General features: G+C 44.5%; 1 protein-coding gene across 3 annotated transcripts; it reads right to left on the bottom strand.

Annotated features, from left to right (window-relative positions):
- Positions 1 to 13,075: 13,075 nt before the first annotated feature.
- On the bottom strand, positions 13,076 to 37,756 carry GLRX2 (glutaredoxin 2). Of its 3 annotated transcripts, none has more exons than XM_077452670.1 (6): positions 37,611 to 37,756; positions 37,276 to 37,350; positions 30,566 to 30,637; positions 25,986 to 26,049; positions 25,705 to 25,881; positions 13,076 to 16,055 (listed from the first exon to the last, which is right to left on the bottom strand). In XM_077452670.1, the coding sequence occupies exons 2-6, from the start codon at positions 37,311 to 37,313 to the stop codon at positions 15,933 to 15,935; spliced, it is 474 nt and encodes a 157-aa protein (XP_077308796.1). In that variant the 5' UTR covers positions 37,314 to 37,350; positions 37,611 to 37,756; the 3' UTR covers positions 13,076 to 15,932. The 3 variants fall into 3 exon arrangements, with proteins under 3 accessions (XP_077308796.1, XP_077308799.1, XP_077308797.1); XM_077452673.1 differs by lacking the exon at positions 37,611 to 37,756 and adding an exon at positions 37,549 to 37,570; XM_077452671.1 differs by lacking the exon at positions 37,611 to 37,756 and adding an exon at positions 37,444 to 37,531.
- Between the last annotated feature and the right edge of the window lie 34,333 nt (positions 37,757 to 72,089).

Raw genomic sequence — 72,089 nt, 5'->3', positions numbered from 1 at the left:
AGTTTCTGCAGTGCCGAAATTACCACCCCCTGCACCCTCTACAGTGCCTTTCCCATCATCCACTGCACTCTCTCCAGTGCCGATCCCATCATCCACTGGCCCCTCTCCGATCCCATTATCTCCATGGATGATGGGATCGGTACTGGAGAAGGTGCAGTGGATGATGGGATCGGCACAGGAGAGGGTCAAGGGGATGATGGGAGGTTTAATGCTGACGTCCCATTGAACTGTAAACATTTTTTGCGTGGAGATCTGTGTCTCAATCTTGGCCCTGTTAGTTGGCATGATGGTGGGTAAACAAGGACGATGAGATTGTGCTTAGAAACATGGATTGTATTCTTTTTCCAACATAAGGGATCAGTATGTGCCGCAGACTGCTGTCACTGGAGCTCCACTCTACACAGAAATCACGTGACCTCCACTTCCTGTAGTGGAGCTCCAGCTGCAGAGATTCACAATAAAGTTCAGTATAAAAAAAAAAAGATAAAAAAAAGAAGACGTGGAGTGGAGGTCACGTGCTTCCTGTCATCAGTGGAGCGCCACTCTGCAGCCAGACTCCTCTCGAAAGAATTGCCAGATTGTGCAAGGTCCCCCCACTAGATGGGCTGTTCAAGAAACTGCCTGATGCATTTGTTGCAGGTTAGGGTTATGGCTGGCTGGCTGTTCATGTAAATAGTGAGATGGCTGGAAGGATGTTGGTTTGCGGTTGCAAAGTCCAAACATTTGCTAGAAACCAGCAGTGATAACTATAATAAACTATTAACCACATCCCTCTGGAGCAACTTTGTTATTTTCACACATGCATCTGCATTTAGCAAATTACAAAAAATATTGTATATCAAAAATGATATACAAAAAACAAAAATACAAACAACAAAAATGTCCTCAGAATCCAGCACTGGGGGAATTGTATGTGCAAACCACCTTGTAATGGTGTCAGAAACCATGAAATCAGACCGAGACAGAAGTACAGTTAAATCTCACTTGTTTAACCACTTAAGCCCCGGACCATTTTGCAGCTAAAGGACCAGGCCCCTTTTTGCAATTCAGCACTGCATCGCTTTAACTGACAATTGTGCAGTCGTGCAATGTGGCTCCCAAACAAAATTCAGATCCTTTTTTTTACCACAAATAGAGCTTTCTTTTGGTGGTATTTGATCACCTCTGTGGTTTTCATTTTTTGCGCTATAAACAAAAATAGAGCGACAATTTTGAAAAAAATGCAATATTTTTTACTTTTTGCTATAATAAATATCCCCCAAAAATATATAAAAAACATTTTTTTCCTCAGTTTTGGCCGATACGTATTCTTCTACATATTTTTGGTAAAAAAAAAAAAAAAATCACAATAAGCGTTTATTGATTGATTTGTGCAAAAATTATAGCGGATAGAAAATAGGGGATAGTTTTATGGCATTTTTATTAATACTTTTTTTTTTACTAGTAATGGCGGCGATCAGTGACTTTTATTGTGACTGTGTCATTATGACGGACATGTCGGACAATTTTGACACATTTTTGGGACCATTGGCATTAATACAGTGATCAGTGCGATTAGAAATGCATTGATTACTGTAAAAATGTCACTGGCAGTGAAGGGGTTAACACTAGGGGCAGTGAAGGGGTTAAGTGTGACCTAATGTGTGATTCTTACTGTAGGGAGGTGGGGCTTAGCGCGTGACATCACTGATCGTCGTTCTCTATGACAGGCAACTAGGAAGCACGGGGAGAGGTTTGTTTACACTTACTTCTCCCCGTTCTTCAGCTCTGTGAACCGATTGCGGGACACCGGCCATCGGGTCCTGCGGCCACGGTCACGGAGCTCAGGACTGGGTCGCGAGTGCACTGCCGATGTATATCAGTGTGAGGCGGTCCTTAAGGGGTTAATAATAAAAGTAAATAGAACAAATGTAGCCAAAACATAGCCAAAGATCGGTAACCGGAATGGATAGTTAGCCAAGCCAGAAGGTCAGGGATCAGTGTCGTGGAACAGCAAGCAGGATCTGGAGCCAGAAGGGATGTCAGCCAAGCAATTCTTCAAACAGGACCGCAGGCGATAGTCTCTGTGATGTTGATCAAGGCAAAGGCAGAAACCCTCTGGGCTGTACGGCTTAAGTAGGTAGGACTGACGAGCAGGATATCATCAACAGGTGAGTAACTGTGGAGAGATAGGAGCTGGCAATTAGCCGACAGCTGAGTGGCCAGCTCAGAGAAGGAAGGGCTGAGCGCAGCCCTGACAGATAGGAGTCCCTTAGGACGGGGGGGGGGGGGGGCTGTGGAACCCAGCTTACCTTAGAGAGGTCGGGAAACTCCTTGTTTAGCGTCCCTGGCCCCTCTTATGTGTAAGTTACTCTGTGAGTATTACGGGCACAGGGTGATTGAGAAAATGATGGACAGCTATTTAATGGATACTGAGAATGTGGTTTGGATTACTTCAAATGGGACAGTAATATTTATCAACAATATTCCTTAAGAAATATATGAAGAGAAATTAATTACACCATTTCAGACTGAGAGACACATAGCAGATGATAATATAATCAGCAAACCACCTGGAGCCGATGGTCCCCTGCTATTGCTCTTAAACCCCTCTCCTGCCCAGACCAATTTTCAGTTTTCAGGGCTGTCACTCTTTAAATGACAATTGCGCGGTCATACAACACTGCACCTATTTATCATTTTGTTCACACAAATAGAGCTTTCATTTTGTGATATTTGATCACCTCTCTTAGAGGTGCCCTTGTTTAAAAAAATGAAAAAAGCCTGAAAATTTTGAAAAAGAATACAATTTTATATTTCATTATAACATTTTGCAAACAGGTAATTTTTCTCCTTCATTGATGTACATTGATGAGGCTGCACTAATGGGCACTGACAGGCTGCATTGATGGGCACTGATAAGGCGGCACCGATGGGCACTGATTGGCAGCACTGAAGGACATTGATACGTGGCAGTGATGGTCACTGATGCGGGGCAGTGATGGACAGTGATGCGCACTGGTAGGTGACACTGATGAGGGATTGATTGGCACCACTGATGGGCAATGATAGGTGGCACTCATGGGCATTGATAGGTGGCACTGATATGCACTATGGGTACTGGCAGGCGGCACTGGTGGGCACAGATGAAGTGTGTCTCTTCCTCTTTGAAACTGATGTGCCTTACACAGAAGCCGGTGATCAGCTTTTTTTCTCCTCACGCTGTCAGCATGAGGAGAAAAAAAAAAAGTTTACCGATCTTCTGTTTACATCAAATGATCAGCTGTCATTGGCTGACAGCTGATCTCGTGGTAAGGGGCCTTACTCCGATCTGTGATCACCCGAGTCTCATTGACTCAGTGATCACAGCGCGTGCCTTGCAGGTGGCGCACAGGGGCGTGCAAATGGGAGAACGTCTATTGACAGCCTCCCGGCAAAGTAGGTCCACGCTGTAGCTGTCATTCGGCTATACCGTGGACAGGAGGCAGTTAAGGTATTACGTGTTTTATGCTAAGCATGTCTGTCCCATGATTAATTGTTAATTGGGTAACCTATTGTCTGATTAATCACAACATTGTCTGGGTGAGCATTGAGTCACCTAGAGTAATAACGCTATACAAAAAACAGCACTTGCTAACTAAAAATATATATAAAGTGACATGTGCTAATGTGCTTAGAAATCTCATGCAATCTAATCAACAGGAACAATGACCAGGTAACTTACAGTATGTTACTGAATATAGTCTACATCAACATTTGAGTCCATGATACTTTTTTTTATTTACACTAATATCCAATTTTTCAGGACAAGCTTTTGGGGGTGTGCCCCCTTCTTCAAGGTCTAAGCAGTACACCTCCTCAATCATGAATATAGTCTTGAATTTGAGAATATAAAAGGAATATTACAAAGGTATTTGCCTATATTATATGGGGATCCTGTGTATTTTGGAATTTTTACAAATAGTGTTAAATTCATTGTCCATTGTGCACTTGTAAAAGTTGGTAAAGAATTTTTGACTGCATCACTGAATAGGTCTTTCCTCAAAAAATATTTGAATAATTGTAACACGCGTTATAATGTATATCTAATAACATGTGAGGAATGTAATATTCACTATTTATATCACACTACCAGGTGATTAAGAGACAAGTTAAATAACCATTTGGGTTTGGGTAATGTAATGAGTGAACTAATGTGTCATATATTGACATATACAATTTGCATGTAACCTCTTTTAGAAGATTGTAAGCACAGAAAGTGGTGAAGACACATTTTATAAGGCATGCAGGAGGGATGTTTTTTTTTTGTTTGGATTTTTAACAGTCAGGCACCAGGATTTCCACTGATATGAACTTTAAATGGAACGTCAGTCACTACTATGGATGAAATTGTTCTCCCTGCATTGCTGAGATCTGAGTAGGAATTTTTATGTTATAATTAAATGGTGCTTTTTAGATCTTTAAGTGAGGTTTCATAGATCCTTCTGAATCTTTAGGGCCGGTTCACACAGGGGGCGACACGAGGCGACACGACTTGCCGTGCCGCGACCTGACAAGTCGCCCCCGTTCTGTACAATGGAACCGTTCTAAGAGGAGCGACTCGAGTCGCTCCGACTCAGAAAAAAGGTTCCTGTACTACTTTTGGGCGACCTCGGGGCGACTTGCATTGACTTCTATACAGAAGTCATTTGCAAGTCGCCGCTGAGGTCGCGGCAGGTCGCGGCGAGGCACGTCGTGTCGCCTCGCATCGCCCCCTGTGTGAACCGAGCCTTAAAGAGCATGTCTGCATTTATGGTGCTTGCTTGTATTTATTTGTAAACATTTCGACAAGTAAGAAATTATTTTGTTTAATATTGTAGCAGGCTGTATTTTAGCAGTTCTGCCACTAGATGGCGTGCTGCGAAACTGAGCAAATTGCATTGGTTGAAAAGGAAGTAAACCCTTCCTTCCTTTTTTTTCCCCCTGCAAAGTAAAGCATATTACATTATGTGACACTTACCTGCAAATGAAGCCCATGCTGTTCCTGCTGCAGGCCGCATCCATCTTCACCCCTATTCCTTCTGGGGCCACTGACTTCGGCTCTGTGACTGGCTGGAGTCGTGTGAAGCCGCCGCAAGCAAGTTTAAATTAAGTTTTTTCCTTTAGAAATTTAATTTTTAAATTTAATTTTGCTGTGGCACTGTTCTACACATTGCACATATGCGCCACTTTACAGGCAGACTGAGGGGACCCCTGAAGCACAATATTTAAAGGAATCTTTCATTTTTATTGTTTTACTTTAGGCCCCTTTCACACATGCGGATGATATGTCCGTATTTCATCCATCCGTTTGCGGATGAAATACGGACATCCATTCATCCCTATGGGATAGCGGGTGTCTGCGGATGAGCATCCGCAGACACCCGCTATTGTCCGCCTCCGCAAATGTCCGATTCTGCAGACGGAGGAAAATCCTATTTTTCTGTCCGTCTGCAGAGCGGATCGGATGAACACGGACACACGGTCCGTGCTCGTCCGATCCCCATAGAGGAGAGCGGAGAGCTGACAGGGCGGTCCCCGCACAGTGTGCGGAGACCGCCCTGTCCGCAGCCGGCTCAGCGGGGACAACGGAGCGATCCCCGCTGAGCGAGCGGATCATCACGGGGCGGATCTTTACTGATCCGCCCCGTGTGAAAGGGGCCTTAAGCATTAAAAAAAAATCACTGCTCCTGGAAAAAATGGTTGTTTTAAAAACATTTTTTTTAATTGATACATGTCCTCTATGGCAGTACCTGGGTCCCAATACACTTTTCATGGCAATAACTTGCATATAAGCCTTTAAAATTAGCACTTTTGATCTTCCATGTTCGTGTCCCATAGACTTTAATAGGGTTTGTTCGTTAGAACTTTTTGCCTTGTCGCATGTTCTGGTGCAAACCGAACCGGGGGTGTTTAGCCCATCCAGAGTAAAGCAAATATCTCCTAAACGGCGCATGTTTAGGAGTTATTTACAGTTCCTATAGGTAAGGCTTATTATAGGATTACTTATAGATACAACTTACCAATGCAGGTTTATAACCTCTTTAAAGCGGTGTTCCGCTTAAAAAAAAAAAGTCAGCAGCTACAAATACTGCAGGTGCTGACTTTTAATAATCGGACACTTACTTCCCCTCCACTCAGCATTGCAGGTATTTCAACGGTTGGAGCCCAGCTCAGGTTTCACAGCCGGGCACCCACTGCGCATGCGAGAGCCGCGCCGCTCGCCCTGACAGGCCGCTGAATCAGTCTGCAATTGTGACTGAGAAGAAGACCACCCTGCAGTAGAGCGATCTGAAAGCGAGGTTTGAAGCACTCGTGGGGCGCAGCATGGAAGGGATGACTTTAATGACGGTGCGGGGGATGGTTTGTGTGAAAAGCTTAACCCGGATGACTGCATACTTAAATGTGCCTGTTTTAATCATTAACCATGTAAGTTGCTAAATGTTGTACCTTGATTAACCACTTGCAGGAAGGGCACTTAAACCCCCTTCCTGCCCAGACCATTTTTCAGCTTTCAGCGCTCTCACACTTTGAATGACAATTGTCATGCAACACTGTACCCAAATTAAATTTTTAGCATTTTTTTCTCACAGATAGCTTTCTTTTGGTGGTATTTAATTGCTGCTGGGTTTTAAAAAAAAAAAAAAACTGTTTCATAGTTTGATATAAAATTTGGAAAACAAGTCATTTTTCTCCTTCACTAATGTGCACTGATGAGCACTGATATGGCGACACTAATAAACACTGATAAGGTGGCACTGATGGTTGGCACCAAAGGGCACTCATAGGCAGCACTGATATGTGGCATTGATTATGAGACACTGATGGGCATTCATTGGCAGCACTAGTTGGCACTGGCAGCTGACACTAGTGGGCACAGAAATTGCAGCCGTGGCTTTCTGTGTGAGGAGCTGAAAGAGTGAAGAAAAGAAAATACAGATTACCGAGCTTCTGTTTACATCACGTGATCAGCCATCATTGGCTTACAGCTGATCACATGGTAAGGGGTCGGGATCGACCCCCTATTTGGATCTCTGATCAGCTGAGTCTCATAGTGATCACAGAGCGCACCGTGCATGACCCGCGGGGCTTGTCTTTCAAAACACTCTCAATCCAAGGTTTTACTGTATACATTCCAGTGTAAATGATGTGATATTTATTATGCTGTAATAATGTTTTTTTTTTTTAAATGCATTACCCAATGGAACTGAATGTGTTTACATAATGGAGGGATTAATAATCATATGGGATTAATTAATGTTTCTATATAATAGTGTATGGATAATGGCTTTGTCATTCTTTGAGAAAGATCTATGCCCTGTGCAAAACATGTCAGAATAGAATTTGTTGCTATTTTAAGAACAGAAGACATGTGGCATCTTGGTGTGCGGTGTTCCTGCTGCTAATACAAGTGATTGTTTTGGTGGAGAGGAGCCAAGCCAGCACCTGAGCTGTGATTATGGCGTGTGGAGCCTGATCTCGCTTGGATCAGCATGTGAAATAATTGACAGAGTGCGTGGGTGGTTCAAGGAGTTGCTGGAAAGTTGGTGCCAAAGAGAAAAAAAGCCTTCTGCAGGTGAGACCTTTCTTGAAAGTCAATGTCTATTTGTATGACCAGGGTGACCAGTTCCTCAAGAGTAATGGGGATTTTGTGTACATGCAGCTCATCTTTAAAGTTATATTAAACCTAAAAGCCAAACAATTGTTATATTGCAGCTTTCCCATTCTTAAGCTTCCCCCCCACCCAGATCCCCCTTTTACTTACCTAAGCCTGTGTCTTGGGTCCTCATTGGGTAGATTGATAGCAGTAGGAACCATTGGCTCCCGTTGCTGTTAATTAAACACAATGACGTGGAAATGGGGGGGGTGGGGGCAAGGCCGAGTCCTGCTGTCTGTGTCAATGGACACAGCAGCAGGAACAGGAGCATGCCTGCACGAGTGCCCCCAGAAAAAGCGCTTTTCCGTGGGGAGGACCAGGGCCACTCTGTGCAAAACCCTTGCAAGAGCGGGTAAGAATAACATGTTTGTTATTTAAAAAAAGAAACAGAAAAAAAAAAGAACCTTTACAACCCCTTTAAGGTTTACATAGTTACATATAGTTACATAGTAGGTGAGGTTGAAAAAAGACACAAGTCCAACCTATGTGTGTGATTATATGTCAGTATTACATTGTATATCCCTGTATGTTGTGGTCGTTCAGGCGCTTATCTAATAGTTTCTTGAAACTATCAATGCCCCCCGCTGAGACCACCGCCTGTGGAAGGGAAATTATTCGCTGTCTCTTGTCAACTCGTATTTTTAGCTCCCTCCAAAAATTTTCTATAGAATTAGGGTATGAAGACTGACTAGGCCATTCCATGACCTTAGTGTGCTTCTTCTTGAGCCACTCCTTTGTTGCCTTGGGGGTATGTTTTAGGTCATTGTCTCCACCAAGTCGTAAGTCATGTTTTGCTTGGGGATCAAATACTTATTTTACTCACTGAACTGGAACTCAATTTATAACATTTGTATCATGCATTTTTTCTGGATTTGTGGTTGATATTCCGTCTCTATCATTTAAAATCCACCTATGGTAAAAATAATAGACCCTTCATTTCTTTGTAAATGGGCAAACTTATAAAATCTCCAGGGGATCAAATAATTATTTTCCACACTGTACTTCACATTTGAACCAGCTACAGCGGTCAGAAGTTGTTTGTTTGTTTTTTTAAAGCTTTTACTGCTTGATTATGTAACTAATTGAATGTCCTTAGTCTGGACACAGGCACACTTTAAGAATGTTTATTTAACACTATTTCAAAACAAAAAGTTTTGCTATGCTTTAATGTTGTTTACCATTTATATACTATATCACATTCACTTTTTTTCTGTACAGAGTAAAATATTAAAAAGAACATTCAAGTTCCAGAAATATGCATAGAGCATCTTGATTCTGCAGTAAACATGAATATGAATAACCCCAACAAGCCATATTTTATGTAAGCCATCACTGTTTCAAATGGTTGTTGACTTTCAAAGCACCTGGACAGAGATATTAGAACTAGTACAATGTCTGCGTGTTTTTTTTTTAAAGAGGGCCTATCAGAACAGAAATATGGCAGACTTGGTTTTAAAGCTGCAAGCTCCAGAAACATTATCCTTGCTTATCTACTTATAAGTCGGTGACTAGAAACCAGTATATAGGAGTCCTGACTCCTGATGTACACTTGTTCCAAAGTAAGGATAATGCCGCGTACACATGACCGGACTTTTTGATGGACTTGGTCCAGCGGACAATCCGACGGACTTTGCAGCTGATGTCCGCCGGACTTTCAAACGAACGGACTTGGCCACACACGCTCACTCCGAAAGTCCGAAGGATTGGAACATGATGACGTAGAAAAAGGAAGTTCATAGCCAGTAGCCAATAGCTGCCCTAGAGTCTGTTTTAGTCCGTCGGACTAGCACACAGACAACCGGATTTTTCGACCGGACTCGAGTCCATCGTAAAGATTTGAAGCAAGTTTTATTTCTAGGTCCGCCAGACTTTTGGGAAGAAAAAGTCCGCTGGAGCCCACACACGATCGAATTGTCCAACGGATTTCAGTCCGCCGGATCAAGTCCATTGAAAAGTTCAGCCGTGTGTACGTGGCATAAGAGCACCACGCCTGGAACTAGCTTTTAAAAACCAAATCTGCAATCGCAGCTTTCATATTCTTATCTTTAAAGGCAGTAAAAAAACAAGATCTGTTTAATATATGTGGACCCCTTCACCATACTACGTTGCAGCATGAAAAGGAAACTCAAATGGAAAAGTTATTAAATATATTCTGTCCTTAGCTCTGCTTCTGTACTACACGGAGTGATGTAGCCATCCTTGTGTTGAGATCCCACGGAATGCTATGCACCACAGGTCTGGTCTAAGATGATGCTCTAACACAATGCAGGAATGTCTGAGATTTTGAATACTTGGCATTCTCCAGGATCCTTACAGAAAGATGACATTGATCTCACCTAGGAGCCATGTGGTGAGGTAAGTACACCAATAAATTTTTTTCTATAGTTTATATTTTACTTTCATTCTGCTATTTAGTATGAGGGGGGTGGCCCAGATATATTAAAGAAACCTTGCTTTTTTATTGCAAATCTCCCATTAAGGTGTCTACTTGGTCAGCTAAACCAGCAGTAGCGATTGAAATACACACCAAGGCTAACAAGGCCATGTATCTTAGTTATGAGCCAACAATGAGAGGCAGACGAAGAATAACCCATGTACTTAACTATGGTTGGAGGCTGAGATTTGCATAATAGAGCACACGTTTTAGGGTTCTTGAGGCACTCCACAAGGTAGATAATCATGCATTTAGGCACTTCTTTAAGTCATGTTAAAAAAAATAAAAAAATAAACTGTGAATGTATAACTTAGTGTAGCGCCGACTCCTGAAGAGCATGCGCTATGTGTTTTTTTTTTTCTATTTAAAGTTCCTAAAACCACAGTTGGGTTTTAGGGTCAATTATACCAAATTATGGTTTCAGTACCAGTCTAGCTGGATTGCACTGTATTCTGCTTGGCCACAGGTGGCGCTGTCACCACTGGCAAGTGTGAGAACACAGTTTAGCTAGGTATATTGAGTGCCATTCTTTCTCAGAACCAGCCCAGTGGGAGTGTCGTCTTGCTGTGCATTCTGGGAGAGGGTACTTAACCACTTGGGATCCGCGCTATTGCCAAATGACGGCATTAGCACGGACCTACTTTTCCGGGACTACTTCTATTGACGTCGTCCCGTGCACGAGCGGCGCGCTCTGTGATCGGTGAGTCCATGAGACTCGCCTGATCAACGATCCGTACAAGGGGTCGATCCCGACCCCTTATCACGTGATCAGCTGTCAGCCAATGACAGCTGATCATGTGATAGAACGGAGCCGGTAATCGGCTATTATTACCGGCGGCCGTGATCGGGACATTAGTCCCGATCACGGCCAGCAATACAAGCGACCACCTGCCCCCTGCCAGTGCCCACCTGCCCCCTGCAGTGCCATCCTGAATAAAAGTAAGTGCCACCCAGCAGTGCCCATAGTGCCCACAGTGCCACCCAGCAGTGCCACCCACAGTGTCCACAATCTGCCTCAAAGGTGCTGCACCCCAGTGCCGCCCATCAGTGCCCAGCAGTGCCGCCCATCAGTGCCCAGCAGTGCCGCCCATCAGTGCTCAGCAGTGCCACCTATCAGTGCCCATCAGTCCCATCTATCAGTGGTACCTATCAGTGCCCATCTGTGTCACCCATCCGTGCCACTTATCCGTGCCACCCATCCGTGCCATCTTATCTGTGCCCATCTTTGCCCATCAGTGCCGCCTTATCTGTGCCCATCAGTGCCGCCTTATCTGTGCCTATTAGTGCTGCCTTAACTATGCCTATCAGTGCCCACCAATGCAGCCCATCAGTGCCCACCAATGCAGCCTATCAGTGCCGCCTAATCAGCGCACTTCAATGAAGGAGAAAAATTACCCGTTTGCAAAATTTTATAACAAACTATTAAAACATGATTTTTTTTTTTTTTTACATCTTTTTTTGTTTGTTTAGCAAAAAATAAAACTCCGAGCTGTAACTAAATACCACCAAAAGAAAGCTCTATTTGTGGGAAAAAAATGATAAAAATTTCATTTGGGTACAGTGTTGTATGACCGCGCAATTGTCATTCAAAGTGCATCAGTGCTGAAAGCTGAAAATTGGTCTGGGACTGAGGGGGGTTTAAGTGCCCAGTAAGCAAGTGGTTAAAGTGGTTATAAACCCTTACAAACCACTTTGACCTACAGGTAAGCCTAGATTAAGGCTTACCTGTAGGTCCAAGAAATATCTCCTAAACCTATACGGTTTAGGAGATATTTTCCCGAAGACAGGCACCGCTGTCTACGGTGCATGCGCCATAGACAGCCGCGCGCAGGCGCACTGAGCGTGGCATTCTCAATGAAGAAGTTGCCGTGCGTGTCGGCTCCCATGCGCATGCGCTGGAGTGACATCATCGCGGCTTCGCCGAATGACAGCGGCGGAGCTGTGAGACCCCACCGAGAGGATGGATGCGCCGGACTACAGGGGACAGCGTTGACATCGCTGGCTCCTGTGTCAGGTAAGTGACACATAATGGACTACTATGCGATGCATAGTAGTCCATTATGCTTTGCCTTTGCAGGGAATGAAAGAGGAAGTAAACCCATTAGGGTTTACTTCCTCTTTAAGGTACTGACATCACGTGCTTCTGGGTTCCAGTCCAGAAGATCTTTCTATCTGTTTGGTCCTGGTCCTCCTGAGCAGCCCCCATGGGCCTCATGGCCTGGGGGTGTGGATCTATCCAATTCTGAGTCTCTGTGCTGGCTAGCCCGAGGCAAAGTAACTGGAAGGAGGATTCAAAGGTGGTCCGGTGCCGTCTCATCTGTGGAAAGGGGCAGCACCTCGCTGAAGGCTGGCTTCTCAGAAAGAGTCCGGAGGCTCAGTTGAAAGACACCAAGCGAATCTACACTCATACTGTATCGCCGGACCGACTGCAAGATACTGGTACCGTATGATGGCTCTTTAAATTTGTCTACATCCTTCAGTTACAATCAAGTCTGTGGCAGAGACTTTATTCACAAGTTTTCTACATCAAGTCTGTGGCAGAGACTTTGTTCAAGTGTTCTATATGCAAGTCTGTGGCAGAGGCTTCGCTTTATTCAAACCTCTATCCGCTGCTGGGCCTAGTGAGAGATGGTCTATCCGGTAGCTGTGAGAATCCAGTTGTGAGTGGCAATTCTCTGGATTTCTATAGCGAGAGACTTCCTATCTTTTGCAGTTCCAAGCGTACCTGAATTTCCTACCTAACCCTCTACCCTTCATTGAGAGACTGTTCTGTCTACTTGTTGTCCAATAAATATACTAAAAGTGGATCCAGTGTCAGTTTCTGCAGTTCTTTGGGCCATCTACCTCAGGAAACCCCCTAGACGCACACAAGGTCAAGAAGGTAACGGTAAGCCCAACAAAATCAGCCGCTCCTTCGGGGATCAGTGCTACATTAGTATAAATAAAACAGAAATAAATACTTTACATAATTTTGCAATAGCCTGATGATCTGTAAATAATAATATTTATTAAAGTAATTAATAAAGTAGTATATGCTGGCTGTGTCAGCCAAAACAACAAAGTATATTAATAATAATTAGATATTATGTTGTTTATAAAAAAAAAAGACACAGGTCCATCCAGTTCAACCTATTAGTGTGTGTGCATGATTTTTTTTTTTTTCATGTAACAATTTCCATAGCCCTGTATATTCTGCTTCCTGAGGAAGACATCTAAAAGTTTTTTTAAGTTCTCGACACTCTAAGCTAGTACCACTTCCTGGGGGAGGGAAATCCACATTTTCACTGCTCTAACAGTAAATAACTCTTTCAGCAATCTAAGGTAAACCTCCTTTCTTCTAACCTCAAATCATGGCTACATGTACCTTTGAGTAAATCGTTTACCACAGTTACTGGAGTCACCTTGTACATTGTAATCATCTCCGGTAATAAAGTGATATTAAACCCAAAAGAAAACATGTATTATATTGCAGCTTACCAAATCTTAGATGTGGTGGCTGTATTAGTTTTTGTTTCTAGGCCTTTTTGTTCACCTTGTAAAGCAGCCAGTAGGGTTTTTTTTTATTTTATTTTTTAAAGAACAAGCTCTCCTGAAAATATATTAGTTAGAGGGATAAGGCAACCCATTTATGACAGGCAGGGGTGCTTAAAAAGATCACCTTTTATTTATTCATATAAAAACCTTTATCCCAAAAGATAAAAGATAAACTGTTGCTGTAAATGCAGTGTGAGGTGGAGTTTGGCCCTTCAATTTGTTAGTATATCTTAATCTGCCAGTACATTGTACATCCCCTCTCTCTAAACTGACAATGTTGCTGTCCAAAGGTGCCCCTGTGCTCCTTCATCCAGAGCTTGGGCACTCTAAGGCTACTTTCACACTTAAGCGTGTTACAGGTGCTACAACACTAAAAATAGCGCCTGTACAGAACCTCTCGTGTCTCTCCAGTGTGAAAGCCCTCACTTTCACACTGAAGCGGTGCGCTTGCAGGACAGTAAAAAAAAGTCCTGCAAGCCGCATCTTTGCACCACTGTAGAAGTGGTGTATACACCACTCCTAAAGTGCCCAGGCCCATTGAAAACAATGTGCCAATGGCGCTTTTCGGGTGGTTTTAACCCTTTTTCGGCCGCTAGCGGGGGTTAAAACCCCCGCATGCAGCAGAATAGCGACGCTAAAACTACCCTAAAGCTGGGCGCTTAAAATAGCGCAGCTTTACTGCTGACGCCCACCCCAGTCTGAAAGTAGCCTAATACAGGAAGTGTGTTACTGGCCAGATCACCAGGTGAAAACAGGAAGAAAGAAAGAAAAATAATAGAATGCAGGCACCACAATGCCAAGCTCCAATATATTACATTTTTGGTTTGGGGTTTAATACTGGTTTAACCGCTTCAGCCCCGGAAGATTTGGCTGCTCAATGACCAGGCCATTTTTTTCAGTTCAGCACTGTGTCATTTTAACTGGCAATTGCGTGGTCGCGTGACACTGTACCCAAACAAAATTGATGTCCTTTTTTCCCCACAAATAGAGCTTTCTTTCTTGCCTCTGCTGCCACTTAAAGCAATGACCATCACATTGCCTCCACCTCCCTCCCTCCCTGATAGATTGGAGAAATAAAATGAAGATTCTAGTAGTCACCAGAGAGATCATCGAGGAGAGTCCAGAGGGGCTATTTACTGTTTGTGGAGGTACCCTTTTCCCATAATAACTCTTACAAGAGTGAATTTCCCTTCCTAGGGGTATATTTCCTCTCCCTCGGTTTGTAAGTAGGAGTCGTTTGTAAGTCGGATATTTGCAACTGTATTCTTTTGGCACCTTTGTATAAAAACAGGATAGGTTTCCAACTTGCACATGAGGACCCTAATATCTGGAAAGCCATGTACAATCTTTTCTAAAACACTGTCTTTTTTGGCCCTGCAGCATGCAAGGGAATTCTAAACATTTTAGTTACAGATCCTCAAAAAAATTGCGTACTGAGAGTGAAACCCTGCCATCATATTAACATACAGTATATTTAGACATTAGATTTATGGAAAAAGGTTAACTTTTTTTATTTAATTTTTTTTTATACCCTTTTAAAGGTTATGGCCCAAGCAAAAAAGGAAATTTTTACTCACTCAGTTGCATACCAAAAATTACCCATGACTGATAGCTTGGCCATGAAAAATGGGATCTCTAGAGTGCAAGGGAAGGAGTAGTAGGTATTCTGCAATCATGCACACCCACAGTGCTACTTAATTGTACAATTAATCATGGAGATATGTAATAGTGTAGATGTAACCTTATGCCGTGTACACACGATCGGAATTTCGGCCCGCAAAAGACAGATCAGAGCTTTTCATTGGAAAATGTGACCGTGTGTATACTCCATCGGAATTTAGCTGGCCGAATTCCCGCCAGCAAAAATTTGATTCCGATCGTGTGTATGCAATTCCAACATGCAAAAACTCACACATGCTCAGATTCAACTATGAGATGGAAGCGATTGGCTACTGGGTATTGAACTTCCTTTTTCTAGTCCCGTTGGAATTTGGTGTGACCGTGTGTAGGCAAGACAGTTTGAGCGAAATTCCGTCGGAAATTCAGACGGAAAAATCATCAGAGCTTTTCCTGTCGAGAATTACAATCGTGTGTACGCGGCATTTGAGTTCTCATTGCACCATACCATAGAAAACAATCAAGTCTAACAACTAATTTTAAACATTTTTAGTAAGCACACATGAGTGACTAAAGGTCAACCTAGTACTTAGGCTGTAAACAAGCCCTGGTAAAGAAATTTAAAGCAAAAACAAAAAACAGTTATAACCATGCATACTAGTATAATAATAATAATGATGTACATCTTTGTGGTCAACTCTGCATAGCTGTGAGGTTACATTGTTGGACAAGTTGAAGTAGCTTTCCCTCTTGATTTAGTTTCCTGGTTTCAGTCCCACCTCCTATACAGGTTCCATTGACAAAAACCCTTGGTACCTGCAGACAGAAAGAGAGCCTGTAATTTACATATGTTTTTAACAACTAAGACCAAGCCTAAGCATGTTTTGGATCCAATACTGCATTCAAATAAAACAAAACGTCTCTATAGGGCTAAAAAGCATAGAAGGAAGAGAGGCTAACATTTTTAAAATGCAGAGTGAGCATAGCCTTTCAGGTTGAGTTATGAAAACTGGAGCAAATGAAAAAATAAGCTTGGCAGGACTGGACCTAGCAACAATTGAAGGGGATTGAGCAATGGCAGCATCAATATTTCTCTGATTTCTCCCATTTCATTAGAACCATTACCCCATTAATCCCTTTGGGTTAATAAAGTATTCTGTATGTATTAACAGAAAGATTAATGCCGCATACACACGATCAAACAATCAGGTGAAAAGTCCGGCAAACTCAAGTCCGCCGGACATTCCCCCCGTGTGTAGCCTCCGGCATACTTTTTTGACCCGAAAGTACGGCGGACTTAGAAAGTAGTTTTGCACTCCAATCTTCCCGCCGGACTCGCATTTCGGCGGACAATCTGGCCGTGTGTGTGCCTTTTGAAATGAATGGACTTTTCCCACTCGGAGAAAAGTCCGCTCATTTCCAGCAGGTCTCCAGGTAGACGGGGCCCGCGAAGGAGACATCGCTGGCCCCGCCACCTGGTGTGGACTTAAAGGGGAACCCCAACGCCGAAAAATCGGCGTGGGGGTCCCCCCAGGTCCACATCAGACCCTTGTCCAAACACGCTACCCGGCCGGCCAGGAAAGGGGGGGGGGGGACAAGCGAGCGGCCCCCCCTCCTGAGCCGTACCAGGCCGCGTGCCCTCAACATGGGGGTGCCTTGGGGAAGGGGGGGCCGCATCAACACTGGTTGATGTCACATGGTGACCCCGCCCCTTACGATGTCACAGTCCTGGAGGATGCTGGGACTGTCGCCATGTGACATCAACCGATGACCCCGCCCCTTGTCCCTATATAAGTCGCCGCGCAGCGCGTCCTTGGCATTGCGGCCGGAGAAAGCTTCGAGTCAACATCTCCAGGAGAAGGAGAAGAAGAAGAAGAAGAACGGAAGGCGGCGGCGGCGGTGACAGAAGACCGGGCCACCGCCTGTAAAAGAGCTATAAGAAGGCGCGTTGGCCCGGCAGAAGAACCGAAGAGGGGGACAAGACCCCCGAAGTCAGAAGAAGGGCGGCGGCGAGGAAGAAATCTGGGTTTCTCCACTAGCAAAAGAGCTAGAAGAAGATAGAGGAGGAGTCCGGCGAGAAGACCCCCCGAAGACGGAAGACCCCCGGAGCTGTGCAATAAACTATTTTATCTTGTGTGTTGTTTTTTTTTTTTTTGTACTTTTTTCACAGGTGAATGGGTAGGGGTACATTGTACCCCATACATAGGGTGGGGGGCAGGTATCCGGGGGCCCCCTTATTAAAGGGGGTTTCCGGATTCTGATAAGCCCCTCGCCCGCAGACCCCGACAACCAATGGCCAGGGTTGTCGGGAAGAGGCCCTTGTCCTCATCAACATGGGGACAAGGTGCATTGGGGTGGGGGGGGGCACGCAGCCCCCCCTTCCCCAAGGCACCCCCATGTTGAGGGCACGCGGCCTGGTACGGCTCGGGGGGGGGGGGGGCGCTCGCTCGTCCCCCCCTTTCCTGGCCGGCCGGGTAGCGTGCTCAGACAAGGGTCTGATGTGGACCTGGGGGGGACCCCCACGCCGATTTTTTTTTTCCGGCGTTGGGGTTCCCCTTTAAGTCCATACCAGGTGGTGGGGCCTGCGACGTCTCCTTCGCGGGCCCCGCCTACCTGGAGACGCGCTCGAAATGAGCGGACTTTCCTCCGCGTGTGTGGGCGAGTCCGTTCATTTCAAAAGTAGAGCGGATAGTACAGCGGACTTAGTACGCCATATTAGTCCGCTGAAAAAGTGTCGTGTTTGGGCAAGTAGCCCGTTTGGAAAGTCCGACGGACAGTCTGGCGGGAAATCCGCCAGACTAAGTCCGTCGGATAGTCGGCTACGTGTGTACGCGGCATAACAGAGAGTATTCAAAGCAACTACACTTAACCACTTTCCGACCGGCACATGTACATATACGTTGGCAGGTTGGCTCTCCTACGCAAAATGATGTACAGGTACGTCGGGCCCTTTAAGAGCCTTAGCAGGTGCTTGTGCGCCCGATGCATGGTGGGGTACCTGGCCACATCCACCCGTGATTGCAGGCATGAGACAGAACAGAGATCTGTGCGTGTAAACACACAAACCCCCGGTTCTGTCAGGAGAGGAGAGACAGATTAGTTAGGAACAGCGATATGTCTCCTCCTGTAGTCACTCCCATCCCCCCACAGTTAGAACACACAGAGGGAACATATTTAACCCCTTGATCACCCCCTAGTGTTAACCCCTTCCCTGCCAGTGACATTTATACAGTAACCAGTGGCTATTTTTAGCTCACGTCGCACGACCGCGCAATTGTCAGTTAAAGCGATGCAGTGCTGTATCACAAAAAATGGCCTGTCAGGAAGGGGGCAAATCTTTCTGGGGCTGAAGTGATTAAGCAACAATGCCCAAGTCCCCTTGCACTTGTACTGCTCTATCGGAATCATTTCTGTTTTTATATGTCGCTGTGGAACTACTGGCAAAAAATGAGGATCCTACGTTGAACCAGCTCACTGGGAGGTCATTCTATTTGCTGTGGAGCTTTATCTATCTAGAGCAGGAATATGCAATTAGCGGACCTCCAGCTGTTGCAAAACTACAAGTCCCATCATGCTCGGCCTTTGGGTGTCATGCTTATGGCTGTCAGAATCTTGCTATGCCTCATGGGTCTTGAAGTTCTGCAACAGCTGGAGGTCCACTAATTGCATATCACTGATCTAGAGGGACCATAAGGAACTACCTGGGACCACTCTGGAGCATTCCCCTTAGGAGAGGTGCACTGTGTGCAAAAGTGCGTTTGACCCCCTGCCGGGTCTTGCCATGAGGTGAGCGAGCATTGCACGCTGTGGTGGGAGCACAGTTGTTGGTAGAGCAATGAAGCACGTGGAAACGGCCTTTGTTTCTTGTATTTTATTTACTTGCTTTTTAGAATTATTATCACACATATTTGGACGTTTTTCATGGATTATTATTTTTCCTATGTTGATTTTTATATTTATTATTTGAGCTTACTATATATGCAGTGCTGTCACATTCCCTTTATTATGTTAATTTTCTTGTGGGAGCACTTAGGTGACAGCAGCAGCATTCATTCACTTTTACAGTATTTTCTTTTTAGTGTTAATTTATTGATTAGCAGCACGCAACTACCTTTCTATTTAATTTCATGTCCAGGTAGTGCTTTGGGCAATTAAAGAGGAGCTTCAGAAATTGTGTTTTGTGAAAAAAAAAAACTTTAGCTGCTGACTTATTAAACAGACACTCTCCTGTCCGAGGATCCAGCAATGTGCTCACCCGAGCTGTTCCTTCCTTGGGATTCTGTCCCCAGCATCTCAACTGTGGTCACCTGGCTGTGATAGCTCACAGTTTGTGGGTAAGTGATTAAGGAGACAAAACGATTGACTGCACTCCAAAAAAATGAGGAAAGAAATGAGGAAAAACAACTTTATTGGTATAAAAACATCCAACATTAAAAACGATATTGGTCACAGCATCATGACAGCACAGAGGGGAGTGTGGTTGATACGTTTCACAAATTTCTTTGCTTTGTCATAACCCATAAACACCAGCAGCCATATGTCTTAAATAGTAGTAAGACAGGTGAATGGCATAAAAGGTGCTTAAAGTGGAGTTCCACCCCAAAAAAAATAAAATAAATATTAATGCGCTTAAAATCACCTCTAAATGCCTTTTGCTAAGGGTCCCTCAAAGTCAGCCTCCTTCGGTGCTTGGGCTCCTGACGTCACTTCCCTCAGCGCAGGAAGGGAGATCGCCTCTCCCCCCTCCATCTTGTCAATCATCTAGGACACGTGACGGGTCCCAGATGATTGTGCGGCCACTCACAGCGCAGCTCGTGCATGCGCAGTGGGTGCCCGGCTGTGAAGGCTTCAATCCCCCGCATCGCTGGACCCTGGGATAAGTAAGTGTCCGATTATTAAAAGTCAGCAGATGCAGTATTTGTAGCTGTTGACCTTTAATTTATTTTTTAAGCGGAACACTGCTTTAATTAGCTCTACCCCAAACAAACATTACAGAAAAAATCCACAAATAAAACCAAAAATGAAAGAAAGTATATATACATATAATCAAAAAATGTACAAATAAAAATAAAAAGTGAAAGTAAAAATAAAAAAGCGTGAACAACTCATGTTTATCTAAAAAAAATAAAAAAATAAAAAAACATATTTGCTCTCAATTGCATTTGAGGTATATATGTATGTATATTTTCCTATAACGGAGGTGGTACAGATTATCTTTAAACTAAATATAAAAAAAACACACACATCTACCTACCTAGAAAAATACCTCAAGGAACTTACAGAAAAAGCGAAAGTCGCATGAAAAGATGCATAATATATATTAGCAACAAAAATAGGTGGGGGGGAAGAGAAAAGGAGACAGGAAATGGTATTTGTTTACAAGATACAAATAACACATAATAATATCCATATTAAGTGTCCAAACGAACAATAGCCCAAACTATTCATTTACACTATCAGATCAAAACAGACTAGGGGCCAAATAGTTGCCCAGTAACTTTGCCTTTCTGGCTACAAAATCAATGCCTTGATCTAATATTCGGGCACATATTCAAACTCCAGGTTGTTTAGAAGCACTGTTGAAGGTATTTTATGGCCACTCCCTCTATTGGTCTTTTTTTCCTTTTATGTAATAACTCATGTCTATTTTTATTAAGCTCAATAGAATAAGCCCTATCTAGGGACCACCTGGGGTATCCCCTTGCCAAAAACCTTTGATACATCAAAGAGGGTTCTCTTTCAAAATCCAACTGGGTACTGCAGATTCTGCGCAGTCTAAGAAATTGTCCCACTGGGATACCTTTTTATGGTGTGGTGTGGATGGCTGGATCTAGCCAACAAGAGACTATTTCCTGCTAGTGGTTTCCTATACAGTTGAGTGGAGTCCATCCCTAGTCCACTAACAACGATCAAATTAAACCCCGACTTTCCTCCGGGAATGTCTCCACACTTCTTAGCTCCAGAATGGACACATGAACAAACCTGTGCCTGTCACTTCTTTGATGAAGGTAAACTCCAAACTGTCTCAGCTATTGCAGCAAAACTTGAGAAACCTCCCATACCTCAGTGGTCATACCTACAAATCTCCTATTTCCTCAACTCTTTAAACAAAGACCACAAATGCTCCCGCAATCTAACACCCTTTGAGAGGCTATGTACCCAACAATCCCTTCAGCGACATCTAATAGCCCTCACACATAACCTTCTTTTCGAAAATTTTGTGCCCTGGCACGTATGTTGCCTGTAAACGCCGGGAAGAGGACATAAATACCTCGAGCAATGGGAGAGAATTTTTCTAAACATCCACAAAGGTACATTAAATGTTAGCTCACAAGAAAATAGCTACAAAATTCAGACTAGGTGGTACCGAACACCAGCCCTATTAAACAAACTGTACCCCTCCACTCCAGATACATGCTGGAGATGTCAAACCAGCAAAGGAATTCTACTACACATTTGGTGGTCCTGCCCCTTACTAATACCCTTCTGAAAAGAAGTCTGCAAAATTACCACCCAAGTGACCACATATGACATTGATCCTACCCCTGCTCAATGCCTATTACATCATTCCCTTAGACCACACAAAGCCTATCACAAATCCCTGACTGTGTTCATGCTCAACGCTGAAAAACAATGCATTCCTGCCAAGGGGCTCCACTCAGGCCCCCACAATCAAAGAATGGATCCACAGAATAAACAAATCAGCCGAAATGGAAGAATTGATACATATCCCACGCGACACACCAGAAAAATTCAGCACAAAATGGGCCTGCTGGATCCAGTTCAAGTCCACCCCGACTTACGCTAACAGCCTCAGATGATAAACCTAGCCCAAGAACAATTACTATTAGTAAACAACCATTCACTCGAAAGAAGAGCAGCAAAAGCAGGCGGTTACCCTGAATGCGACTTAAGCCCCCCAACTCAGCCCCGGGAGGCATGACCACCCTCCCTCTTCCCCCCACCACCCTCTACACTACACCCTCCCCCCTCTTGATGGTTTTTTTTCCCCTCTTCTCGTCCCCTCCTTCCACTCCTTCTTCCCCCATCTTCCCCCCGCACCTACCCCCCCTCTCAAACACGCGAGCCCCCTCCTCCATCCACATACTGACCCCTCCAGAAAACTTCACCTCTCTGTCCCAAGCCAACCACAATCGCACACCCCAAAATATGGCCATGGACAGAAACCTATCCGCACAGAGACATCCAGATGACTCCTCAACAGTCATGTAACGCATACCACCCATCCTGATAAACTTATCAAGGACAAGGGGGCCATCCAACCTCCCCAGATCACACTGAAATGCAAGCTCATAGAACCACTTAGTAAAGGATGGGCGCACAGCACAGCCTCTTATACTAATCCTCTTGAGAGGTCTTCTATGTCTTAACCTCTTGACTTAGAAATTATCCATGGCAATGTATACTCTGAGTTTGTACTATTGTGGCTTGAACTGCTTGTACATGCTAATGTGTTTCCTTAATATGTTTCAGTATGTAAGAGATATTGTTTTCCCTTGATGTTTTCCTGTTAAAACCCAATAAAATCTTTAAACAAAAAAAAAAAAAAAAAAAGTGGAGTGGAGACCTTGTGAATATCACCACTCAAAAGTACATCCAAAAATGGAACAGCTCTGGAATCACGGATACCTGTGAATCCCAGATTAAGGGTTATGGTGTGTGGTGCTATGTGATATACCAACACGAACACAGGTTTTGAACAGTTCTAAAATTGTGTAAGTCTGCATCTCAAACATTATAATGGAAACATAAAAATATGATATGAAAGAGGAAACTAATAGTTTCTCTAAAGTGAATGAAACACCAGTGAGTATTTTTTTTTTATTTGTACATAACAAAATATGGCAATGATGTTCCCAATTTATGAAACAACCAGCCTCTGAAAGAGCTAAGAACGTTGAAAAAAAGTTCCCATTTGATATGCTAGAGGTAAAATTATTGTGTTTGACCCTGATTGGCCACTTTGGTACTGTTCACACTGCTGTGCACCATATGTATTCCATCATCCAGTGGTATCACTTCTCCGTCCTGCCAACTGGACTGTGAAATGGCATCAGCGGCAGAATGGTCATCACTGCTCCTCCTCAACATGTTCCTTTTCAAAATTTTTGCATGTAGCACACCTGATTGGCTCCAAATACTACTACTGGCCCTCCATCTCACAGTGAGATTACAAAGGGCTGATAGCAAGTCAGTTTATTGCTGACTTTTTTGTTGGGGGGTGGGGGTTCGATACAGCACCAAACACACTAGGTATGTGTAAGCCCACGTACACACGGTCGGATATTTCCACAACCAAATCCGTCGGATTTTGCCCGTCGGATTTTGTCCGTCAGATCTTGTCCGAAACTGTTGCATACACACGGTTGGGCCAAGTTGGCGAAAAATTCGATCTTTCAGAACGTGATGACGTAATTTCGTTACGATGGGACTACGTTCAGGCTAGTAGCCAATAGCTTTGATGTAGGAATTTGATCTGAGCATGCGTGGCACTTGGTCCGATGAAAATGCTCTACACATGATCGGATTAGGTCCGTCCGGCCCAGTTTGTCGAGAAATATTTCCAACATGTTGGAAAATTGGGTCGGACGGAGATTCGGACGGAATCAGTCCGATGCATACCACACACAGTCGGATTATCTGACGACACGGTCCGATAAGACTAATTCCGACAGATTCTCCGACCGTGTGTACAAGGGCTAAGGGTGTGTATTCCATTATGTGCAGGTGGCTGCTTCTGCTAAAAATCATCCCTGCAATGTCTCCTTCACAGCCGCAGGATACTGCCCTGAGCATCCGTCATCTGGCACTGTGAAGGGTAACAGGAGCTGCCACTGCAGAGGTGAGTTGCACTGCTCGTCCATCTGTTTCTGCCCCTTCTGCCATTCTTATTACACTCCCACAATACATTGCATTCTGTGAATGGACAGGAGCGATACTGTCATTCAGCTGCTCCTCCTCCATTTATAAGATGTGATACACTGTGGGACAACAATAGAAGAGGGCAATAAATGATGGCGAGGGAAAAGGGGGCAGGTGAGTGGTGTGACATCTCTCAGTAGCAGAATCAAGGAAAGAAGGATCCGCTGCTCCAGGTGTATGTAATACCTCAATTGGGACCTGATAGGAGTGCTCGCATCCGTAGGATAATTGAAGAAAAGAAGAACAGTTGCACATCTGTGTTTGCAGCCTCTAACCATTTCCTGCATCATGTCTGCAGCCTCTAACCATCTCATGTATCATCTACAGTCTACAGTCTCTGAGAGGGAGTCTGGAGTGGGAGCGCCCCCTGGGATGGGGATCATGGGAGAAGTCAGACATGTGTGGACTATGGAGAGGAGACTATAGAATAAAATCAGAGCCACCAAGCTAAAGCTATCTGACTGAGCCCTGCACGGTGCATCTTAGAGGAGGTCAGCGACAGCATCGCCAAGCCAGTCTGAGGGGGGGGGTTGCTGATGTAAGGGGGAGTGAATACAATAATGTAAGGGGCACTGATATAAAGGTCCCCCCCTAGATTTGTGACCTCCCATTACCTTAGTGTCTTTACTCTATGAAAGGTGGTCTCTGGTCACCAGAGCCCCCCTCTATATCAGAGTTCCCCCTTAGATCATGATCTGCAGCGTTCCCCTTCACATAAGAGCTACATTTCACTGTAAGGGGGAATCCTGCAGACTCTGATGTAAGGGGGAACGCTGTGCCGGCTGGGTTATAGTAACCAGACCTTCGCGTCGATGGAGAAATATGTGGTTTTACTTTTGTTTAACTTAAACACATTGCTAATAGCACTAGCTATATGTTTATAGTTTAAATATGGATATGTTTGGCACTGAAAATGGTAATTTTAGGTACTTTTTTGCAGTGTCAGTAAAAATTTGGGTCTGTCAGCAAATTTCATGTTTTTTTTTGTCAGCAAAAAAAAATTGGTGCCGTTTGTAAATTTCGGCATCCTGCCAGTAAATTTCACTTTGGGGGACTGGGAACACTGACAGTGATTTCTAATAAAGGCATTTTGGAACCTAGATGTGCACCCGTTCTTAAATTCTTAAATTTTTCAGTAGCAGCTCCTGCTGATAATCTTCACAGAGCCGGAAGACAATCACTCAGGGCAATATCTGGAAGCTGTGAATGAGACACTGCTGGGATGACTTTTTTTTCCCCCCAAAAAAGCACCTGCAGGTAGTGGGATACACACTATTACACATACGCAATATGTTTGGTGCTGTATGCCCAAAAAAATACTAAACTTCAGCTTTAATTATTTATATGTAAATACGTACAGTAGATGCATTGATTTTTCTTTAATAACCCTGTAGTCATGATCTTTTTACGCAGTAATAATTACTTTGCCGCAACCTTTATGTTTCCACTGTATAAAACACAACACTTTGTTTGTAGCCTACAGTTTATCATGCTGAGGAGTTGGTATGAATGCAGTACTTACTGTTCTGGCTCCAGTCATCTCATGAAGTGCTGATTGTAGATGACTTCCATTCTCTATTTGATCTAATTCAATTGCCTTATAATTAACATTTATATTATCAAATGCCTCTTTTGCCATTGTGCAATATGGACAGGACGTCTTAGAGAAAATTACAACGCAGTTATCAGAGATGGTCTCCTGAAATTAAAAAAGAACAGTCTTTTCATATCATTCTAGTTGGTGTGTGTGTACTGTATACACACACGCACACAAATAAATAGAGGGACCTCTACAATCCTTACCTCTATTAACTTCACAGCATTGCCATTTTGCTGATTTGTGGAATTTGAGATATAGTTTCCCATTCTGAAAAATAATTGTTTACCATTGTTAACTTTTTAGATTGAAAATGTAATATTTTTGCTACATATTTGCCACTTTTCAATTTGAATTCATTCTTTGAACTGTAAATCTCTGATTTTCCATGCTACTCAATTCCTACAGCTTATTATTGTAAAGTGACTGGACAATTTTAAGGAAATATCTGTATTTTCACCAGGATTTAACAAAAACATTTGCTGAATGCATTCACCGGTCTATTTAACATAGGAGAGCACTTGCTAAAAAATTAAATCTATCATGATTCAACAGGGATGATTTACTAAAAGCACATAGACTATGCAGTTGCACTCATTTTCCTTAGTAAATGTAATGTGTAACCCTTCACTTTGTAAAGAATACCAAATCAGAGAACTTAAAAAAAGCATTTTCGCTTGCACATGTTGGGATGATGGAAACCAGCAGAGCTTTACCACATAGTTACATAGTAGCTGAAGTTGAAAAAAGTCCATCAAGTCCAACCTATGTGTGTGATAATATGTCAGTATTACATTGTATATTTAATCATTTTTTTAAACTATCGATGCTTCCTGCTGAGACCACCGCTTGTGGAAGGGAATTCCACACCCTTGCCGCTCTTACAGTAAAGAACCCTCTAAATACTTGAAGGTTAAACCTTTTTTCTTTTAATTTTAATGAGTGGCCATGAGTCTTGTTAAACTCCCTTCTGTGAAAAAGTTTTATCCCTATTGTGGGGTCACCAACATGGTATTTGTGAACAAGGCAGTTGCAATTCAACTGCTCAAATTCCGTGCTATGTGAACAAAAACAAATAAGAAATATACACAAAGAGCAGCTCCCTAGAAAAGTGAAACAAACACCTGTAGAGTGATAACAATGATTAAGGGCGCTCTTTAAAAAATATATTAATCTAAACCACTAATTTGCAAAAAAAATAAAATTCTAAACCACTGAATCAGAATGGCTGAAAAAAAGTGCTTAAAATAATGTGAACCTCATCAAAGTGAAAAAAATGCACATATATAATAACAATGATTATACTGGAGAAATAGTGGACATCAGTGAACCACCATACATAATAATAATAATTAAAGCGGAGGTCCACCCTAAAGTGGACCTCCGCTCATCGGAACCCTCCCCCCCTCCGGTGCCACAATCGGCACCTTTCAGGGGGGAGGGGGGTGCAGTTACCTGGATAATCCAGGTAACTGCACCCACTTCCGGGATAGCTCTCTGCGGAAAGGGGCGTAACTTACGCCCCTTTCCGCAAGTGCCCGCCCCTTCCCGCAAGTGCCCCGCTGCCTGCTGGGAAACACACAGATCCCAGAGGCAGCGGGGAGCGTCCTTATTGCGCAGCGCGATTCGCGCATGCGCAGTAGGGAACCGGGAAATGAAGCCAAAAGGCTCCATTTCCTGATTCCCATACCCAAGATGGCGGCGGCAGGACCCGAGAAACGATCTACAGATCGGCTTCGGGTGCCGACATCGCGGGCGCGCTGGACAGGTAAGTGTCACTATTTTAAAAGTCAGCAGCTGCAGTATTTGCAGCTGCTGGCTTTTAAAAAAAAAAAAAAAACGCGGAGTCCCGGTGGACTCCCGCTTTAACGATGTAAAGTCCCAATAACGTGTCTCTACAAAGAATGAATTCTGTCGCATTCTGCCGATCCGGAAAGTGGAAAAAACAAATAGTAATCGTGATATAGCAACGATTAGCAACAAGTCGGAAGAAAATTTGCGACTCCCTCCACCATGAACGTAGAACTACACCAGTAGTGAGGATACAAGTCCAAACTGCTTACCAGATTCGTTTGACCACTTTAATTAAAAAGTAAGTCAAACAACGCTTGTACAGGATAATGCCTGCTCATATGGATACCAATGCAGATGATGGTAGATGGTGTGTCTCTCTTCATAGACTCAAGCGGCAAATGTGAAAAAATGCAAAAAAAGCCATAGCATAATACTGACTTTAATAAAAAAATAAGTAAAAAAACAGACAGCCAAAAGGCTCCTTACATGGTTAGGTGCCTGGTTTGGCACTGGGACTGCTCGCTCTGACCAAAAGAATCGCTCTCCAACTCAAGGAAAAATTCTTCCGCATTCGATATTGGCGTGCGTTCCAGGCCTGCAGACCGACGAACCAGAGGGCCGGAAATGGCGTTGAATAGCGTGACCAAGTGCCGCTCCGACGTACGTTTCGTTGTTAACGTCTTCAGGAAGCGCACTGGGTCACAAAAAAAGTGTCGTGCGCAGCCCCAGTGCCACCAAGGCAACACAACGAACAAATACAATTATTGACATTCATGTTCACAATGTATAATTTGTAGGACAAAGCGTCACCAATACATTTTACATTCGAAGGTATGCACAAAAACGAATAATCATAAACAAATGCTGGAATCATGTGAAAGATTAGTAACTCTTTTGTCATTTGTTTATGATTATTCGTTTTTGTGCATACCTTCGAATGTAAAATGTATTGGTGACGCTTTGTCCTACAAATTATACATTGTGAACATGAATGTCAATAATTGTATTTGTTCGTTGTGTTGCCTGGGTGGCACTGGGGCTGCGCGTGACCCTTTTTTTGCATTCATCACGAATCGTTAGTGATTCGATTCAATTGACAAACTATATCCGCTATAATTTGATAACGATTTGCTATGGTTGACAATTGTTTCCGTCATTCGGTACAAATGTTAATTAGTAGCGATCGTTGTGTTGCCTTGTTGGCTGTGCACGACCAGCTTTTTCCATTCGCTACAATTCGTTAATGTTTTCGATATAATTTGACAACTATATCCGTTACAATTCGATAAGGATTTGATAAGGTTCCGAGCATTCACGATTCGACATAAATGTCAATTATTAGTGTTGGTTGCTTTGCCTTGGGTGTACTGAGGCTGCGCACGAACTGTTTTCCTATTCGTTATAATTCCATAAGTGATCCGATATAAGCGACGATTATGAGTGACCCAGTGCGCTTCCTGAAGACGTTACCAACGAAACGTACATCGGAGCGGCACTTGGTCACGCTATTCAACGCCATTTCCAGCCCTCTGGTTCGTCGGTCTGAAGGCCTGGAACGCACACCAATATCGAATGCGGAAGAATTTTTCCTTGAGTTGGAGAGCGATTATTTTGGTCAGAGCGAGCAGTCCCAGTGCCAGGCCAGGCACCTAACCATATAAGGAGCCTTTTGGCTGTCTGTTTTTTTACTTATTTTTTATTAAAGTCAGTATTATGCTATGGATTTTTTTGTATTTTTTTCACATTTGCCGCTTGAGTCTATGAAGAGAGACACACCATCTACCATCATCTGCATTGGTATCCATATGAGCAGGCATACAAGCGTTGTTTGACTTACTTTTTAATTAAAGTGGTCAAACGGATCTGGTAAGCAGTTTGGACTTGTATCCTCACTACTGGTGTAGTTCTACGTTCATGGTGGAGGGAGTTGCAAATTTTCTTCCGACTTGTTGCTAATCGTTGCTATATCACGATTACTATTTGTTTTCCACATTCCAGATCTGCAGAATTCGACAGAATTCATTCTTTGTAGAGACACGTTATTGGGACTTTACATTGTTAATTATTATTATTATTATATATGGTGGTTCACTGATGTCCACTATTTCTCCAGTATAATCATTGTTATTATATATGTGCATTTTTTTCACTTTGGTGATGTTCACATTATTTTAAGCACTTTTTTTCAGCCATTCTGATTCAGTGGTTTAGAAAAAATTTTTTTTGCAAACATGGTATTTGTGAATTGAAATCATATCCCCTCTCAAGCGTCTCTTCTCCAGAGAGAATACATTTAGTGCTCGCAACCTTTCCTCATAACTAATATCCTCCAGACAGTTTATTAGCTTTGTTGCTCTTCTTTGTACTCGCTCCATTTCCAGTACATCCTCCCTGAGGACTGGTGCCCAGAACTGGACAGCATACTATAGGTGCAGCCGGACCAGAATCTTGTAGAGCGAATTATAATTTTAGCCCCCGTTTAATGCATGCCAATATTCTGTTTGCTTTGTTAGCAGCAGCTTGGCATTGCATGCCATTCCTGTCATCTACTAGGACCCCCAGGTACTTTTTCCATCCTAGATTCCCCCAGAGGTTCTCCCCCCACTGTATAGATTGCATTCATATTTTTGCCACCCAAATGCATTACATTCTTCTACATTAAACCTCATATGCCATGTAGTTTCCCACCCCATTCATTTGTTCAGATCTTCTTGCAAGGTTTCCATATCCTGTGGAGAAGTTATTGCCCTGCTTAGCAAATACAGAGATTGAACTATTTACCCCATCCTCCAGGTTGTTTATGAGGAAATTAACTAGGATTGGTCCTAGCACAGAACCCTGGGGGACCTCACTACCCACCCCTGACCATTCCGAGTGCTCCCCATTTATCCCCAATAAAAAAAAAAGCCTAAAACAGAAAACTAATGTAGCCACAACATCTAAGAACTGGTACATAGATGCAAACTGTCCATAAGGGCAATGTTTATATCACCTTAAAAAAGAAGCTGTTCTCTTTTGCGGATAATGAAATGAAGCCTCCCTTGATTTCAGCAAGCAGATTTTCCTGAAAAACAAAAAAGATTGCATTAGATACTAGAAAATGTGCTCAGTATAAATATAGAGTGGTTTCAATCAAAATTAAATTGTTAAGGATATGAAGCCCAAAACAAATGAGATTGTAAATATAATTATACACATTGCTCTTAAACCAGCTGAATAATACAGCATGGTTTGTAAATTATATTCTCAACTCAATGAAACCTAATCTGTGGCCCAAGCGTCACATGTGGCCCGTTGATACTTGCCTTGCAGCTCTAAGAACCCAAACAGTCAGTAGTGAGAGTGGACTGTAAAGACAGTGATTTCTAGCAGTCTCATGTAACATATCTTTCATCTCTCCTGCAGTGTGTTCCCAGCTTCCAACCACACCTGACCATCTCCTGTAGCATGTCTACCCTTTCTGACCATCCCATGCAATCTGATTCCTGTACCATATGACATATTGGCATCTCATTGTCAACTTTCTGTAGTCATAAAGGGGTTAAAAGGCAAAATTTCAATCCACGTATGGGCTATCTGGTTGTACACAAGTCCATCTATCGATGGACTTGCGTACAATTGTATTCTGCTGGTGAGGGTAGGCTCCCCGCTGTCAGAAGACAATAGCTCAGTGGGAAGGATTCCCTCACCAGCACTGAATGTGTGGATGGGGGGGATTGGCAATTTTTTTTATTTTTCTCGTTCAACCCACTGGTGGAACGAAAAAGATGAATCATGTATGGCCTGTCTTGAGCCAGCCGTAGATGGATCGAATCTCATTCGTTTCAGCAGTGACCGGACGAGACTTGATCCATCTATTGAGCAGGCTTGTTCTACTGAAGTCGATCCAGCTGTAGCTGCTAGCAGTGATCATTGTGTTCTGATGGCTGGGAAGGCTCCCTGCTGGGAGAACACAATAGCTACGCGGGAGGGATTGCCCCATCTACACTGTTATTGGGGGAACCAAGCAATTTTCTTTTCATCCGTGGTGGAAGGAAAGAAAATTATATCCATGGTTTGCCATAAAAAAAAAAAAAAAAAAAAAAAAAAAACTTTTGTCCACTAAACATACAGGTTTCAAAAAGAACCAAAAACACTGCGCTATTCGAATGTGTAACCAGTATACAAACAGCAGCTAACACAACATCTAGGTGTACAAATGTGACATAATAAATTTTTGTGAAAAACGTGTAGCGCTTATTTGTTTTTACCACATTACAATGTGACCAATGTAATCAATACATGTGTTAGACTGTGCACAAAACACATAAAAAAGAAATATATAAACACTCAATTACTGTATATGTAAAGCTAGAATGTCCAAGTAAATAAATATGAAAAAAAAAATGTGTCCACAAAAGTGGAAAAACAGCATGAAAACAGATGAAGAGTTCTCCAGATTTTCCAAGGTTACTGTGTGTGACACGATGAAGTGAAAAACAATCCTACACCTTCTCCAAAGGATAATCACACAATCACCGCGTGAACCCTCCACCACATAAAATGGGGGCTTACCAGATTTAATGGATCCTACTCAAAATTATATTTGGAGGATCATATGTGCTTGTAGGTATACATAGGCTATTTTTGGAGTGTTGTCTTTTTCTGGAAGGCTTTCAAGTGTAGCTATTTTCTCTGCGGTATGTCTCCATCCACATAGATCATCATAGGTAGTGGGATAGATATAAAGGAAGAGAGCAGGGACCAAAATAGTGTAACTCCGTTTTTCGTTTCAAATAATTTAATTAAAAATTATCAAACTCACGTGTACAAAGAACATAAGCGCTTTTTCAGTAGGGACTTCACTGCAGCCTGAGATTTTACTGAAAAAGCGCTTATGTTCTTTGTACACGTGAGTTTGATAATTTTTAATTAAATTATTTGAAACGAAAAACGGAGTTACACTATTTTGGTCCCTGCTCTCTTCCTTTATATCTATCCCACTACCTATGATGATCTATGTGGATGGAGACATACCGCAGAGAAAATAGCTACACTTGAAAGCCTTCCAGAAAAAGACAACACTCCAAAAATAGCCTATGTATACCTACAAGCACATATGATCCTCCAAATATAATTTTGAGTAGGATCCATTAAATCTGGTAAGCCCCCATTTTATGTGGTGGAGGGTTCACGCGGTGATTGTGTGATTATCCTTTGGAGAAGGTGTAGGACTGTTTTTCACTTCATCGTGTCACACACAGTAACCTTGGAAAATCTGGAGAACTCTTCATCTGTTTTCATGCTGTTTTTCCACTTTTGTGGACACATTTTTTTTTTTCATATTTATTTACTTGGACATTCTAGCTTTACATATACAGTAATTGAGTGTTTATATATTTCTTTTTTATGTGTTTTGTGCACAGTCTAACACATGTATTGATTACATTGGTCACATTGTAATGTGGTAAAAACAAATAAGCGCTACACGTTTTTCACAAAAATTCACTAAACATACAGGACTAGTTTCTTCTTTTAAACTATGCAACGGAACAGTAAAATCACAGAAATGCAGAAAATACCCACACCGTATTTGCAATATTACAAAAAAGCCAGGAATTAAATATATAAAGAGCTTTTTTACTTAAATCTGGCAAGTGGACCATTGCTCTGGGAACATGGGAACAAAAATGGTGGTCCTGGGTATAGTGGCTCATCATTACATATATACTGTAAAAATACTATATTTTTGCTGGGGATAATGTAATGTGCTTAAAAAATCTGCAATAGGAAGCTATTTAGGCTTTTTGTATCCAATTAATCTGAAGATTTTTAAACCCTACCATAAATCTGTAAACTGCACCCTAGTAATGTAACCTGTTTAGTTAGTTTAATAATATATTTCAACACAACTAATTAGGTTTAAATAATTACATTAAAACAGGCCGAACCAGTATTCCTACTACTTGGGAATGAATCCACATTGAATTGTTAACTCAAATTAAACTGAGAACCATGCATGGTGTACTTCAACTTTTTGTTTGGATTTAAAAGTGGTTCTAAAGGCTTAAAGGGGTTGTAAAGTTTTTTTTTTTTTTGTTAAATAACAAACATGTTATACTTACCTCCACTGTACAGTTCGTTTTGCACAGAGTGGCCCCCGAACCTGGTCTTCTGGGGTCCCTAGTGTGCTGTCTCAGCTTCCTCCCGCAAGTACTTCTCATGTTCATGTGAGCTCCCTCGCATGGTGAGAAGCACTTGCGGGCGTGCTCCCGTGATACAGCCGGCGGCTATAGCTGCTCGCTGTATCACTCTACCCCGTTCCCCGGCCCACCGCATCATTGGATGTGATTGACAGCATCGCGAGCCAATGGCTGCGCTGCTTTCAATCCATCCACTCCAGCCAATCAGTGGCCAGGCTGAGCGGTGAAGAGGACGTCGGGGGCGAGCGCAGGACTTTCGAGGGGTCAGGTAAAACGGGGGGACTGGGGGTGCCGGCACTGTGAGATGTTTTTTCACCTTAATGCATAGAATGCATTAAGGTGAGAAAATATTTACCTTTACAACCCCTTTAAGGTTTTTTACCTTAATGCACCCTCTCTGCATTAAGATAAAAAAAACGTTCTATGTGAAAGGATCCCGCCCGGCCCCCCATTATGCTTATAGTACCTGACCCCGATATCGATCTACCGCTGTGCACAAGTGCAGCATCTATCTCGGGTCTCTCCCTCCTCCCAAGGCAGATTGATAGAAGTGGGTGGCAATTGGCTCCTGCGGCTGTCATTCAAACTGTAAGAAGGAAGGGTGGGACTGAGAGCCCCGCTGCCTGTGTCTATAGACACGGGCCTCACAGCTCGGGATTAGGCTGTATGAGTGCCCTCGTGGAAAGAGGGTTTCTATGGGGGCACACCAAAGAGGTGGAGCCAGGAGCGCTGGTTGGAGACCCCAGAAAAGGAGGCAAGTATGACATGTATATTATTTAAAAAATAAGGTTTGGAATCTAATTTTAACATCATCATGAGCAACATTTTGACAAAAATCATGAATGTGAAACTGACCTATTACCCACTGCTACCAGTTGGACGAAAAACAAATGACAAAATATGACATACAGTTTTGTGAGCAACACAGACAGTTCTTATTCAATCTCTTAAAAGGAAAGTAGGGCAAAGGACTGGTCACCAATAGCGCCGGCAGAGGCCCTATCCCCAGAGGTATACCTAGTGTAGTTGACTGTGGCAGATTATTTTTAACAACCCCTCACCCTCCTTTGTCAACTTCTTTTTCAGCAGCAATTATGAAATTAAATAAATACAAATAAAATTAACTGGCGACTGTGCCTGTCTTAGCCCACACCCCTTCATTCAGCACACTAAGCTGTATGTTCCCAGCCCAGCACGCAGAATAACATGATGAGGACCTGCAGAATGACATGTTGTAGAATATTGATTGTACAGTGTAGCGTGTAAAATGATGCGGTGTGGAATAGAGATTATAGATTTAGTGCGGCATGTAGAATGATGCAGCATGGTATAGCATAGTACAATGTAGCGCTCAGAATGTTATGGTGTTTTAATTTGGTTTATGATCTTGATTTTTACACAGTTTAAATTGTTAGCACTGGTTATTATAGAGAAAGTAGTGCAATATTTGTTTTTTGTAGCTTGAGCCTAGAATCACACTGGTGTGGTGCGGGGAACTGCATGCAATTCAGAGAGGAATTGCACTGCATTCCTGTTCAAATCACATGCGATTTGCAGTGCGATTTCAGCACATTTTGTATGGCTCAAATCGCACCCCGCCCACACGAAAAAAGGTGCACGCTAAAAAAAAAAATTCACACTGGAATCTGATCGCATGGGTGTTTAGTTTAATAGACTTCAATAGAGAAGCTGCAGAAAAGCATGTAGTACATTTTTTATTGCGATTTTGCCGCAATCTGCTCTTTTAAGCTGACCAGCAACAGCTTTTGGCCCCAAAAAAAACCATTGGAAAAATTGAGTGTGTAAAAACACAAAATGCAACGCCAAAAAGCACTGCAGAAACAGATCCAAAGCAAACTGCATAGGTGTGAACCAGGCCTTACCTTCCTTTTTTTCTCACCCATGTCTGTGTGGAAGCAGCCATTATGGTAAAGACTTTGCTTTGTCATGTCAGCTTCCAGCAAGGAGAACAATGATTAGCCCAGCAGTGAAATCACACTGAGGCACTTTGCAGGCGCTATAGCACTAAAAATAGTGTCGGCAAAGCCCTGAAAGAGCCGCTCAATTCACTCCAATGTGAAAGCCCTTGGGCTTTCACATCCGAGCGGTGCACTTGCTGGTCAGTCAAAAAAGTCGTGCAAGCTGCATCTTTTCAGCGCTATAGGAGCGGTGTATTCACCGCTCCTTAAGGGCCCCTTCCCATTGCAAACAATGGGGCAGCGCCGCAAACCCACTGCGGGCGGTTTTAATCCTTTTTCGGCCGCTAGCGGGGGTTAAAACGGCCCCCACTAACGGCCGAATAGCACCGCTAGAACAACGGTAAAGTGGCACTAAAAATAGCGTTGCTTTACTGCCGGCGCCCTCCCGCCTCAGTGTGAAAGCAGCCAAAATCTTACTCCAAATCTCATGAGACTAGCAGTCGTACACTGTCTTGCCTACACACGGTCACATCAAATTCTGATAATTTATAACACAGTGACGTACAACACGTATGACGTGACTAGAAAAAGGAAGTTCAATAGCCAGTAGCTTCTGTCTCGTAGTTGAATCTGAGAATGCGTGATTTTTGGCGTGTCGGAATTGCATACACACAATCGGAATTACCGATAGAAAGTTTTTCCGTCTGGAAAATTGAGAACATGCCATCAATTTTTGGCTGGCGGAAATTCGGACAGCTAAATTCCAATGGAGCATACACACGGTCGCATTTTCCAATTAAAAGCTCTCATCTGTCTTTTTCTGGCCAGAATTCTGATCGTGTGTACGCGGCATAAGAGGATGTAGGCAGAAGCACACTCACATACTGTGAAGAAGCGTTGCAGACTGAAATTTACTGGCACAGCCAAGTTTTTACTGGCATTTCCAAAAGTTATATAATTACAGTTTTAAGTGAAAATTTCATATAATATATAATGCGTATAATATGCAATAAGCAATGTGTTTTAGGGTAGAGATTAGGGCAAAAAACATATTTCCTATTTTATTTTCGATATAGTAAGTAGCTCAGGGACAGGACTCAAGAAATTAGAATGGACGGCACACACACATGAAATTGATCTCATAGTGACACTGACAGCAGTGTACAGCAGCACAGATGATGACACCTCACCAACATGACACATCCCCTCCTGAGTCACAGTGACAGTCTCCACCAAATTCAAAACGTATTTGTCCCCCAAAAAATGATGTCTAATACATTAGCATATACCACAAAAGCTAAAAGGTATGAGGTGCAGTCAATTTCTTAAATCATCAAAATAAAGAGACATTTTAGGACTCCAAGGGGGTACAGGGAGCAAAAAGGCTCTGAGATGCAAATGGTATTGCCGAGCATACGATGTATATAGAAGCATGCAATTATTATATGGATTCACCAGTCAAACTACCCTACCAAATATTTTGAATGTACATACCGTACTCCAGGATCTCTAACATCTCCTGGGAATTATAAAGTTACAACTTACTTGTACTGTTCTTTTTTGTAAGCAGTAGTAGGGCTCTCTCTTTCCAGTGTACTCACCTGAAGAGATTACAGTACAGCGCTGGCAGAATCCGCATCTCAGCCAATCATATTCTCAGCTGTTCTCTGTTTATCCTGTGATGACACAATGACACGCATTCTGTTAAGACTGACATTAAAAGACACACGGTCTAAAAAAAGATGCAATAAAAATGATATAATGATTACATAAACATTTTATCCTTGTGCTGAAACGTAGTATCATCTTGCTTACAGGAAGCTGTCATCTTTCTTAAAGGACAACTGTACTTTAATTTATATAAAAGAGAATACCTATGTAAATGCACAGTCAGTGTGTCTGTGACCTAATTCACCACCCAAAGTCTGCACTATACCTTGTCTGTCCGACAGCAGAGACATGCTCCAGGAAATGCTTTGTCCTGTAGAAAGGGATTTTGTTTACCCTCTGACCTCATGATTACCAGCTGCAGTGACTTGCTTCCTGTTGTATGAGACTACATTTCCCATAACACTTGAGACGGCTGTAGCCAGGCATGCATGTGAAATGAAGGGGATGGAGCATTCTGTCCACGCTGTATTACAGATGCAAATAGCTGCAGTCTGTGTTTGTGCTTCATGCAGCTTCTGCCATGAAACACAATTTAATCTGCTTAATAATTGCAGTTGACATGCTGTATATTGTGACACTCCAAATTTGACATTTTGTATTATTGTTTTATACAACTTTATAAATTATAACAATTCCGTAATGTTTTAAATGCGTGTATCCTTGTATTAACACCACGCGTGGTGCTGCGCGTAAGGCTTTATTCACACCATACGCGCATAAAAACTCACGTTAATTTTTTTCCAACAATATAACCATGTTCTAATATAATCTATAAAATAACTGTAGCGCGGGCTCCTGACGAGCATGTGCTATATGTTTTTGAAAATTAATATTCCTGAAATCACAGTTGGGTTTTAAGGCTAGTTTTGCTAAATTATGGTTTCAGTACCAGTCTGGCTGGATTGCACTGAGTTCTCCTTAACCGCAGGTGTCGCTGTCACCCCGGTAAGTGGTAGAACGCACTCTAGCTGGGTGTATTGGGTGCTACGTTTTCTCGGGAACCAGCCCAGTGGGAGTGTTCTCCTGCTGTGCACTCTGGGAGGTGGTATTTAAGGTCTAGCTGGGTGTATTGGGTGCCACGTTTTCTCGGGAACCAGGTCTAAGGTCTAGCTGGGTGTATTGGGTGCCACGTTTTCTCGGGAACCAACCCAGTGGGAGTGTTCTCCTGCTGTGCACTCTGGGAGGTGGTATTTACTGACATCACGTGTTCCAGGGTTTCCGGTCCAGAAGATATTTCCTGTCTGTTTGGTCCTGGTCCTCCTGACCAACCCCCATGGCCCTCCTGGCCTGGTGTGCGGATCCATGCAATTCCAAGTCTCGGGTTGGATAGCCAGAGGTGAAGTAACTGCAGGGACAGGCCTGAATGGATGTCGAGGCCTGAGGATTCAAAGGTGGTCCGGTGCCGTCTCATCTAAGGAGAGGCCCAGCAACTGGAGAAGCATCCAGGGGAGGACTCTTGAGGAGGAAGCCATGCACAAGGCTGGTTTCTCTGAAGGAGCCTGGAGGCTCAGTTGGACACTTCATGGACTTACAATCTTACGGTATCGCCGGACCGGCTGAGAGATACTGGTACCGTATGATAGTTCTCTAAATTTGTCTATGACCCTCGGTTACGCTCAAGTCTGTGGCAGACTTTTCTCAAGTATTTCACATCCAAGTCTGTGGCAGAGACTTTAATTTACTTAACACCCTACCGGCTGCTAGGCCTAGTGAGAGGAGGTCTATCCGGAGGTTGTGAGAATCCAGCTGTGAAACGGTTATTCTCTGGATTTCTTCTATAAAAGACTTTCTATTTTTGCAGCTCAAAAGTACCTGAACTTTCTCCTAACCCTCTACCCTAAGTTAAGAGACTGTGTTATCTTCTAAATAAATAACCCAAAAGAAGATCCAGTGTCAGTTTCAGCATTTCTTTGGGCCATCTACCACTGGAATCCCTAGACAGAGATGAGGTCAAGAAGGTAACGGTAAGCCCAATAAAACCAGCAGCTCCTTCGGGGGTGAGTGCTATATAATCTATTCTATAATCTGGCCAGACTGCTGGTTGGAAGCTAAACAGCGGGGACCTTGCATGGAGAGTGAACAAGTTTTGCTTTTTGACTGCTGGTGATTGCTGGGTTGCATTTCTAGATTCTTTTTAGGGCTTTCCTTGTAGCTTTTTAACACCTTTTTCTGACACTTTTTAAACCGCTTTTTTTTTTCTTTGCTTCCTTCCACCTATTAATTAAAGGGGTTGTAAAGGTCAATTTTTTTATTTTTTACATAGGTTCCTTTAAGGTAGTGCATTGTTGGTTCATTTATCTTTTCCTTCGATTTCCCTTCTAAATGTTTTTTTTTCTTTGTTTTCTTTGTCTGAATTTCTCACTTCCTGTTCCTCCTCAGTAAGCTGTTCAGTAAGCTGTTCTGGCTGACTAACCACCAGCTCGGATGATGGTGAGAAGTTTACTGAGGAGAAACAGGAAGTGAGATATTCAGACAAAGCAAAAAAACATTTAGAAGGGAAATCAAAGGAAAAGGTAAGTGAACCAACAATGCACTAGCTTAAAGGAACCTATGTAGAAAATAAAAAAATTACCCTTACAACCCCTTTAAGGGGAGAGGTAATTGATCACAGATGCTTGAGGCCTATATAACCTTGTGTAGAACTCATTTAAGCCTGCTCATTTTTGAGTCTGCTGGAACTTAGACCAAGTGATGAGTTAAAAACCAGAGTTAGTGGAACTGGACTAAGACTGGCCATACACCTATAGATTATCTGCAGATTTTCTATGGTCAGATGGAAAAAGTGGAACAGATTCCTCCATCTACGCTGAACTGTGTGGATGGAAGAATCTCCCGCTGGCCCAAGCTTCCATATCTTGCTAGTGGCTCTCACAATACCTGAACATTCTGATTGGGTGCAGGCATTTGAGAGCCAGCGGGGCCGACTAGCAAGATACTGAAGCTTGGCCCAGTGGGAGATTCCTCCATCCACACAGTTTAGCATACATGGAGAAATATGTTGAATTTTTCCATCTAACTATAGAAAATCTGCAGATAATCTAAAGGTGTATCACCAGTTTAAGTGATGAGTTAAAAATCAGAGTTGAAAACAGGAGGTTATAACATGGGTCATAGTACCTGTGTAGTGCGAGTACCTGAGTGTTGTCTGATTAGTGTGTGTGGATCGTTAGTACTTGGGTATTGTGAGTGCACATAGGTCTGCGAGTGCATGTAGGTCTGCATGTAGGTCTGCGAGTGCACATAGGTGTGCACTTTGGTCTGCGAGTGCACGTAGGTTTGCGAGTGCATGTAGGTCTGCACGTAGCCCTGCGAGTGCACGTAGATCTGCAAGTGCACGTAGGTCTGCGAGTGCGCATAGGTCTGCACGTAGGTCAGCGAGTGCACATAAGTCTACGAGTGCAAATAAGTCTGCGAATGCACGTAGGTCTGCACTTAGGCCTGCGAGTGCACGTAGGTCTGCAAGTCTGCATGTAGGTCTATGAGTGCACGTAGGTCTGCGAGGGCACGTAGGTCTACGAGTGCACGTAGGTCTACAGGTAACCTGTGTATTGCCTTGTTGAGTACTTGTGTATTGTCTTGTTGAGTATAAGTGTCAGGGAGCAAAGTTGTTAGGTAATTTGGACATGGTATAGGGCTGGAGCATCCCAATAAGTACGCTTCGTTGAGTGACATTGGTGAAACCACAGATTCTGGTGGTAGGAGACTCAGTTCTTAGAAGGACGGAGAGGCCAGTCTGTAACAAAGGCCTGAAGCGCCGAACTGTATGTTGTCTACTGGGCGCTCGGGTGAGGCACATCACCGATCTTGTGGACTAATTACTGGGAGGGGTTGGGGAAGACCCACAGCTGTCATGGTGCACGTTGGTACCAATGACAAAGTCAGAGGCAGATGGAGTGTCCTAAAGAATGATTTTAGGGACTTGGGAGCTAAACTGAGGAAAAGGACCTCTCAGGAATACTACCGGTACATCGAGCCACACCAGAAAGGCAGAGGCAGATTAGGGAAGTAAACAAGTGGCTGAAGAGCTGGTGTCGTAAGGACAAGTCTAGGTTCCTGGAGGACTGGGCCAACTTCTTAGTCGATAACCAGTACTATAGAAGGGATGGACTGCACCTAAAAGAGGAGGGTGCAGATCAGCTGGGAATGAAGATGGCTAAAAAGTTAGAGGGGCTTTGGGGGCATTAGTGATAGGTTGACCAAAACACATAAACCCAAGGTAAGTATAGTAGCAAGTCCTAGTTGCAATCTCAGAACACCCAATAAGAGGATAACATGCAACCGGTCTAAACTATGTGGCATGTTCACCAATGCCAGGAGCCTGGCGGACAAGATGGGTGAACTAGAGATACTGTTGTACGAGGAGGATTTGGATTTTGTGGTAATTTCAGAGACATGGTTCAACAGCTCTCATGAATGGCTGGCAACCATTCAAGGGTAAACCCTTTATCGCCAGGATCGAGAGAGTAAAATAGAGGGAGGGGTATGCCTATATATCAAGAACAATGTACAAGTGAATGTGAGAGATGACATTACTAAGGGAACTAGGGAGGAGGTGAAATCCTTATGGGTAAAGCTCCAAAGGGATGAAGCTAAGGGCAAAATAATACTGGGAGTATGCTATAGGCCCCCTAACCTGAGGGAGGAGGGGGAGACGGATCTCCTTTCACAAATTGGATTAGCAGCAAGGATGGGAGGTGTTATCATAATGGGGGATTTTAATTATCCAGACAGACTGGGCGAAGGGAACCACGCATTCTTCTAAGGCTCGCAAGTTCCTAAATGTCTTGCAGGACAATTTTATGGGTCAGATGGTAGACGCACCAACTAGAAATAAAGCCTTACTGGATCTTCTGATTACCAACAATACAGACCTGATCACGGATGTAGATATACAGGGCAATTTAGGTAACAGTGATCACAGGTCAAATGGCTTCAGTATAAAATACACAAATAGGAAACCTAAGGGGAATACAAAGACACTGAATTTCAACAGAGCCAACTTGCCTAAACTACGAACCTTGCTAGAAGGCATAAATTGGAATAAAATTTTAGTAACAAAGAACACGGAGGAGAGATGGGTTTGTTTTAAGAGCATATTAAATAAGGGCATTAGCCAATGCATCCCATTGGGTAATATATTTTAAAAAGCGAACAAAAGTCCTGGATTGCTGAACTCCAATGTAAAAATGCATATAAAAGCAAAGGAGAAGGCTTTCAAAAAATACAAGGTTGGGGGATCATCCTCAGCATTCAGACTTTATAAAGAATGCAACAAGAAATGTAATGCCACGTACACACGATCAGACTATCCGGCAGCCTTGGTCCGGCCATTGGTTGTCGGGGTCTGCGGGCAGGGGGCTTATCGGAATCTGGGAGCCCCCTTTAATAAGGAGGCCCCCAGATACCGCCCCCCCCACCATATGTGAATGAGTATGGGGTACAATGTACCCCTACCAATTCACCTGGTGAAAAAAAATTTAAAAAAAGAAAACGCAACACAAGGGTTTAAAAATAATTTATTGCACAGCTCCGGGGGGTCTTCTTCCATCTTGGGGGGTCTTCTCGCTGGACTCCTCTGCTATCTTCTGCTATCTCTTTTACTAGTGGAGGAGCCTGGCTTTCTTCGTTGCCACTCGGGGGTCTTCTTCCTTCTTCGGGGGTCTTGTCCCCCTTTTCGGGGGTCTTGTCCCCCTCTTCGGTTCTTCTTGCCGGGCATCCGCTTTCTTCCTTTAGCTCTTTTACTAGTGGTGGCCCGGTCTTCTGTCGCCGCCGCCTCTTCTTCCGACTTCGGGGGTCTTGTCTTGTCCTCTGGGACTGTGACATCATAAGGGGCGGGGACATCACCCGGCGATGTCCCTATATAAGTTGCCGCACACCACGTCCCTGTCATTGTGGCCAGAGAGAGCGTCGAGTCAACATCTCAATGAAGAAGAGAAGGCGGCGGCGATAGACCGGCCACCGCTAGTAAAAGAGCTGGAAGAAGGCGCGGAGGCCCGGAAAGAAGAACCGAAGAGGGGGACAAGACCCCCGAAGTCGGAAGAAGAGGCGGCGGCGACAGAAGACCACTAATAAAAGAGCTAAAGGAAGAAAGCTTATTAAAGGGGGTTACCGGATTCCGATAAGCCCCACGCCCGCAGACCCCCCGACAACCAACGGCCAGGGTTGTCGAGAAGAGGCCCTTGTCCTCATCAACATGGGGACAAGGTGCTTTGGGGTGGGGGGGCCGCAGGGCATGTGGCCTGGTATGGCTCAGGAGAGGGGGCGCTTGCTGCGTGCTCGGGTCTGATATGGACTTTGGGGGGACCCCCACGCCATTTTTTCGGCATAGGGCTTCCCCTTTAAGTCCATACCAGGTGACGGGATTCTGTCGACATTGACCTCCTTCAATAGTCCCGGCTACCTGGAGCTGCGTTCAAAATAAGCGGACTTTCCTCCGTGTGTGGGCAAGTCCGCTCATTTTCAAAAGTACGGCGGACTCCCACCAAAAGTCCGGTTGTGTGTGGGCAGGTCCGCTCATTCGGAAAGTACGGCGGACCTCTGCTTCAAAGTCCAGCGGTTTGTCCGCCGGGCTAAGTCTGCCGGAAAGTCTGATCGTTTGTACGCGGCATAAGGGTTCAATAAGAACAGCTAAGATAGAACATGGAAGACACATAGCGGAGGAAAGGAAAAAAAATCCAAAGAAATTCTTTAAGTATGTAAACAGTAAAAAAGGAGGACAGATCATATTGACCCCCTAAAGAATGAGGAAGGGCATCTGGTTACAAAAGATGACGAGATGGCGAAGGTATTGAATTTATTCTTCTCCTCAGTCTTCACAAGGTAATCAGGGGGCTTCAGTAACCATAACTGCAGTGTTTATCCTCATGACACATCACAGGAAGCACCTCCATGGTAAACAGAGGACAGAATTAAAATTAGACTTGGGAAACTTAACATTAATAAATCACTGGACCAGCTGGTTTGCACCCAAGAGTACTTAGGTGTCACAGATCAGCTGCGGAGCTGATCTGTATCTCACCTTTACTGCAGTGGGTCGGCTGGCATCTGTTGTCCACTGTCTGGTGTTCAGCTCTGTGCACTCTCCAGCTATGGGTGTCGACGCCCTTCTCCTGTTGCTTAATATATGTTTCCTTCCTGCTACTTCCTGTCAAGCCTCATGTGCTTCTCTATTTAAATCCCTTCCTAACTAGCTACCATTGCTTGAGCAACGTTTGTTTCTGAAGCTCCCCTGTGTAACCTGTTTTACCTGACTTCTCGTGAACTGATCTTCTGTGTACCGACCCGGCTTGTTCTGATTACGTTGTCTGCAGCCTGCCCTGACCTTGGCTCACTACCTGGCTTTCCTTGCTTCATCCATCCATCCATCCTTGTCTACAGTGTCTTCTGGTACTTCCCTAGCGAGCAGGGTGAACCCTGGGGTTCGTGACCTGGGGTCAGCACACAGCTAAGTCCAAACCTTCGTGAGAAGGTCCCTGGTGGAACACTGGCTTACTCTTAGATTCCATGCCCTGGGGGATCCCATGTCACCTGCTCGCCTGTGGGTTCGCTGTAAGTAGTACCGTGACTGTTTGCTCAAGCCATGAGCGTCTCTGAGAATTGGCCATTGACCGAGGATCCAATGCAACATCTAGTTCAGAGACTTAACTCCCAGCAAGCTAATCAAGAGCAAATAATGCTGGTTCTCCAGGATCTTGCCTCTCGTCTGGATCGGCTGCAACTCGCTGCAACTTCATCTCCTCCTGTTCCTGCTCCTGCTTCAGTTGCTCCGGTCTTACCTGCTGCACCTGGCAATCCCTGCCTGCATCTGCCATCGCCACCTCGGTTCTCCGGTGATCCTAAGGCTTGTCGGGGCTTCATTAATCAGTGTTCCATCCACTTCGAACTTTCCAGCCACCATTTTCCTACTGATCGCACCAAAGTCACCTACATCACCTCTCTCCTCTCCGATGATGCTTTAGCTTGGGCCTCTCCACTCTGGGAATCACACGCTCCTATCACCTCTGACCTCCAGCTCTTTTTGGATGCATTTCGGAAAACATTTGATGAGCCCGGCAGAGTGTCTTCGTCTGCTGGGGCCCTCCTTCGTCTTCGTCAGCAAGAAAAGACAGTTGGCCAATACGCAGTTCGATTCCGTACGCTGGCCGCTGAACTCAAATGGAATAATGAGGCCCTTACTGCTACCTTCTGGCAAGGCCTATCTGACGTGTCAAGGATGAACTCGCTGGACGCACCATTCCCACCACATTGGATGAATTAATCGCATTGAGCATTAAAATTGACATTCGCTTCAAGGAGCGGGTTCTGGAGAAATCCAGATCTAGTCATCCCCCTGCTGGCCGTCCAGCACAGGTAGTCCAAAGATCGGTGCAATCCTCTCTGCCTTCGACCTCTCATGTTGGAAGAACCTATGCAGCTTGGGCGAACCCGCCTCACTCCCGAGGAGCGTGGCCGACGCATGGGACTGGGTTTGTGCCTTTACTGTGGCGATAAAGGACATCTTTTGAACTCCTGTCCAGTCCGTCCAGGAAACTCCAGGGTCTAGCTCACTCGGAGGGAGGTGATCTAGACCGATCCGTTAATTTTCCTCGCTTCCCTCGTTTCACCCTTCCTGTGGCTATCCGCTGGGCTCAGAATGCCTATAAACTCTCTGCATACGTGGATTCTGGTGCTGCCGGGAATTTCATTGAACAATCTTTAGCTTCCGAGTTGGGCATCGCCTTTGTTGCCTTGGCTATACCCCTCCCCGTGACCAAAGTAGACGGCTCCTTGTTGCCTATGAGTCCAATCCAGTTTAAAACCTCTCCTATTGAGTTACGCATTGGGGCTTTGCATAGTGAGGAGATCTCTTTCCTAATATTGCCCTGGGCAGAGTTTGCCTTAAACCATCACGCCAATGCCCGTTCTTAGAAATCTCCTTTCTTCACAGTATGGGCAGCATCCATCTGTTCCCTTTCCTGTTCCCATTTATCCTGTGGTACCAACAGCAGCTGAGATCCAAAGGTCTTTCAACTCAATCTGGAAAGAAGTCTCTGGGAATCTTAATCTAGCTGCTTCCAGGCATAAAACGGCAGCAGATCGTCATCGCCGTCCGGCTCCTAAGTTCCTGCCTGGCGATAGAGTTTGGCTCTCTATCAAGCACATCCGACTCCGGGTACCCTCAATGAAATTTGCCCCTCGCTTCATTGGCCCATTTCTTATTCTCAGATCAATCCAGTGGCTTTCAAGCTCCGTCTACCCTCTCATCTCAGGATACCCAACACCTTCCATGTCTCCCTGCTCAGGCCACTGGTCCTCAATCGCTTCTCTCGCCCTTCTTCTCATCCCGCTCCTGTGGCTGATACCTCGGATCAGTATGAGATTAAAGTAATATTGGACTCCAAGTACTCCCGGGGGAAGTTACTCTATCTCATTGATTGGAAGGGCTATGGTCCGAAGGAGAGGTCTTGGGTCCCTGCCACTGATTTCTGTGCCCCACGTCTGGTGACCAGATTCCATCAGAAATTTCCCTCCAAGCCAGCCCCCAGACGTGTAGGGAGGCCTTGTAAGAGGGAGGGTACTGTCACAGATCAGCTGCGGAGCTGATCTGTGTCTCACCTTTACTGCAGTGGGTCGGCTGGCATCTGTTGTCCACTGTCTGGTGTTCAGCTCTGTGCACTCTCCAGCTATGGGTGTCGACGCCCTTCTCCTGTTGCCTAATATATGTTTCCTTCCTGCTACTTCCTGTCCAGCCCCTCATGTGCTTCTCTATTTAAATCCCTTCCTAACTAGCTACCATTGGTTGAGCAACATTTGTTTCTGAAGCTCCCCTGTGTAACCTGTTTTACCTGACTTCTCGTGAACTGATCTTCTGTGTACCGACCCAGCTCACTACCTGGCTTTCCTTGCTTCATCCATCCATCCTTGTCTACAGTGTCTTCTGGTACTTCCCTAGCGAGCGGGGTGAACCCGGGGGTCGTGACCTGGAATCAGCACGCAGCAAAGTCCAAACCTTCGTGAGAGGGTCCCTGGCGGAACACCGGCTGACTCTTAGATTCCACGCCCTGGGGGATCCTGTGTCACCTGCTCGCCTGTGGGTTCGCTGTAAGTAGTACCGTGACAGTGATAGGGAACTCAGTCAAGTAATTGCCAGACCATTGTTCCTAATTTTTACTGACAGTCCAGCTGATTGGAGAAAAGCCAATGTAGCAACAATATTTAAAAAGGGCCCAAAATACATCCCTGGGAATTACAGACCAGTTAGCCTAATGCCACGTACACACGATCGGACTTTCCAGCAGTGGAGGTCCACCGGACTTTCCAAATGAGCGGACTTGCACTCACACGAACGGAATTTCCGTTGGACTAAGTCCGACGAACTTCCCGACTGACTTTTGGCAGAGGTCCGAGGGACTTTCCAAATGAACGGACTTGCCCACACATGGACTAAAGTCCGTTCATTTTGAATATGACTCCAGATACGATGGGACTAGAGAAGGAAGTCAATCTCACCGATTTTATCGGCGAGATTGACAAATTGCGAGCCCCGTCGCCTGGTATGGATTTTAAGGGTAACCCCCTATACTGAAAAAACGGTGTGGGGGTCCCCCAAAGTCCATACCAGACCCTTTTCCGAGCAGGCAGCACGGCGGTCAGGTAAGGGGGTGTGGACAAGCGAGCGCCCCCCCCCTGAACCGTACCAGGCCGCATGCCCTCAACATGGGGGGTGGGTGCTTTGGGGAAGGGGGGAGCCCTGCGGCCCCCCACCCCAAAGCACCTTGTCCCCATGTTGATGAGGACAAGGGCATCTTCCCGACAACCCTGGCCGTTGGTTGTCGGGGTCTGTGGGTGGGGGGCTTATCGGAATCCGGGAGCCCCCTTTAATAAGGGGGCCCCCAGATCCCAGCCCCCCACCCTATGTAAATCAATATGGGGTACCCCTACCCATTCACCTGGGGTAAAAAGTGTCAAAAAACACGCTACACAGGTTTCTAAAGTTTATTAGGCAGCTCCAGGGGTCTTCTTCTGACTTCGGGGTCTTCTTCCGACTTCTCCGCGCTTTCCACTATCTTCTGCTTTTTTGCCGCTCTTTTGCTAGCGGAGGAGCCTGGCTTTCTCCTTCATTGTCGCCGTCTTCTTCTTCCTTCTTCTGTTCTCCCGATGTTGACACGACGCTCTCTCCCTCTGTAATGCCGTGGACACGTGCGCAGTGACTTATATAGGCATAAGGGGTGGTGACCCCGCCCCTTATGGCATCACAGTCCTGGGGCATGCTGGGACTGTGACATCATAAGGGGCGGGGTCACTGGGTGACATCACCGAGTGACTCCGCTCCTTATGCCTATATAGTCGCCGTGCACTGTGTTAACATCAGAAGAACAGAAGAAGGAAGAAGAAGAAGACGCGACGACAAAGAAAGCCGGGCTCCTCCGCTAGCAAAAGAGCAGAAGAGAGCAGAGGAGCCCGGCGAAAATAACCAGAAAGCGTGGAGAAGTCGGAAGAAGACCCCCGAGGTCGGAAGAAGACCCCCAAAGTCGGAAGAAGACCCGTGTAGTGTGTTTTTTATTGATGTACCCCACACTCATTCACATAGGGTAGGGGACCAGGTTCTGGGGGCCCCCTTATTATAAGAGGGCTCCCGAAATCCGATAAGCCCCCGGTTATCGGGAAAAGGCCCTTGTCCTCATCAAAATGGGGGCAAGGTGCTTTGGGGTGGGGGATCTCAGGTCCCCCCCTTCCCCAAACCACCCACCCCCCCATGTTGAGGGCATGCGGCCTGATATGGTTCGGGGGGGGGGCGCTTACTCGTCCCCACCCACTTTCCTGACCGGCAGGGCTGCGTGCTCAGATAAGGGTCTGGTATGGATTTTGGGGGGACCCACATGCAGTTTTTTCGGTGTAGGGGGTTCCCCTTAAAATCCATACCAGACCTAAGGGCCTGGTGTACAGTACCCTATAGCCAAGAACCAGCGCGATAGGATTGTGCTGGAAACATTCTCAGGGACAGGTGCTGTAGTTGCCGTTGCGTTGTAGTTGGTCCGTCGGACCAGCATACAGATGAGCGTACTTCCCGACAGGAACTGGGTCTGGTGGACTTTCAGCCTGAAGGATGGGGTAAACAGTTTAATCTCTGTATTTGCAGACGATACTAAGCTAAACAGGGCAATAACTTCTCAGGATGTGAAAACCTTGCAAGAAGATCTGAACAAATTAATGGGGTGGGCAACTACATGGCAAATGAGGTTCAATGTAGAAAAATTTAAAATAATGCATTTGGGTGGGAAAAATATGAAGGCAATCTATACACTAGGGGAAGAACCTCTGGGGGAATCTAGGTTGGAAAAGGACTTGGGGGGGTCCTAGTAAATGATAGACTCAGCAATGGCATGCAATGCCAAACTGCTGCTAACAAAGCAAACAGAATATTGGCATGCATTAAAAAAGGGATTAACTCCAGGGATAAAGCTCTCATTTTCCCACTCTACAAGACTCTGGTCCAGCCGCACCTAGAGTATGCTGCCCAGTTCTGGGCACCAGTCCTCAGGAAGGATGTGCTGGAAATGGAGCGAGTACAAAGAAGGACAACAAATCGAATAAAGGGTCTGGAAGATATTAGTTATGAGGAAAGGTTGCGAGCACTGAACTTATTCTCTCTAGAGAAGAGATGCTTGAGAGGGGATAAGATTTAAATTTAAAAATACCGTACTGGTGACTCCACAATAGGGATACAACTTTTTCACGGAAAATAAGTTTAACACGACATATGGTCACTCATTAAAATGAGAAGAAAAGAGGTTTCTTTACTATAAGAGGGGTCAGGGTGTGGAATTCCCTTCCACAGGCGGTCGTTTCAGCGCGGGGCACCGATAGTTTCAAAAAATGATTAGATAAGCACCTGAACAACCAAAACATACAGAGGACAAGGTAGTGCTGATTTAATAACTTCATGCATAGGTTGGACTTGAGGGGATGCAGAGCAGGATACAAGGTGCAAAAAAAAAAGAGAACATTAGGTGAAGGAGTGTTCAGTCTAAGTGGTGTGGAACTAAATAGAAATTAAATTAAAGTACTGGGTAAAGGATTGAAATTCGCCCCAAACGTAATCTTAATCAATTTGACACATATATTTCTAAATATAAAATTTTCTTGCGTACCTCTGTATGTCAATATATGATGAATAAGCCAGAATTAACCAGTAGTAGAAGAACTGATGAAAACAGTGACATTGTGTGGAGTCAATTAAAAAACAAATCATTATTCAACCCACCAAGTCTAAATAATGAACATATAGACGGTTTTAATAAAATGGTGCTACAAGATCTGGAGAAATTGAAGAATAAAAGAATGAAGGAGCCACAAGACTTCAGGATAGGCATTAAGGAGTTGGAGGAAAGAAAATACTTGGTGATCAGACCAGCAGACAAAATGGGTGGGGTGGGGTCGGGTTTGTGGTTCTGTCAAAAGAATATTATAGCAATGAATTAATGAAACAATTAAATACCCCACTACTTACCTAAAGCAATCTGACAAAGAAATACAAAAAAAAGAGCTGGAGATATGGATTCAGAGGGGATTAAAGAATGAATCTAAATGAAAAAGATACCCAATACATGCAGGATACCTATCATATATACCATACCCAAAATACACAAACATCAGATAAATCCACGGGGAAGGCCCATTGTTAATGGAATCCGATCTATAAATACAAGACTAGGACTATACATCGATAATTTTTTACAGCCGCTGGTGCAAAATACTCACTCATATTTGAGAGATATGAAGCACCTTACACAAATTACAAATGGAATAAAGTTAGAGAATCAGAAATACTTCATAGCAATGGTAGATGTATCCTCATTGTATACGATCATTAACCATGAGGGAGTTATAAAGGCATCAAAATGGGGGATAACTTTAGTCCGTTATTGTCTTGAGAGAAAGTATAGAGGGCAAGGATTTTTGACACCCTAGGCAAAACCTAATTTTGCCACCCCCATTGTCTCCGCCCCTGACTCCAGCCCCTTTGCCCTGCCCATACATATATAGTGGAGGTGGAGATTTTTTCAACGCCTTCCAATGACCCCCCCACCTTGTAGTGGAGGTGTGCTGTGCGGTGTAGTGAAAGTGTGGTGTAGTGGAGGTATGTTGTGTGGTGCAGTGGGACCGTAATGTCCAGGATGGCATAGCTGTATGACAGGTGGGCAGGAGGGGGCTGGTGTGTCGAAGTCCTGCGGATCCAATCTCATTGTTCATAGAACATACAGTAACTGTCCATGCCTCCATCCTCCATCCATGTTGCTCTCCTGTCCCTGTGTGTGTTGAAACTTGCACTGCACAGACCTGCTTGGTGCCGCCTGCTTTACGATCGGCGCTTGCTCCTCCAGCCCTCTGCTGATGGAAAAGATCATGAGAGCACTGCAAAGCCGCCACTTCAATCTAAGCTGTGTTGTCAGAGGCGCTGCCTGTGTCACCAGCAAGAGCCTGTGCAATGTCATCCGGGAAGAGCGGATAACCCCCATGCAGCGCTACTACACCAATGCCATCATCCATCCCGGCCAGCTTGTCACTTCCTTCTCCTGTCTGCTTGTAAGTTTTGTGTATGCCTCCTTCCTCCCAGGGGCTGTGACTGTGCCCTGGGTGGCTGCCTAGTCCGCCTAATGGTAGCACTGGCCCTGAAAGTATATATATTTAAATGTCTAGAATATGGCCTACAGCATAATTATTCTGGCACAACTCTGAGTATTACAAATTACACATAGGCATCATGATGGGAGCCAAATATGCACCCAGTGTTGCCAATCTATACAAGTCTAAGTGGGAGGAGGAAACCATTTTGAAGGATAAACCAAAAGAATTTATATTATACAAAATAATTAAATAGTAGGCTAGGGCGCTAAAACCCAATATGTATTTAACCTATGAGGGTCTATTTATAAAGATATATACAAAATGAATTTATTACAAATCTATATTTCAGTGCTGAATTTTTTTTTTTTTACGTTGCAAAATTAAAATGAGAAACATGCAATAATCAGTGTGTGCAAATACGTGCTGACACTAATGTGACCCATAAATATAATTTGCTTATAATAATAATATCAAAATTCATAAAAAAATCATTCAAAAGATTGTGCAAAATAATTAATCCCAAAAACGTCCTTGTGCATAGAAAAAACTTTCAAAATCACATTCTGGGATCGCTGGAAAGTCCCATACAGTAATGTCCCAGGTAGTGGTAACACAAAGTAAAGTGACTAGTGCAAAAGTGCCAATCCTCAATGCAGAGAAAACACTCGTCCCCGGTGCGCCACTCAGTGTTGTGGTAATGTGAATGCTCTCACCAGATCATGTACCCCTGTGGGGTTGGATGGGCTTTCATGTGCTGCTATCTGTGCTGCTATCTGGATACTGCTGCTGGTGCGCTGGGGGAATGTTCACTCTTCACTTTATGTGCACTCCGTTGTTATGTACATTGAGGGAAGAAAAACATATCCATGGTGCAGTACCTTTGAACAGTTTTTTATTTAATTACGTAAAGGAAAATTACTCACATTTGCTATTCATGTAATATCCCTGTCATAGTAAAACCCCGGTGGGAGTTATTATGTAAATATACACAAAATAGAAAAATAGAAAGTAAAATTCAGACAAATAAAATTAAAATTACAAATGGAAAAAATAATAATAATAAAAAATAAGAATAAAATTGAAATAAAAATAAAAATAAATGAGGTGAATATAAATATAAAATTGGGGAATGTTAAAATAAAATTGTTCACTTTTATCATGTATGGCTGTTATTATTGCTTTAATAAAGGAACACAGATTACATTTATATAAAGTCCAGAAGGAGAGACTGGAGGTCCTAATTTTTAGTTGTAATAAAAAATAAAAAGATGTGAAAAAAGGGGGATTTTCTTTATCGAAATAGGAAGGTTATATCCCATGGAGAATTATTGTTCAATCTTGTGAAAAAAAGGGGGTGAAAACATAAGGATTTTAAGCATTACTAATTAATTAGACATTTGACCTGCACTTTTTATATAGCCATTTTTAGCTTGGTTGCATAACCTCCGCCATCAATTTCATGATTTTCATTCATCAGAGGCCTAGCCTCTTATGGTAGATTATTAATCTTTATTATTATTTAAATGGAGGCTAAAGAGGGCCAGGGAATTTTTGTCTTACCTGAGTAAATTACCTCGGTTACAGTTACTCAACTGGGTGCTAGTATATAGTTTCTACCATCATATTAGTATGTCTGTATTAATATGTAATCCTTATAAGAACTGAAGAAATGTTTTACCTGGGTATGTATTCCATCTTGCATACTAATGTTGTTGAATGCATAACCTTCGACCCTAGATACTATACAAGCTAGACTATTCCGGGGCCCAAGGTGGAAAAATTATTTGGAATTGTAGACTTCCTGCTAATTAACAATTGGTCTGGAAAAACAGTTGGGGCCTATATCTACTCGTGGAAAAATTAAGGGAATATATGTTGGTATTTATTCTGTCGTACACACTAGTGTTATTGAATGCATAACATCCAATCCGAACACTATAGTACATAGATTGATCTGAGGCCAGGGTTGGAAGAAATCTCTTCTATTAGAAATTAGTCAGAAAGCAATTGAGGTCCAGATCCACATTCATTCCCCCTGGTTGGAGGGTGTCTAGGTTAAAAATCCATTTGGTCTCGTTCCTAGATACTTTAATTGTTTTATCCTCTCCTCTCCAATGGCCTCTTATTTTGTCTATTCCGTAGAACACCATCTGCCCTGGGTCACGATTGTGGAAGTCCCTGAAATGTTTGGAGACACTATGTTTATGAAACCCCTTCTTGATGTTTGTAATGTGTTCCCCCTATTCTGACTCGTAACTCCCTTGTGGTTCTCCCTACATATTGTTTGAGGCATGGGCACTCAATGACATAGGTGACATGAGATCTGCTACAAGTGATCAGCTCATTTATTTTATATTCTTTTCCGTTAGAGGTTGACTTGAAGGTGGTTTTCTTTTTATTGGTCTTTTTGATAACTCTACAAGGAAGGCACTTTCCACATTTGTAGAATCCTTTCAAAGTCCCCGCAATTCTTATTTGCTTAGGTGGGTCCACTGTATTTTTTACCAGTTTGTTCCGGAGCGTTTGTGCCCTTCAATAGATGAACCGGGGTTTTTTTGGTAATATGGTACAGAGTGAACTATCCGCCTGCAAGATGGGCCAATGCTTCTTGATGATGTGTTCTACATCTTTATACTGTCTGTTGTACCCAGTAAGGAAGGCAACTTGAAGATTATTTTGTTTTGCTTCTCCTTTTTTGTCTTCTAGTAATTTATTTCTTTCCATACATTTTACTTCCAGAAGAAAAAAATTGTAGTAATAAGGTGGACTATAATGTGCAGGCAAGAATGATGAGGAAAAGTTTTACACAAACAGTTGGTACTATATAAATCCTGTATAATAATAATGTATAATCAAAGTGTCCAGAATAGAAAGAGATGATTTGATTAACCACTTCAATACAGGACACTTATATCCCCTTCCTGCCCAGACCAATTTTCAGCTTTCAGCTCTCTCACACTTTGAATGACAATTACTCAGTCATGCAACACTGTACCCAAACAACATTTTTATAATTTTTTTTCACAAAAATATAGCTTTCTTTTGGTGGTATTTAATCACCACTGTTTTTTTTTTTTTTTTTTGCGTTTATTTGTTCATAAATTTGGGCCATGATTTATACTGCTACATATCTTTGGTAAAAATAACCCATATTAGTATATATTATAATACAGTCCACAAGCTATGGTGCCAATCATTGAAAATTGATCAATCCTGATGTACTGACGGCCTATCTCCTTTCTTGAGGCCCTGAAATGTCAGGACAGTACAAATACCTCCCAAATAACCCCTTTTTGGAAAGTAGACAGTCCAAGGTATTTAGTAAGAGGCATGGTGAGTTTTTTTAAGTTGTAATTTTTTGCCCACAATTCTTGGGAAAATGAAGAAATTCATTTTTTTTTTTATACAAGATTGTCATAACAAGTTATTTCTCAAACACAGCATTTGTATACTTCCAATTACACCCCAAAATACATTCTTCTACTCCTCCTGAGTATGACGATACCACAGCTTTTTCACAGCCTGGCCTCATAGAGAGGCCCAACATGCAGGGAGCACCATCAACAAAATTACCCCATTTTGGAAAGCAAACACCCCAACGTATAATAACAGGCATTATGAGTCTTTTGAACATGTAATTTTTTACCACATGTTTTTGGAAAATGTGGAAAGAAAATGAAAACGTATCTTTTGTTATACACGGTTGTCAATTTATAAGATTTTTTCTAACACATAGCATGTACATAGCAAAAATTCCACCCAAACAAACATTCTGCTACTCCCCCTGAGTATGAGGATACCACGTGTGTGAGACTTTTACACCTAGCCACATAGAGAGGCCCAACATGCAGGGAGCACCATCAGGCGTTCTAGGAGCATAAATTACACGTTTCGTTTCCTGACAACCTATCAAACTTTTAAAGACCCTGGAGCACCAGGAGAATGTAAATAAACCACAAAATGACCTAATTTTGAAACACTGGTGACAGGTACTCGGGTACTCTGATGGGCTGGTGACAGGTACCCTGATGGGCTGGTGACGTGTACTTTGGGACTGGTGACAGCTACTCACATGGACTGTGACAGGTCATCTGATGGGCTGCGACAGGTCCTCTCTATTTGGAGGGGCAATTGGGCACCATTCTGTGTTCTTTTAGCCAGGTCTCCTCCTCACACACTGAAGAGGAAAACCCGGAAACATTTGTGACTGGCTGTGATTGAACACAGCTGGTCAAGTGCTGAAGAGCCAATGAAATTAGCTCTTTTACCCTGATTGGGGATGGGCTGTGCCCGAGGGACACGCATCATCCCCGTTCGCTGCACGCCCCTGAGGGCGCACACGAGCAGCGAGATCTAGCACAACACATGTGACCGGCTGTGATTGAACACAGCCAATCACGTGGTAGAGACATTTTGACTAGCTCTTTACCCTCATTGGACATGGGCTGTACCCCGAGGGACACGCCTCATCCCCAATTGCTGCGCTGCATGGGGGCCCACAGGAGCAGCGAGAACCGGAGGACGTCACATGAGCGACGAGAACCGGAGGATGTCATATGACGTCTACCCAGAGGGAGGAGATGTTCCTGCTGGAGTCATATTACCCGTATGGAAGTGGTTAAAGACAGTCCAAGAAACGAAAGAACTACATATGATCTACCTATTATATCAAATTATAATGTACAACATAAGCAAGAAGAGAAATTGTTTAGAAAACACTGGTTGATCCTAAAAGCAATTATGGACTATTTTCAGAACAACGGAGTTTCACCTGCAAGACAGCACCAACTCTATGCGATATTATTGCCAAAAATGTATCTGACCCCCCCCCCCCCCCCCCCCAAATGATTGCAGAATTTCACTTTCTTTTAGGGAAAAGGCTTTTTTTTCTGTGTAAGAGATGCTACGCTACAGGAAAGGAATATTCAGTTAAGGACTTCATATCATGCAGAACAGAGGGAGTGGTGAACATTCTGCAATGCTCATGCATAAAACAATATGTTTTATAGAAAAAAAATGCCCCATGTGGAAAAGAAAACGAGACCATGTTCAGAATATTTACAAAGGGTTTGCCAAACATAATTTTGGGCAATAAAAAAATACAAGCCACATTGGAGAGGGAGCGACAAAGTGATTCAAGATGGACTTTCGAATTGAAATACTTTTATATTCTTTTGGAATGAATATCAATTTTGATTTAAATTGCTTCATTTCCAACTATTGACTCAATTAAAATTTGTCCGAATATCGATTGGTTAGCATTAGTTTTGCACATATGTTTTTTTCTGGGGTTTTTTGTATATTTGGAGTAATATATTTATAAATTTTTTACGTAAATTTTGTATAATATATTTTTATATTTTTCTCTTTATTTTTTATCCAGTAGATGGTGATACTTTTAGTTGCTTACTTACTCTATGCAGTGAAATCCTAGGCATTGGCTACTCTGTTCTTTGACATCCACTAGATGTCATCAGTCTGCCAATCAGTCTGCCAATCATTGTGTTTTTCTTTAGCTATTTTCGTTACAAGGTCTCAGGTGTGAATAAGGAGCAGGTGTGTTAAATTTGGTGTTCTGAAAAAAAGAATTGTTCCTCTACATAAAGATGGCCTAGGCTATAAGAAGATTGCCAAGACTCTGAAACTGAGCTGCAGCACGGTGGCCAAGGCCAAGACCATACAGCGGTTTAACAGGACAGACTGCACTCAGAACAGGCATCGCCATGGTCGACCAAAGAAGTTAATTGCAGCGTCATATCCAGAGGTTGTCTAGGGAAATAGACGTATGAGTGCTGCCAGCATTGCTGCAGAGGTTGAAGGGGTGGGGTCAGCCTGTCAGTGCTAAGACCATACGCCGCACACTGCATCAAATTGTTCTGCATGGTTGTCCTCCCAGAAGGAAGCTGCTTCTAAAGATGATGCACAAGAAATCCCGCAAACAGTTTGTTGAAGACAAGCAGACTAAGGGCATTAATTACTGGAACCATGTCCTGTGGTCTGATGAGACCAAGATAAACATTTGGTTCAGATGGTGACAAGCATGTATGGCGGCAACCAGGTGAGGAGTACAAAGACAAATGTGTCTTGCCTACAGTCAAGCATGGTATTGGGAGTGTCATAGTCTGGGGCTGCATGAGTGCTGCCAGCACTGGGGAGCTACAGTTCATTGAGTGAACCATGAATGCCAACATGTACTTTGACCTAATGAAGCAGAGCATGATTCCTTCCCTTCAGAGACTGGGCCGAAGGGCAGTATTCCAACATGATAACTACCCCAATCACACCTCCAAGACTACTTCTGCCTTGCTAAAGAAGCAAAGGATAAAGGTGATGGACTGGCCAAGCATGTCTCCAGACTTAAGCCCCATACACACACAGATTTTCTGCTGATTTTTGTCTTCAGATTTACCAAAACCATGTAGTGCAGGGGCCTTCCTGATTGCATACAAATTGATACTCCTAAGGTTTGACCTCATATATTATATGGTTTTGGTAAATCGGAAGACAAAAAACTGCAGAAAATCTGATACTGTGTATGGGTCTTTAAACCCTATTGAGCATCTGTGGGGCATCCTCAAACGGAAGGTGGAGAAGCGGAAGATCTCAAACATCCACCAGCTCCGTGATGTCTTTATGGAGGAAGGGAAGAGGACTTTTTGGACCCAATTAGTTAATTTTCACTTAGGGGTGTACTCACTTTTGTTACCAGCGGGTTAGACATTAATGGCTGTGTGTTGAGTTATTTTGAAGGGACAGCAAATTTACACTGTTATACAAGCTGTACAGCCACATGAAAAGATATAATAAAATATTTACAAAAATGTGAGAGGTGTACTCACTTTTGTGAGATACTGTAAAAACATGAAAATACAAAGACCAGTATGTATACTCATCATATCATCTGGAACCATTTATTCAATAAAGCATTTACTAATATTGAAGGCAGTTTAAATGAAGGCATTTATCATGCTGCATTGAGCACTTTTTTATGCTTCATTGAGAACAATAATCAGGCTGTGTTAATGTGTTTAGGCTGCACTGAGGACTTTATTTATTCTGCAGATGGACATTAGTCAGGCTGCAGATGGACATTGATGGGCACTGACCCTTAATTTACTTCAAAAGTTGTTTATTTTAAAAATGTTTTTTTTCCTGAAACTCCCCTCTTAAAATTAGGGTGCGTGTTTTATGCCGATTAAATATGGTAAATGGTATTGGAAGGGATTAATATAAATAGGAGAGGAGGTGATCGAGAATTAATTCTCAGAAAATGTGAGGTGTACTGGATAGATTTTCTCAATATTATTACCCCAAAAGGAATACTATATTTATTGGCGTATAACACGCACTACAAGTTTAGGAGGGAATTTTAAGGAAAAAAAACTTCTTTCCTTTTAAAATGCATTCATTTGCAGCCTCACCATCTTCCTCTCCAGCAGCCTGAAATCAGTAAATAACGAGCCATCATATCCTCTCCACTAGGCTCCTTGGCTTTCACGCGGCTCTCCACGTCACACACACAGTCCCGCCTCCACCATCGGCTCCTGTGATAAGCAGAACACTGGTCCAATGCCGGTGGCGGGACTGTGTGTATAACATCATGTCCTCTCTACTCAGCTCTTCACATCACACACACACAGTCCCGCCTCCACCATCAGCTCCTGTGTTAGGCAGAAAACTGGTCCAATGTCGGTGGCGGAGGCAGGACTGTGTGTGTCACGGGGAGAGCCGAGTGGAGAGGACATGACAGCTCGGCGAGGTACGCGATCGGCGTATAAAACGCACCCCTGATTTGCCCCTGATTTTCAGGGGGAAAAAGTGCATGTTATATGCAGATAAATATGTTACTTTCGTTGGGAAATAGCTAGACATTTTATAGACAAAGGTCATTCTATCGATAGTTGTGTTAATTTGTCCCTAATTGAATACTTATGCCTAGCTATACGGTCTTTAACCTTTTATGTTGTTTCACCAATATAAAGTAACCCGAAAGGGCACTTTATGGCATAGATTACAAAAGAGGATTGGCATATATAGTGTCCTTTTAATTGAGATTTCAAAACCTTTATGAGGATGTGATATGGATTTCCCTCTGATCATATAATTGCATTGTATGCATGAGAAACAGTTATAAGACCCTGTATTACGCAGTCCCAAAAACGTTCTATCGGGACTAGAAGGGAAATACTGGTCAGATCTAACCAAACGATGTCTTATGCCGTGTACACACGACCGGACTTAGGTCCGACAGACTTTCGATGGAGTTCTGACAGAGTTCTGACGGACTTTCCGAATGAACGGACTTGGCCACACACAATCACACCAAAGTCCAATGGATTCGAACGCGATGATGTATGACCGGACTAGAATAAGGAAGTTCATAGCCAGTAGCCAATAGCTGCCCTAGCGTCAGTTTTTGTCCGTCGGACTAGCATACACACGAGCGGATTTCTCGGTAGGAACTGGGTCCGGCGGAGTTCTGGCGGAAAAATTTGAAACATGTTCCATTTCTAAAGTCTGTCAGACTTTTGCAAATCAAAAGTCCGCTGCAGCCCACACACGATCGAATAGTCTGCCGGAATTGTTCCGTCGGACCTTTGATGTTGAAAAGTCCGGTCGTGTGTACGCGGCATTAATGTTCTACCTATATGAAGGCAAAAGTGGAACAGAAAACTCATCAATATTAGGGTATATAATAATAATTATCCCCAATGTTTTTTAACAATATTAAAAATCTGATAAGAGAATGGATGGAGTTGTGAAACAAAAAGGTATTCTTTTAATATGTCTAGTTGATGTTCTGTTATTAAAAGGATTATGCTTATTGCGATTTTTTTACCGAAAATATGTAGAAGAATACGTATCAGCCTAAACTGAGGAAAAACATGTTTTATATGTTTTTTGGGGATATTGATTATAGCAAAAAGTTAAAAATTTTGCCTTTTTTTTTAAATTGTTGTTTTTTTGTAAATAGTACAAAAAATAAAAACCGCAGAGGTGATCAAATACCACCAAAAGAAAGCTCTATTTCCTGACAGACTCCATGGCAACAACGTGTGGGGGTTAAGTCCCGCCTCCACTACCCTATAGGACACTACTCCCATAAATCTTTGCTCCCTGTCCCTGGCCGTGTTCTTTTTTTGCCCTCCTCCGAAGGACCCAGAGGTGGTCTTTCTACCTGAAGATCTGTCGTTCCCACGATCGAGGTCGGACGTTTTGCGACTCTGGGTCTGGAAAGTCGCATTATTCCGCTAAGCCTAGCTATAAGCAGGGTATGGAGTGGGCAGTGGAAGAGGCGCTGTGAAGAAGCCCATGTCCTGGCCACTGGCAGGCAGGCTGCGCATTGTTCTGATAGCCAGCTATTAGCAGGTGACCTGTTTTGCCCCCTGGAAAGTCCGGTGTCATCTTACCTTATCTTAAGCCGAGTGATCGATCGTGGTGGGAGTGGTGGCTGGTTCTATTGTTCATTATGGCAGCAGTTTGTGTTATCTTTTTATCTGTCCTTGTTTTTTCTGTTTGTTTGTCTGTGCAGGCATGGCGGCTGGTTCTTCCGCGTTCCAGTCGCCGTTTTACTTTCGGGTTTGTGTTCCCGGCCGTACTGTGCATGCACGAGTGCGGTACGAGATCGAGGCTTGGTTTCGCACATGCGCAGTAGCAGCAAATTGCCGCTATTTCGCGCATGCGCACAGGCGTGGCAATGACATCACAGGGGCGGGCTATTTAAACTGGGAATTAGTCTGCAAGCTTTGGGAATGCTTGCGGGCTGTTGCGGTGACTTCCCCCCTGCCTCTGTGTTGCATCTATTGGTAAGTGGCATTCTGGGACAGGGTAGCTATCCCTTGCCTGTCCCTTGCACTGATCCCTTATCATCTTTTCAGCGTGTATGGATATCGCTTCTAAAGAAAGGGGTGACGCGGATCAACAACCTAAAAACCTGGTGGAAAAGGTTGTGAAGGAGTCCCTCAGAAATATTGATGACCAGTCCTATGTTCCTCCTGCAGAACCTTCACGTTCTCCAGGGAGGGAGACTCAGCTGCAGGATACTTGGGAATCCTCTGTGCATAGCCACCCTTCGGCTGCCATTGATGAAAGTGACTCCTGTGTGGGTTTTGATTTCGCTCTACTTCCTCCTCTGGTTAGAGCTGTTAGAGAGACACTGAATTGGGAAGATCCTGTGGCTGCCCCTTCCAAACAGAGAAAATTCTTTAAACAATTAAAGAAGGAACGGGTTAATTTTCCTTTTATCTCTGAACTGGGTGAGATCATCACAAATGAATGGGGCAAGGTGGAGAAGAAAAATTCCATGTTGTCTAAGATTTCAAAACTCTATCCTTTCAAGGAGGAAGAGTTGAAGCATTTAGAGTCAGCACCATTGGTAGACGCAGCAGTCACGAGGCTGGTGAAACATGTGACACTTCCTTTGGAGGATACTGTTTCTTTTAAGGATGTTCTGGACAAGCGGATTGACGCTGATTTAAAGAGTGTATCTCACAGCAGGAATGGCTTGTAAGCCAGCATTAGCTCTGGCCGCTATGTCCAAAGCAATGGAGGTAAGGACGGATAATGTAGACGAGACGCTCAGGAATATCTCGAAAGATACGACCAAGAGCTCGCCTATCCAAGAACTTAGGCTGGCCTCTGCCTTTCTTGGGGAGGCCTCTATCGACATCATATGCCTGGTAGCTCGGGTGATGCTTTCTTCTGTTACGGCCAAGTGGGCTCTGTGGCTCTGCCCTTGGCTGGCGGACCCAGCTTCAAAACAAATATGGTGCCGTATCCCCTTTGAGGGGTCCTCCTTTTTGGCAATAAGTTAGATGAGGCTATTACCCGAGCCACTGGTGGGATGTCGGGGTTCCTTCCCCAGGACCGGCGTTTGCAAGGCCAGAGAAGGTCTTTACCAAAGAGACAGTACCAGGAATGAGCTAGGGAAGCTCACAGTTACAGACCGGGCCATGAATTCTCCAGGTCCTGGAAATCAAGACAATCGTCTTTTAAGAAATCTACAAAAAGTGATTCAAAAGGAGAGAGGGAGCCGACCAAGTTCTTTTGAGGTTGGGCCCGCTCAGACAGGTCAGGTGGGGGCTCTTCTGTTCCACTTTCGCCATGTCTGGGCGGCCTTGATCCAAGACTTCTGGACCGTCAAGACGGTCTCCTCAGGACATATTTGGACCTTCAAGGAATCTCCCAGGCTCAGATGGGTCCCCACCTTTCTTCCGGCTACAGAAGAAAAAAGGCTAATTCTTCTAACCTACGTGGAATCTTTGTTTGCTCAAGGCACCGTTATCCATGTTCCAGTCAATCAACGAGGCATGGGAATATACTCTCCTCTGTTTATGGTCCAGAAAAAGAGCGGGACCTGGAGGCCAGTCATAGATCTAACTCACTTGAACAGTTTTGTCAAAAAAGAAAAGTTCAAGATGGAGACATTATCCACAATTTAACAATCTGTTCAAGCAGGGGACTGGATGGTCTCCATAGACCTCAAGGACGCCTATTTTCATGTTTCCGTTGCAGCAAATTATCAGCAGTATCTCCGCTTCTCCTTGGGCGAGCTCCATTTTCAATTCACATGCCTTCCCTTTGGGCTATCAACTTCTCCGCGTGTATTTTCAAAAGTTCTGTTGGCAGTGGTGGCTCTTTTGAGGACCAAAGGGATTTGTCTACATCACTACCTAGACGACCTTCTGCTGTTGGCTCAAGACAAGGATCAACTTCTGGTACACAGAGAGCAGGTCATCTCCACCCTACAGGAGTTTGGGTGGATCGTGAACTTGAAGAGTCAGCTAGACCCATCTTAGTGTCCGGCCCTCTCTGCCCCTCATCTCCATGCTCTCCAGTGCTTGAAAATTATAGGCACTATGGTAGCGACAATTCCAATGGTGAGGTGGGCCCAGTGGAGGATGAGGCCTTTTCAGAAGGGTTTCCTTCATCAATGGTCGGGCAACAAAACCCAGCTGATTCGGATCACCTCATCCATGAGGAATTCCCTTTCCATGGTGGCTCCAACGGGAAAATCTCTGCAACTGCCATTCAATTCTCCCCATCTCATGGGTAACCATAATGACGGATGCCAGCAACAGGGGCTGGGGTGCCCACTCTCTGGCAGAAGTGGCTCAGGGCACCTGGATTCTTCCTTCCAGAAGGATGGTGTCAAACATCTTGGACTTAAGAGCAGCCTTTCAAGCTCTTCTAGTCTTTTGGCATCTGATTTCAGGAGCCTCGGTCTTACTCAGGCTAGACAATACCACAGCAGTAGCGTACATAAGAAGGCAAGGGGGTACCCGAAGTCTATCCCTTCTCCAGGAGGTGGAACCGACCATGACATGGGCTCAGAGGAACCTAAAAGATCTGACGGAACCATATGTTCTGGGGATTCTGAATGTCCAGGCAGACTTCCTTTCCCGAATTGTGGGCGGCACAGTGGTGTAGTGGTTAGCACTCTCACCAAGCAGTAAGAAGGGTCACTGGTTCAAATCCCAACCACAACACTACCTGCCTGGAGTTTGCATGTTCTCCCTGTGCCTGCGTGGGTTTCCTCTGGGTACTCCGGTTTCCTCCCACACTCCAAAGACATGCAGGTAGGTAAATTGGCTTCTGTCCAAAATTGGCCCTAGTAAATGAATGGGGACCTTAGATTGTGGGCTCCTTGAGGATAGGAGCCAATGTGAGTGTGTAATGTACAGGGATAGGGGTAAACACTCACTCAGGTTGAACTGGATGGACTGGTGTCTTTATTCAACCTTACTAACCATGAAACTATGAATTCTTCTAGACAACAACGAGTGGTCTCACAAGGAAGTGTTCAATTGGATCCTGACGTTGGGGCTCCATTTGCCTCTCCCTGCAACAAAAAACTGGAGCGGTACTATTCAAGGTACAGGGATCCTCAAGCCTACTGTCACGGTCAGGAGCGAGGCCGAGATGCTGAGAGGGCTCCCCTTGCGGCCGAGTGCAGCACAACCCTGAAGTTGACACAGGGATGCAGTGCCCACAGTAGCACAGGTTGCCAGGTAGCAGCAGCAGAGGTCAGGTACCGGGTAAGCAAGTCTCTAGGGGCAACCGTGCTAGGAAGTCCGAGAGTGGGCAGCAGAAGTCCAGAGAGTGGTCAAGACAAGCCGGGATCGGGTGCAGGAAGCAGACCAGGAGCGTCGGGTACAAGCCAGGAGTCAGAGCCAGGAGAATAACAGGAGTAGGTCAAGCAAGCCGGGTAGGTACACAGGAGGTCGGATAACAGGAAACACGGGTACAGGTTCACAGGAGAGCTGACGATAATCCAGCGATGCGGCACTGTCAGGCGAACGTTTAAATAGGCGAGGTGACCAGGTCACATCGTGAGCGCGTCGGGGCGATCGTACGGCTACGTCGAGTACGTTGTGTATTCGTAACATCACCGCGTATGCCCGCCTGGTTAGACGTAGCACCGGTCGTTCGTCTTGAAACTACTTTGCGCTTTCGTAGGTGCCGACGCGCGCTAACACGAACGTACCTCGTGAGATTGCGCCTATTTCCCTGACAGTGCCTCCCCCCAAGGGGCAGCCTCCGGATGCCCAACCGAGCCCATTTTTCAGGATACCGGCTGCGGAACCTGTGTATAAGCTTAGGAGCATGTACGTGACTGGCAGGTTCCCAAGAGTTCTCTTCAGCAGAATACCCCTTCCATTTGATTAAAAACTGGATAGTCCTACCTCTCCGACGACAGTCAAGGATGGACTCAACTTCGTATTCGGTTTCTTCACCAACCTGAACTGAAGGCGGGGGCACTTCTTCTCTTCCTGAAAAAGGACTAAAGGTAACACGTTTAAGGAGGGAGACATGAAATACAGGATGGATCTTAAACGATTCAGGCAAAACAAGTTCAAAGGCTACGGGATTAATCTCCCGTTTGATCTCAAAAGGACCCAGAAATTTAGGTCCCAATTTCCGGGATGGACATGGCAGTTTAAGATTTGCTGCTGAAAGCCACACCTTATCTCCTGCCTTGAAGGTAGGGTTAACTCTCTTCCTCTTATCGTACTGTTTTTTGTACTCCTCCTGGGCCCTCTTCATGGTATCTTGAAGTACTTGGTAGTTTGAGTGAATGAGATTTACTCTGTCTTGGACTGCCGGGACAGACGATTCAGGAATGGTATTAGGCAGGAATGAGGGGTGGAATCCGTAGTTTGCCCAGAAAGGTGACTGGTTGGTAGAGGCGTGCACTGAGTTATTATAGGCGAATTCTGCACAAGGTAACAAGGAAACCCAATCATCCTGGGAAAAGGAACAGAAGCATCGCAGGTACTGTTCCAACGTTTGGTTGGTTCTTTCGGTTTGACCGTTGCTCTGTGGGTGATAGGCAGAAGACAAACATATTCTAATTGAGAGCAATTTACACAGTTCTTTCCAAAATTTGGAGGTGAATTGTACCCCTCTGTCCGATACAATGCTGTCAGGTATCCCGTGTAACCGGACAATTTCTTTTATAAAAGTTTTTGCCGTATCCAGGGCAGAGGGGGTCCCTCTTAACGGCAAAAAATGCGCCATCTTGGACAGGCAGTCTACTACCACCAAAATGGTCGTAAACCCTTCAGAGGGAGGTAGTTCTACAATAAAATCCATGGAAATTTCTTTCCATGGTTTCTCCAGGACTGGCAGTGGCCTTAACAGACCCCAGGGTCTGGTGTTAGATCCCTTGTTACGTTGGCAGATGGTACAGGAATCAACGTATACTTTACAGTCAGCCCTTAAAGTAGGCCACCATAGGGACCGCTGTACAAGGTCAGTCGTCTTCCGGACTCCAAAGTGGCCTGCAAGTTGGTGGTCATGGAAAGTCTTTAATACCAGTAACCTGGCTTGCCGGGGAACAAAAATCTTGTCCCGATGCCATAGAAGCCCTCCTTGGCTTCTCAGGGAAGAAACTTCAGTTTCCGTACACTGCCTAGTAGCCAGCTCGATAGAAGACCTTAGGTCCGGTTTGATCAACAAGAAATTTTGGGGAGACAAAATTGTACTGGGTGGGACTCCTTCTGGGGTATCAGGAAACATCCGAGATAAAGCATCCGCTTTGCTGTTCTTAGATCCTGGGCGGTAGGTAATGTGGAAATTGAATCTTGAAAAGAACAAAGCCCATCGGGCCTGTCGGGGTCTCAGACGTTTGGCTGTGCAGAGATACTCTAAGTTTTTATGGTCTGTAAAAATTGGAATGGGGTGAGCGGCACCTTCCAGGAGATACCTCCATTCTTCAAGAGCGGTTTTGATCGCTAGAAGTTCCCGATCCCCTACATCATAGTTCCTCTCTGGGGAACTCATCTTTCGAGAGAAAAAGGCTACAGGATGCAGTAAAGCTTTGGAACCTTGACGTTGGGATAAGATCGCCCCAGTGGCCACCTCCGAGGCATCAACTTCTAGCACGTAGGGCAAGGCGGGATCTGGATGCTGCAGGATGGGGGCAGTGGTAAAGAGGGTCTTGAGCTGGTCAAAGGCGGACTGAGCTGCTGGGGACCAGTGGAACTTGGTGTGTTGGCGAGTGGTCAGAGTGATGGGGGCTACAATGGTGGAGAAGCCCCCTATGAATCTTCGGTAAAAGTTTGCGAACCCGATAAACCTCTGTACACCCCTTTTGTCAGAAGGAGCGGGCCAATCCAGGATAGATTTCACTTTCTGCGGGTCCATGGCGATTCCACCTGTGGTAATGATGAGTCCCAAGAAATGAATGGATTCCTTCTCAAAATCACACTTCTCGGCTTTGACATATAACCCGTAAGTTCTAAGAATACATAGTACCTTCTTAACATGTACCCTGTGAAGCTCTAGTGAGGTTGAAAAAATCAGAATGTCGTCAAGGTAGGCGACAACAAAGTGGTCTAGATGCTCCCGGAAGATGTCATTAATGAAATGCTGAAAGGTTACCGGGGCATTACATAGTCCAAAGGGCATGACTAAGTACTCGAAATGTCCAATCTTGTTCTGAAAGCGGTCTTCCACTCGTCCCCCTCCCGGATAGTGATGGACGAACGTTTCGCCCGGCGGTCGTTTCGCGGCGAATTTCCGACTTTCGCCGTCCGCGGGTTCGAACGCCTTTTTCCGTCGTTCGCCCCGGCGGACTTACGTGTTTAATGTATACAAGAACTTTAACCTTTCGTGACACGTTTATCATGTGTTACAGGACAACCAATTGAGACATGACAGCTCATGGACACTTGGACATTCCCCCTAACCTATAAATACACCCGATCCGGTGGCCATTTTACATTCTTTCTTCTGTCACTGTAGGGAAAGGATCCTGTGTGGAGTAGGGACAGAGAAAACGCTAGCTATTTGGTACACAAAAGTTCTTTTCAGGACTGGTATAGGTGTTAGGTCAGCAGCCTGAGTTTCTTTTGTCAGTTTAGATAAAGGGACAGAGCGCTGTATGCTGCTATTTTAGGGACAGCTCAGCCAGATTAGTCTTTCTTCATCATCATCATCATCATCATCATTAGCTGTTACTATCAGGTCCACAAAAGAGCTGTTCCAGCTAATCGTTCCAGCCTACTCTTTTTTGCCAATTTGTATAGGGACAGGCAGGAAGCAGTGTGTCAGGCAGTGAGGATAATTTTAAAGACTTGCTGTTACTATTAGTTCCACAAAGGTTCTTTTCAGGACTGGTATCAGTGGTACGGTAATAGGCTTGTACACGTATAATATTCTTTCTTCCAAATATAGAAAGAATATTATACTTGACTGCTGCCCTTCTGCTGCAGTCTGCTAATCATTCACAACTCACTTGTTCCACAAAGCTCTTTATCAGGACTGGTAACTTGGTCTGTCTAGGGTGCTACGGTACATAGGCTTGGGTGCGGTACAGTCTGCTGTTCTGTAAGGACCGCTATCGGTCCACAATACATAGGGTTGCCGTGCACTACTGCTGACCGCTGCCCTATACTGCAGCAGTCCTTCAGCGGTATAGGGACTGACGCACAGTCTGCTAAACACTAATACACAACCTGCTTGGTCCACAAAAGTTCTTATAAGGACTGGTAACTTGGTATAGGGTGCTACGGTACATAGGCCTGAGTGCGTTACAGTCTGCTGTTCTGTAAGGACCGCTATCGGTCCACAATACATAGGGTTGACGTGCACTACTGCTGACCGCTGCCCTATACTGCAGCAGTCCTTCAGCGGTATAGGGACTGACGCACAGTCTGCTAAACACTAACACACAACCTGCTTGGTCCACAAAAGTTCTTATAAGGACTGGTAACTTGGTATAGGGTGCTACGGTACATAGGCCTGAGTGCAGTACAGTCTGCTGTTCTGTAAGGACTGCTATCGGTCCACAATACATAGGGTTGCCGTGCACTACTGCTGACCGCTGCCCTATACTGCAGCAGTCCTTCAGCGGTATAGGGACTGACGCACAGTCTGCTAAACACTAATACACAACCTGCTTGGTCCACAAAAGTTCTTATAAGGACTGGTAACTTGGTATAGGGTGCTACGGTACATAGGCCTGAGTGCAGTACAGTCTGCTGTTCTGTAAGGACCGCTATCGGTCCACAATACATAGGGTTGCCGTGCACTACTGCTGACCGCTGCCCTATACTGCAGCAGTCCTTCATTGGTATAGGGACTGACGTACAGTCTGCTAATCACTAACACACAACCTGCTTGGTCCACAAAAGTTCTTATAAGGACTGGTAACTTGGTATAGGGTGCTACGGTACATAGGCCTGAGTGCGTTACAGTCTGCTGTTCTGTAAGGACCGCTATCGGTCCACAATACATAGGGTTGCCGTGCACTACTGCTGACCGCTGCCCTATACTGCAGCAGTCCTTCAGCGGTATAGGGACTGACGCACAGTCTGCTAAACACTAACACACAACCTGCTTGGTCCACAAAAGTTTTTATAAGGACTGGTAACTTGGTATAGGGTGCTACGGTACATAGGCCTGAGTGCAGTACAGTCTGCTGTTCTGTAAGGACCGCTATCGGTCCACAATACATAGGGTTGACGTGCACTACTGCTGACCGCTGCCCTATACTGCAGCAGTCCTTCAGCGGTATAGGGACTAAGAGTTTTGTCACAGGGTGATTTAAAAAATGACAGGCAGAGGAAGAGGCAGGCCCTTCCGCAGGGGTGGTAGGGGTAGGGCAGGAGCAACAGCCTTGAGCCAAAGTGGGAAGTTGCAGAAGGTGCGTTCAATTACTTTAAAGGACGCACCAGACTTGGTTGAGTGGCTCACTCAGCCTTATTCTTCTGCACCCTCCTCATCCTCTCGATCTGCACCCTCTTCTTCACTCTCTGCTATGTGCACCCCCAAAGACACTACCACCAACAACACCACCACCACCACATACCTTCCGCTTGAGTGCAAATGGGGGCCTTCATGCTCCAGTGTTTTAATAGGGACCCCCGTATAAAAAGCATGAGGGTCAAGGACCAGTACTGGGTGGCAACGTACTTAGATCCCCGGTACAAACACAAAATGGCGGAAATGTTACCGCCGTCGCAGAGGGCTGTCAGAATGCAGCACTTCCAGGCCTTGCTTCGAGAAATGCTGCATTCTGCTTTTGCGTGCGCTGGCAGAGGAGCAATTCCCACTCCCAGAGAAGGATTTGTGGGTACCAATCCAACAGCGCCTGCAAGAAGAGGCCGGTTTGAAGATGTGTTGGTGACTTCGGATATGAGGTCATTCTTTCAGCCGACCCATCGACAGGTGTCATCCGGATCCAGCATCAGGGAACGCCTAGACCGTCAGGTGTCCGACTACATTGGGTTAACGGCCGATGTGGACGCTCTGAGGAGTGATGAACCCCTAGACTACTGGGTGGGCAGGCTTGACCTCTGGCCAGAGCTTGCCCAATTTGCAATCGAACTGTTGGCTTGCCCCTCATCCAGTGTCCTGTCCGAAAGGACGTTCAGCGCAGCAGGGGGGATTGTGACCGATAAGCGTACTCGCCTAGCTCACGACAGTGTTAACTACCTCACATTTCTAAAAATGAATGAGGCATGGATCTCGGAGGAATTCAACACATGTGATCAGTAGACCATGTATATGTCTATAAACAATTTTTGGAATCAAGCACACAGACCTTCTTAATTCATTTGGCTCACTTCCCTGACCCAAAAAAGCACACCGTACTATATGCCCCTACCCTCCTCTTTGAAGAGGTTGAGCGGTGTCATATTTCTACTGGGGCTGCTTATTATGAGGGGTTCCCACCATCCCTGTGCTGTGCTGACTTCCTCCTGGGTGTTCTTATTATGAGGGGCTCCCACCATCCCTGTGCTGTGCTGACTTCCTCCTGGGGGTTCTTATTATGAGGGGATCACACCATCCCTGTGCTGTGCTGACTTCCTCCTGGGGCTGCTTACGGTGCTGCTGTCAGCGCTGTATGTCACGGAGCTGCTGTCAGCGCTGTATGTCACGGAGCTGCTGTCAGCGCTGTATGTCACGGAGCTGCTGTCAGCGCTGTATGTCACGGTGCTGCTGTCAGCGCTGTATGTCACGGAGCTGCTGTCAGCGCTGTATGTCACGGAGCTGCTGTCAGTGCTGTATGTCACGGAGCTGCTGTCAGCGCTGTATGTCACGGAGCTGCTGTCAGCGCTGTATGTCACGGAGCTGCTGTCAGCGCTGTATGTCACGGTGCTGCTGTCAGCGCTGTATGTCACGGAGCTGCTGTCAGCGCTGTATGTCACGGAGCTGCTGTCAGTGCTGTATGTCACGGAGCTGCTGTCAGCGCTGTATGTCACGGAGCTGCTGTCAGCGCTGTATGTCACGGAGCTGCTGTCAGCGCTGTATGTCACGGTGCTGCTGTCAGCGCTGTATGTCACGGAGCTGCTGTCAGCGCTGTATGTCACGGAGCTGCTGTCAGCGCTGTATGTCACGGAGCTGCTGTCAGCGCTGTATGTCACGGAGCTGCTGTCAGCGCTGTATGTCACGGAGCTGCTGTCAGCGCTGTATGTCACGGTGCTGATGTCAGTGCTCTGTATTACGGTGCTGCTGTCAGTGCTCTGTATCTCCTGCACCCTCTTGTTTGCCTACCCTGGTCCCTGACCTTCCCTCTCCTCCATTGCCTTCATTAGCTCCATAGTCCTGAATTGTCAGAACAATTTCCCAAATAAAAAAAAAATGCTTGTAGTTATCGATCCCAAATTCACCTCATACATGTATTATG

Source organism: Lithobates pipiens, unplaced genomic scaffold (genome assembly GCF_037356315.1).
Source record: "Lithobates pipiens isolate NorthernLeopardFrog02 unplaced genomic scaffold, aLitPip1_a1.2 Scaffold_23, whole genome shotgun sequence".
Lineage (NCBI taxonomy): Eukaryota > Metazoa > Chordata > Amphibia > Anura > Ranidae > Lithobates > Lithobates pipiens.
Note: the sequence above shows the minus strand (reverse complement) of the source record. Positions and strands in the feature narration are given on the sequence as shown.

Coding starts and splice junctions, on each gene's coding strand:
- GLRX2 (XM_077452670.1), bottom strand. CDS start 37,313: ATGCGGATTCTGCCAGCGCTGTACTGTAATCTCTTCAG. Junction 25,882..25,985: donor ATGCTGTGAAGTTAATAGAG/GTAAGGATTGTA, acceptor TTTTAATTTCAG/GAGACCATCTCTGATAACTG. Junction 16,056..25,704: donor AGATGACTGGAGCCAGAACA/GTAAGTACTGCA, acceptor TTCTGTCTGCAG/GTACCAAGGGTTTTTGTCAA.